The 71532-nt window shown below is 40.9% G+C and overlaps 4 protein-coding genes across 7 annotated transcripts; 2 read left to right on the forward strand and 2 right to left on the reverse strand.

Moving 5' to 3' along the window:
- Positions 1 to 3741: 3741 nt before the first annotated feature.
- On the reverse strand, positions 3742 to 4314 carry LOC132210871 (kelch-like protein 20). Its single transcript, XM_059653684.1, has 2 exons — positions 4024 to 4314; positions 3742 to 3928 (listed from the first exon to the last, which is right to left on the reverse strand). Exons 1-2 carry the CDS (start codon positions 4190 to 4192, stop codon positions 3864 to 3866), a joined length of 234 nt encoding a protein of 77 aa, XP_059509667.1. The 5' UTR covers positions 4193 to 4314; the 3' UTR covers positions 3742 to 3863.
- A 10876-nt stretch (positions 4315 to 15190) lies between these two features.
- Positions 15191 to 30160, forward strand: LOC125463697 (uncharacterized). 2 transcript variants are annotated; one of them, XM_059653685.1, is made up of 8 exons: positions 15191 to 15640; positions 16431 to 16496; positions 17923 to 18042; positions 20875 to 20998; positions 22997 to 23021; positions 23897 to 24053; positions 25835 to 26002; positions 28941 to 30160. In XM_059653685.1, the coding sequence occupies exons 1-8, from the start codon at positions 15632 to 15634 to the stop codon at positions 29685 to 29687; spliced, it is 1416 nt and encodes a 471-aa protein (XP_059509668.1). In that variant the 5' UTR covers positions 15191 to 15631; the 3' UTR covers positions 29688 to 30160. The 2 variants fall into 2 exon arrangements, with proteins under 2 accessions (XP_059509668.1, XP_048411245.1); XM_048555288.2 differs by lacking the exon at positions 25835 to 26002.
- Positions 30161 to 36037: 5877 nt separating this feature from the next.
- LOC125463683 (uncharacterized) lies at positions 36038 to 56252 on the forward strand. The gene is made up of 9 exons (XM_059653546.1): positions 36038 to 36278; positions 39703 to 39776; positions 40630 to 40686; positions 41998 to 42117; positions 44258 to 44384; positions 44812 to 44836; positions 46936 to 47092; positions 50676 to 50846; positions 53495 to 56252. Exons 2-9 carry the CDS (start codon positions 39768 to 39770, stop codon positions 54347 to 54349), a joined length of 1521 nt encoding a protein of 506 aa, XP_059509529.1. The 5' UTR covers positions 36038 to 36278; positions 39703 to 39767; the 3' UTR covers positions 54350 to 56252.
- A 3154-nt stretch (positions 56253 to 59406) lies between these two features.
- Positions 59407 to 65703, reverse strand: LOC125463802 (uncharacterized). Of its 3 annotated transcripts, none has more exons than XM_059653548.1 (4): positions 65557 to 65703; positions 63839 to 63990; positions 63109 to 63279; positions 59407 to 60532 (listed from the first exon to the last, which is right to left on the reverse strand). In XM_059653548.1, exons 1-4 carry the CDS (start codon positions 65585 to 65587, stop codon positions 59903 to 59905), a joined length of 984 nt encoding a protein of 327 aa, XP_059509531.1. In that variant the 5' UTR covers positions 65588 to 65703; the 3' UTR covers positions 59407 to 59902. The 3 variants fall into 3 exon arrangements, with proteins under 3 accessions (XP_059509531.1, XP_059509530.1, XP_059509532.1); XM_059653547.1 differs by having other exon boundaries at positions 65550 to 65703; XM_059653549.1 differs by having other exon boundaries at positions 65474 to 65703.
- Between the last annotated feature and the right edge of the window lie 5829 nt (positions 65704 to 71532).

The following is a 71532-nucleotide window of genomic DNA, read 5'->3' on the forward strand; positions in this document are numbered from 1 at the left end:
TGGAAGAAGTTATAGGATTTGTTTTAGATCCAGCAAGTGAAAAATAAGTGAATCCACTTTATACAGAAAACTGCCCCAGGTATTAGAGTGTCTCAATATTAACAAACAAGCAAATGTTAAAACACACAAAGTTTAAAAAAAAATTCACCAACATTTGTTTCAAAGAAACCACAGAAACAGCATGATTCCGTGTTTTCTTTCTACTGTGGTACAGAAATGCTATGGTCAACAAAGTATGACCTGGAGTATTACTGTAAAACAGACCACGTGTGTTGATAAATCTCAGTGATAAATCCCAGAAGTAGCAAGATAAAACAAAGAGGGATCATTGAAATTGCTATTTAGTGAATAGTCTCCTAGATTGTACATTAAGAATGCATCATTGCTAAAGACTATGAAGACCAGGCAGATAAAGGTATTGATCTAAACTTTCTCCTTTAATAACAACTAAGTGTTGAATGACAAATGTATAGCTTTCAACAAAGCAATAGTTGGCACTTACAAATCACACCAACAGCACTGCAACTTGTTCATACTTAGCTCAAGGAATTGCCTTAAGGCTCCTGCTAAATGTAAGTATGTACTACATAGAAGCACGGACAACATTTTATCCCTAACAAGAATGTACAGCACATCTCAAAATACTTAAACGCTGGGTCTAAGCCAATCTTAAAGTGAAACTTGACCTTTCCAGAAATGTACCATCTATAAACAACAATCCAGTTCCCCACATAATGATCAATTACATTTAACAACTCAAGGGGTCAACTGAGAAAAGATATTGCTGGAAATACATAGCGGTCTACCACTACTTTCAAACTAACAGGATAGATTTAATATGTAGGTGTAACCTTTTCATGAGAATTAAAATATTAAAATCAATAACACGTTGAAAAGAAAAGCTGTGAGGCACAAAATGTAAAAAGGTAGAGCAACTTATTCATTTCCCATTGTCAGTCCAGTCACCACAAATAGCAGTTAGTGTTATACTGGGGATTTATATTCACCTTTAGCGAGATCATTTTGACTAGTTTTGATGCCACAGTGAATTAAGGAGTCACAAAGGGCACAGTTAAAAAAAGGTCATTTTGCCCTTGGTATTCTTCTCTCAACCATGGCAACAGGGAAAGTTGGAAAAATGTGAAGCTTGTTCTCATGTACCCATTCTTCACTTAAGAAAAAGTATTAACCCACTTCCTTGTTTCCAGTTGTTTTGATTGGAAAGAAAGTGGAGAAAGCTGTGAATAGATCCTAACATAAGACAATGGAACAGTATTTTTGACCAAAAACAAATAATGCTAATTATTTCGCTGACACTTGTTCTGAAGTGCAAGCTCAACAGGTTCGACCACTTTCCCCAAATTAAATCAACAGCACGGAAACAAAAATTATTCAGGTTCATATGGCGCCTTGCAATTTCTAATGAGCGTTAATATTTCTATGCCTTGCATCCTATAACAGGTGTTCATTGAATTTGAATGATTTTGATCACTTGCTCCCTTGAACCTGTCTCCATTTTAGTTTCTGAGATTTCACTGACATTATTCAAATCAAGAAAGCTAGATTACATTCCATATTTTATGTTCGACATTCTTTCTTAACTGTTTGAAGCCAGAGAGGGTCATAAACTTGAATTTCATTTCCCGATTCAGAAAATCACATGACTTTATTCATGACTGACGTAAAATGACAAAAAAGCATCCAAGACTAGAAATTCAAGAGTAAATCAAAGACACAAATCTATATCCTCACAATCATGTCATTAAACGTGTATCATGGAAACATGCATGAAGAAAACAATGGCAGTTTGGGGCACTAGCAGGCAGCATCACAAAAAACAAGAGTCACAACTAGATCTTCCCACTTCTGCGGTCCCGGTCAGCAAAACCAGGATGGTGGAGTAACATTCAACAGAAACGTAGCAGGACCATTCATTAAGATTTACAAGTAAATTACTTGCCCTATTTAGCAGCAATGAAGAAAACAGATTCTTCCCTTGAAAGAAATTAATCAGGAACAAGCTGACTGTTCTTGCTAAAAAGCCTTTCTTAAATTATAGGCATACACAAACACCATTGGGAAGAATAGATTTCTGTGATTTTGACCCAGCAACAGTAAGGGATGGCATGTGGGTTGGAGGACACCCTACAGATGGAGGTGTTCTCGCATATTTGTTTTTGTACTCCTAGGTGATATATGAGTTTGCAAAGTAGAGTCGAGGGAGCATTATTGTGTTACTGCAGTGAATCTAGTAGATAGTACTCAATGCTGTCACTTTCCAGCATGGTGAAAGGAGTGAATTTCAAGGCGGTGGGTGCATGGGATGTCAATCAATTGGGCTAATGGACAGCGTAGAGCTTTTTGTGTTGTTGAGCTTCACTCATTTCTGACTTGAGCATTCTCAGGAGTGGACAGGCTTTGAAGAGTCAAGATGTGACTTACCACAGATATTCCAGCTTCGAATCTGCTCCTATAGCCATTGTGTTTAAATGGCTTGTGTAGTCTACTGTTTAATTAATGGTAACCCTAGTATGTTGGTATTGGCAGACACAGACAAGGTAATGAATTTTTACAACAACCAATAAAGTTTCATGGTCACCATTGCCAATTCTTAAATCCAAATTTATTCATTTTGTTTAAATTCCACCATATGCAATTTGAGTTCTGAACCTACATCTCCACTGAATTCCAAGAAAGCCACTGCCTCCCCAATATTTTCATTACCAATACAGATTGCTGAATAAATCAATAAACACAATATGAAACTCATGTTACTTCTGTAACATTCAAGTTATTTCCTAGGAATAACAATTTTCTTTTCTGAAAACAATTTAGTCTGAAAACAACAAACTGACCAAGTTCAATATTCTAACATTAAATACATAACATCTACATTTGTTGCATCATGAATAAGTAATTATAGACAACAGGTGCTGGAGTAGACAATTCAGCCTTTCGAGCCAGCACCATCATTCATTATGATCATGGCTGATCATCCACAATCAGTATCCTGTTCCTGCCTTATCCCCAAAACCCTTGATTCCACTATCATTAAGAGCTCTATCCATCTCTTTCTTGAAGGCATCCAGAGAGTTGGCCTCCACTGCCTTCTGGGGAAGAGCATTCCATATATCCACCACTCTCTGGGTGAAGAAGTTTTTCCTCAACTCTGTTCTAAATGGTCTACCCCTTATTCTTAAACTGTGTCCTCTGGTTCTGGACTCACCCATCTGCGGAAATATGCTTCCTGCTTCCAGAGTGTCCAATCCCTTAATAATCTTATACATCTCAATCAGATCCCCTCTCATCCTTCTAAACCCCAGTGTATACAAGCCCAGTCGCTCCAATCTTTCGACATATGATAGTCCCACCGTTCCGGGAATTGACCTCATGAAGCTACGCTGCACTCCATCAATAGCAAGAATGTCCTTCCTCAAATTTGGAGGCCAAAACTGCACACCATACTCCAGGTGCAGTCTCACCAGGGCCCTGAACAGCTGTAGAAGGACCTCTTTGCACCTATACTCAATTCCTCTTGTTATGAAGGCCAGCATGCTATTAGCTTTCTTCACTGACTGCTGTACCTGCGTGCTTGCTTTCATTGACTGATTGTTGAATCTAAATCAATATAACCCCTGAGGCCTCTGTAGGTCACTGCACAAATTGCTTAAGTTTAATTACACTGGCGTCACAAGTCTTTGTTTCTCTTTATGATTTCTCACCTCTTGAAAGTTGTGTTGAGTGAATTTATCAGCAATCCGCAGCAGTTCTCTGCAGGAGTGGGTTCAGCAAAAGCTCTGATTCCCAAGCAGTTCGATGGATCAAGTTGCCTCTTCAGAAACTCACAGCATGCTTCCTGGATCTCAGCCAGCTGCAACAGGCAGGCAGCCGGCAGCAAGGTCTGCACGTTCCCCTCCTCTACTGTTATCTGAGATGTGTAAGCAAAGTCAATCAGCAACTCCATGGCACGTTCGTCGATATCACGAATCACCACCTCTGTCTGCCGGCTTTCTGCGAGCCTACCTGTGAACATGGCTCGAAAGTAGGGGCTGCAAGCTGATAGGATCACTCGATGCGCATAAATCTTTTTTGCGCCCACAACCAGTACCACATCACAGAGTTCCCGGTGCTTCCTCAGGAGGTTGATCACTTCTAAAGTCTGCCTAGGGTGTTTATCTGATACAAATGGCATCCTGGCTGGTTGCGGTACTCCCTATGGCAGTTTGTTGGGGTCACCAAGTGTACACCGACTAGTGACATCCATCCCTACCTCTACTGGTCGAGCACTGATGCACTGTCTCTTTGGCTTTGGCATGTTTCATTCTGGATTCTCACTTGTCTACTATAGATAGTAGTCATAACTGACCGGATGGCTTCCTGCCTTGTACTGATTTAATTCTGAGCAGTTGCTGAAAAATGATTATTTTCACAAGCATTTGATAGCCACAAGTATTACGTATTTAACAATCAGGTCTTGCAACCCAAATTGTAAGATTCCCCCACCATTTTGTTGATTTTAATTCTTTCCTAAATTTATTTTCTCATTTCAGCTGAAGATCATGAAATTACTTATAAGGTATTGCATCAGTTAGCAGCTTACAGACTTTGACCTCATACAATTCTGCCAGGTCAATCTTTGATAGATTTGAGGACATGCACAGTACACTTTTACCTTCCTGTTTCCTTACTACTGCTCTAAAGATGCAGGAGTTTTTAAGCCCCAAGATTTGTTCCAGGCTAAATTGGATGATAAGCTGAACAAAACGAATGCTACGTGTTGTCTGTCTGAAATGAAGACCATGCTGGTGGATGTGATCAGTTTTAAAACTGAGATAAGACACGTGGCTTTTGAGCCAGTGAGTCGTAGTGAGTGTGAACATGATTTAGAGAAGAGAAGCTTTTTGGTAGCTTGATGAGTCTAAATGACAGGCTTTTCATGATCTCAAAACCAAGGTAAAGTGCAATATAAAGAACAAAAGTGAGACACAACTGAACCAGGAAAAGGAAAAATTGAGTTAGGGTCATGATCTGAATGATCAGGATGTGTTGAAAGACTGAGCTCAAAGCAAGCTATGAGGGGGAAATCTTTGTTTAGCTCCATTCTACAGCATCTGGACTTAACGAGTTCAACCCACTAATCCATAAATTCTGGCCCTTTTCGATTTGATGATTTCATTATCTTTTTATTCCTCTGCATCGCAGTTGTCAGAATTTGTCTTAAGGTATGGCTTTTGCTCCTTTAATATCCATTTCCACTCTGGATTTTTATTATGGAACCACTTGTCATTTAATCTTTTATACCCTTCTTCCCTTTCAGGCCTTTAATTTTGTGGTACTTGAACCCCAGTTCCTCTCTATTTGCTTCATGGTTAACCATTTTTCCTCCCCCATTGCCGATTATTTCTCACGTCTTGTTAATTTAAATAATGTATTGAAGTGGGGGGAAAGTGTTCCTTTTTATGTGTATTTGGTTGCTTCTGTCTACGCAGGTCTAAAAATTTCCTTTTCCACAGCTGTTTTGACACCAAAAAAGTTGAATGAAACCGGATCAACTATTTAGCCAACTTAACTATTGGAAATGATGACAAAACTTGCAGTTGAGTGTCTGGTGACCTTAGAGCCATCCGGTGGTGACCCGTAGACTATTTAAGCAACAGTTTGAAGCCATGCATAATGAATCATGACTCGTGTTTCTACCGCCTCTCCCAATTTCAGTGACCACAGACCTAACAGTAATGTAATAGTGTAATGCAACTTAAGTGGGCATCAAGTCTTCAACACTGACCTGTAATCCCATGAAGTTTCAAGGCAATAGGTGAAACTCAAATGGTGAATTTTGACTACTGCTTGGTTAGGTGATAAGGGTAGAGAATGTCATCTTGAATGGGGATTTTAAGTATGGTTTAATAACGAGTACTACCAGAGCTGGTTATTTGCTGAATGGCATCATCTGAGTGAATTTGTGGAAACTGTCGTGTGTGTCGACTACCATCATTTGTTCCACTACCCAATGTCCCACCTTCACTCTGAGGACTGTGTGGGTACTACTGTACTTAGTGGGCTAAAATCTTGATAGTTTAAATCTGAACATCTGAGCTCTACTTGGGTTATCAGCAGCTAATTTACGTTCACCCACTCTGTCAATCCAGGGGACGATACTGGTTCAATATGTATAGGAAAGCATACTGAAAATTATATAATCCTGATAGAGCTGGAGTCCGGGACTGCTACATGTTTTTTTTTAAAAAGACAGCATCAATGTCATAGGCAGTGTTCAGATACTCCATGGACAGCAGTTGAGATTAAAGTTGGGCTGTCCTACAGTTGCAAAATTGGTGAATATTTAGACAACTAATTAGACTAAGGGGCTCAAAACATATTCCTATTCTCAATGATGGTCCAGCCCAGTATGTCTCAGCAAATTACAAGGCTGAAGCACTTGAAATCAGCTTAGGCTGGAAGTACTAAGTGGATGATGTATCTTGGGTACTGAGCCGTGACTCATATTGAATGGCTTATCTTCTATGGTTCTATCAGTGTTATCAATTATTTTAAAAGTGTTGGATTTTTCTTTTTATAAAAGGTATTGTAGTCATCCTACCAGACGAGAGGCTGCTCTGAGAAAACTGATAATGGTTTAATCTGCAGGTTACCACACCTCAGGTGAGGCGAAGAGGTTGAGAAGGAGAGTCCTTCACTGTAACCTCAGCCAATCTGGAAATTGAACCTAAGCAGTTCACATCACAGTGCATCGCCATTCAACCAACCACCTCACCCAGGGATTAAGTACTATTTAATAATACTTCTAACCTGTTAATCAGGTTCTATCTGAGTTGTGCCAGGGATAGTTATCTCCTGACCTCTCTACAGCCTTAGCCTAAATGTGAACCAAGGACCAGAATTCTAAAGGTGACATGAGAATGATTCCTTGAAATTTTCCAGAATGTTCTAAAGGAGAGGTCAGTGCTCAGTAAGAAAATTACGAGTAATGTGCTTGATAATTTCATAGCTGTCTGACATACTGAGGACCAGCAAGTCCTTTTATGCTGGTATGTATGACATGAAGCCCACAGACAGTGCAGCCTCCCAGTCATTCCTGTCCTGTATCATGGAGGTCTTAGACAACAGTACGTGGGAGAGGCTGAACCACCCATTGTTTCTGGATGAGCTGACCAAGTAAAGAATAAAACTCCTAGGAGCAATGTCTTACTGGCTGAGTTGTATTCGGCTCTACGGGACTTGATTGCCAGAGCCTGCTGGAGGTAGATGACGGTGTGCTTCTGTTTGGTACCGTGTGCAAATCCATGAGGAATGGTATCATTACCCTCATCTACAAGTGGAAGTGGGAGAGAGGAAATTAGAAATGGCAACTCATTTCACTGCTGAATGTGGGTAACAAAATCCTGTCCGAGGTGATTGCCAACCAGGTCAGTTCTCTGGGATTAGTGACTCATGCTGACCAAACGTGTGCATACTGGACAGAAGGATATCTGAGAACTTTGTGCCCTCCCGTGTTAACAGTCACCTATGTACAGGACAAGGGGTCTGAGTGCGTGTCTCATAAGAGGATATCCCACATGAATGTGTGGCATGATCTCCAAATGGGCTATGGGGAGGGAATCTGCAATTGGATCCAACTGCTCTACACTAACATCACTGGTGCAGTCTCAATCAATGGGTGGAAATCAGAAAGCTTGCCAATCAGATCTGAAGTCAGAGATAGTGGGAACTGCAGATGCTGGAGAATCTGAGATAACAAGGTATAGAGCTGGATGAACACAGCAGACCAAGCAGCATCAGAGGAGCAGGAAGGCTGACGTTTCAGGCCTAGACCATTCTTTAGAAATGGAGGAGGGGAAGGGGATTCTGAAATAAATAGTGTGGGGGGGTGGATATAAGATGGATAGATGTGAAGATAGGTGTAGAGGATACAGACAGGTCAAAGAGGTGGGGATGGAGCCAGTGAAGGTGAGTAGGTAGGGAGGAGAGAGGTCAGTCCAGGGAGGATGGACAAGTCAAGGGGAAGGAATGAGGTTAGTAGGTAGGAGATTGGGGGTGGGGCTTGAGATGGGAAGAAGGACAGGTTAGGGAGGCAGGGACAAGCTGGGCTGGTTTTGGGATGCAGTAGGGGCAGGGAAGATATTGAAGCTTGTGAAGTCCACATTGATACTATTGGGCTGCAGGGTTCCCAAGCGGAATATGAGGTGCTGTTCCTGCAATCTTTGCGTGGCAGTGCAGGAGGCCCAGGATGGACATGTCACCTGAGGAATGGGAGGGGGAGTTGAAATGGTTCACGACAGGGAGGCGCAGTTGTTTAGTGTGAGCCAAGCGTAGGTGATTTGCAAAGCAGTCAGGCTGTGACTCACCGCTGCCTTGTTTGTGGTTTGTATGGAGCCTTGTGCTAAGTCCATCATGAAAGATATGAGCCTGAGAGGGGTGACTTCCAGGCAGCAGAACTGTGCAGTTCAAAGCCTCCCTGTACATGCATGACATCACCATTTTCCGCTTGGAACCACTGTCAGTGCCCAGAATTATGAGCATCTGCAAACAGTTAAGCAGGTCTTTGGAGCTAAGGTAAATCGAGGCAGGAGTGAGGCCATGTTCTTTGGGAACTGGGTTGACTGATCCTTGATTCCCTTTGCCGTCGGCACAGATTACCAAACGATGCAGGGAATTTGTTTAGAAGGGCTGGGACATGTGCAAAATTTTGGGATGAGCTGATCACCAAGGTGAAGCAGAAAATGGTCCTTTGGGAGCACCACTCCCCCTCCATTGCATGGTAAAAACCTGGTCATCAGTCATAAGACACTGTCTTTCTGTTGGTGTATGTGGCGCAGGTCTGGCCCAATCCCAGAAACTCCATTTTAATCACCCTAGCCATCTTCCACTTCATCTGGAGGTTTAAAGATGGACCGTGTCTGCAGGGAGCCCATATGCAAAACTCTGGATGGGGAGGAGGGCTGCCCTTTTCCTGATGGTCACATTTATGTGTGGCTGTATCAAGCTGTGCGTAACTCTCAGAATTCAAACACCTGAGTGTCATTGCATACTGAAGTTCTACCTGCTTCCATTGTTGCAAAGGATGGGACTGGCCTTGTTGCCGCAGAACGCTCCAAGTAGTTGGACTGTTCAGCATCACCTGTCCTTCATGGAGAAATTTGCAAAGATAAATTACTGACCAAACTTCCATCAGGAAGTGGTCAGCAGGTGCCATCTTTGAAACTCTGTGAGAAATGGAGAGGGTGGATCCTGTTGCATGGTTCTTTGAGCAGATGCCTCATCACCAGAACTTTCCAACAAGCACCAAGCCATTGCACGGCTGGTGGTGAAAAGGATATTACCTGTGAGATCTTTCACATATGCCTGGTAGGTCTGCACCACTGCATGCTGCCCTTGAAGCAGTTGTAGGAGAGTTGAGACTGTTCTTCTTCTGGAATGTGCTTTTGCAAAGGAAGACTGGAGAGAGATGCAATGGTTTGTGTTGAGGTTCATCTGAAGCAACTCCATGACACAGGACTCTGGGTTCTGCGGTGTGTGCTATGGGATGCACACCAACACAAACTTTGTATGTGTGGAGGACCACCAATTTGTTGAAAGATGCTCTTTGGTCTGTCCAAAACACCTCGTCTTCCAGAACAAGGAGTTGACCCTGACCGAGTATTGAAGACTGGCATGTTCCAAGGTCCAGGACTGTGTGCTGAGAGATGCGCTAAAGTTTGGGCAGCTGCTGACAAGGTACAGTGGAGAAAGACCTGTGTCTGGGGTCTTCCTCCCAAATCCCGAAGTTAAATGGGAGACTGTTCAATTATCAGACCCCCGGTACCTCAAATGTAGTCTGGTTCAAGCAAGAGAAGTCTTTGGTTTGTTTGAATAGAGTCAGACTCCATTGTTTGTTTGTTTCTTCGATATGATATTGTACAGAACGAACTGTGTTCATAACAATGTATATACAAGAAGATATTTATAAATAAAGTATATTTTGAAATAAGAAAAGTGAACTATGATTTCTTTCCAGATGTTGCTGAGCTTTTATAGCAATTTCTATTTTTGTTACTATTTTTATTTAATCAATTGAACAGACACTATGCCACGCTACACTTTAAACTGCTGCAAAATTCCATACAGACTATATCAAATATTCTCACTGATTTTTGTTAAAGTTCCTGTCAAAATGCCTTGGTTAGTCAGACAATGGCCTCATGGTATTATCGCTGGACTGTTAATCCGGGGACCCAGGTTTGAAACCTGCCATGGCAGATGGTGGAATTTGAAGTCCATAAATACCTGGAATTAAGAATCTAATGATGACCGTGAATCAACTGTCAGAAAAACCCATCTGGTTCACCAATGTCATTTAAGGAAGGAACTGCCATCCTTACCTGGTCTGGCCTACATATGACTCGAGCCCCACACCAATGTGGTTGACTCTGAAGTGTCCTATGGGCAATTAGGGATGAGCAATAAATGCTGGCTAGCCAGCAACTCCCTCATCCCGTTAATGAATAGAACATAGAACAGTACAGCACAATACAGGCCCTTCGGCCCATGATGTTGTGCCGAGCTTTTACCCCGAACCAAAGGTCTGATCAACTTCGACCCCATACCTTATGCTATCATCCGTACGCCTACCTAATAGCTGCTTAAATGCCCCTAATGAGGCCGGCTCCACTATCCTCTTCGGCAAAGCGTACCACACCACTACCACTGAGTAAAGAACCTACCTCTGACATCTCCCATATGTCTACCTCCACTATTTTATGCCCCCCTCGTAATAGCTGCCTCCATCCTGGGAAAGTCACTGGCTGTCCACTCTATCTATACCACTTATCATTTTATACACTTCTATGAATTCACTTCTCATCCTTTGTTGTTCTAAAGAGAAAAGCCGTACCCCTCTCAACCTTTTCTCGTGAGACCTATCCTCCATTCCAGGCAGCAACCTAGTACATCTCCTCTGCGCGTTTTCCATCGCTTCCACATCTTTCTTGTAATGAGGTGACCAGAACTGGACATAATATGCCAGATGTGGCAAAAACAAGGTTTTGTACAGCTGGAGCATAACTTCACAGCTCTTGAATTCATTCTCTCTATTAATGAAAGCTAACATACCATACGTCTTCTTAACAACTCTATCCACCAGGGTAGCAGCTTTCAGGGAACTCTGGACATGAACCCCGAAATCCCTCTGCTCCTCCACGCTGCCAAGAATCTTTCCATTAACCCTGTATTGTGCTTTCAAATTGGTCATTCCAAATTTAATCACATCACACTTTTCAGGGTTAAACTCTACATGCCACTTCTCAGCCAGCTCTGCATCCTATCAATATCCCTTTGTAACCTTGAACAGCCCTCCGCACTACCCTCAACTCAACCTGCTTTGTACCTTCTGCGAACTTACTAATCCACCCTTCCACTCCTACATCCAAATCATTTTTAAAAATCACAAATAGAAGAGGACCTAGAACAGATCCTTGTGGTATGTCAATCATAACAGAGCACCATGCTGAATATTTTCCGTCCATTGCCACCCTTTGTCTTCTAGGAGTCAGCCAATTTTGAATCCAATCTGCCACATTTCCCCCTATCCCATGCCTCCTTATTTTCTGCATGAGCTTACCATGGGTAACCTTCTCAAACGCCTTACTTAAATCCATGTATTCTACATCCACAGCCTGACCTTCATCCACGTGTTTGGTCACCTCTTCAAATAATTCAGTAAGGTTTGTGATGCATGATCTACCCCTCACAAATCCATGCTATCATGAATCAAACTGTGCCTATCCAAGTGATCATAAATCTTATCTCTCGGAGCCCTTTCCAATAATTTGCCCACCACTGACGTAAGACTAACTGGCCTGTAATTTCTGGGGTTATCCCTATTCCCTTTTTCTGAACAAGGGAATGACGTTTGCCACTCTCCAATCTTCCGGCACTATGCCCGTGGATAGTGAGGACAAAAAAAAATTGCCAAATTCTTTGTGCTCTCTTCCCTCGCTTCCCATAGTATCCTTGGACAAATCCCGTCAGGCCTGGGGGACTTACCTATCATCAAGTTCCTCAAAATTCCTAGTACATCTTCCTTACTAACATCCACATCCTCTAGCCTACCAGCCTGCTTAACACTGTCCTCCCCTACAACTAGGTCCCTCTGAGTTGTGAATAAGGGATGACCTTCCTGTAAACAATCTGTGCTGATCAATCTTGACTGATTTTTGTTATTTTTTTTCCACCACTTGGTTTAGGTCTATCCATAATTATTCAGTCTTTTTAATTAACTTTTTTTAAAACAATTGTAAATTAGCTGTGTGCTCGTTCCCTCTCTAGAGAATTTGGAAAATGATGGTAAAAATGCTGTTTTTTCTCCTCTTGTTTCCATTTTCATACTGGGATACGTTTTGTCCAGGCCTGGGATTTAAAGATATCAACTCCCTTTAGCATGTCACTGTGTTGATTTTATCCAATATTTAGAGTCATACAACACAGACCTTTTGGTTCAACTTGTCCATGCTGACCAGCCATCCCAATCTGACCTCATCGCATTTGGCCCATATCCTAATAAACCTTTCCTAGTCATATATCCATCCAGATGTCTGTTAAATGTTGTAATTGTACCAGCCTCCACCGCTTCCTCTGGCAGCTGATTCCATATATACACCACCCTCCATGGAAAAAGATGCCCCCAGGTCTTGTTTCTGTCTTGCCCCTCTCACCTTAAAGTCGACACCCTCTAGTTTTGGATTCACTGACCCTGGGGAAAAAGACCTTGGCTATTTGCCCTATCCATGCCTGTCATGATTTTAGAAGCCTCTAGAAGATCACGCCTCAGTCTCCAAGTCTCCACGGACAGCAGCGCCTGCCTATTCACCCTCTCCCTGTAACTCAAAGCCTTCCAACCCCAGCAACATCCTTGAAAATCTTTTCTGCACCCTCTCAAATTTAACATTTTTCCTACAGAAGAGCGACCAGAATTGTATGCAGTATCGTAAAAGTGGCCTCACCAATGTTCTGCACAGCCACAACATGGCATCCTGACTCCTACACTCCTATGGTCTGACCAATGAAGGCAAGAGTACCTAACACCTTCTTCACTACCCTGTCTATCTGCAACTCCACTTTCAAGGAACTGTGCATCTGCACATCCAGATCTCTTTGTTCAGCAACAGTCCCCAAGGCCCTACCATTAACTGTATCAATTCTGCCCTAGTTTGGCCGAACAAAAATGCAGCACCTCACATCTGGCCATCTGATCAAGGTCCTATTGTACTCTGAGATTACCTTCACTGTCTACTACACCACCTAGTTTGGTGTCATCAGCAAACTCACCAACAATAACCTCCTCGATTCACATCCAAATCATTTATATAAATGATGAAAAGCAGTGGAAACAGCACCGATCCTTGTGGCCCACCATTTGTTACAAGCCTCCAGTCCTGGAAGTACCCCTCCACCACCAACTTCTCTGTCTCCTAACTTCAAGCCAATTTTGTATCTAATTGTCTAGCCGTCCCAGGATCCCCTGACCTTACTAATCAGTTTATCATGTAGAACCTGATTTTACACCCCACCTTCTCAATTGCAGTGTCTGAATTCTGAAATAATTTTCACACACATGTTACCGTATTGCTCTAAATAGGTTTCACATGTTACTGAGTTATTCTCTTTCTTCTGGTCTGTTTATATCGAATCCCACTTACCAATATTTTTCATGCTGTTCCTCGAACAGGATCCAAACAGGCTGTTTGGCACACTGTTTCTGTGCAATGATGCCATTTTAAACTAAACCCATCTGCCTGCACACGATCCATATCCTTCTACTCCTGCCTGTTCATTGTCTGTCTAAATGCCTCTTCAACATTGCTATTCTATCTGCTTCTACCATCTCCAGTCATCCCAGGCACGTACCACCGTCTGTGCAAAAAAAACTTGCTTCTCCTTTAAACTTACTCCTCCTGTCACTTTAAACCTAAGCTACATTTGACATTTCCACCCTGGTAGAAAGAGCCTGATTATGCACCTATACATGCCTCTCAATTTTATATATTTCTATCAGGTTCTCCCTCAGCTTCTGACGCTCGAGTGAATACAATCTAAGTTTGTCCAACCTCTCCTTATGGCTAATACACTCCAATCTAGATCCTGGTAAACATCCCTGTACTGGCCCTTTTTGTCAGCCCTCCACTTTTAATGCAGTGGTTTTCTGTAACATTGGGCCCCCAGCATTTGTGATTAATTTACAGGTTTCTTTGTTTGCTTGTTAATTCTTTCCTTTAATCCCATTGACATTCATGAGTCCTCCCATGTTCTTTCAGAGCTCATTCTTGCTCTGAACCCTCATGATCCCTTCCTTGATGACTTCCCACTGACCTAGCACTGATGTAGCAAGCCTAGTTTCTCAGTTTCACATCTCAGCTTAGTAAAACTAGCTCTTCCCCAGCTGAGAACTTTTATTCTTCTCGTCTTTCATCTTTGCCACAATTACCCTAATCCTAAATGCATTAACATCACTTCCAAAAAGTTTCCCTCAACTGAAATCCTTTTAACCAGGCCAGCTTCACTCCCTAAAACCAAGTCTTGAAACTCCCCCTCCCAAGTTGGGAACGTTCCCCTGGATGAACTTGATACTAACGTTATAGACAGCACAGTGTGAAGCAGCAGGCCGGGCAGTTTCGAGTCAGCTTTCCTGCTCCTCTGATGCTGCCTGGCCTGCTGTGTTCCTCCGGCTCTTGACTCCAGCATCGGCAGTTCTTTATCTCTCGATACTAATGTTGTCCTAGTTGAAATTCCAATAGTTGAATTGTTCCACTATTACTGTCTAGTTTGTGTTCTTAAGAGACTTGCCTACACATTCTCCCATCAGCTTCCTCCAAGCTGCAGTTAGGAGAACGGAAAATCAAAATCTCACTTATTACAGACATTTATATTTGCAGTATATCTGTTCTCCCGCCTTATCAGCTACTGCCAATGTGACTTTGTCTAACGCAAGTTCAACATCAGTTTCTAAGTGGTCTATTTTGCACAAGTGAAATAATTCACTCAGAGTGAAGCGTAACACATTAATTTCAATATGGAGTAATTTTGCAATCGGAGCCAACTTCATCATTTGTCTTTCCCTTCCTGTTCGTGCAATGTTTAATTGACGTCGCCAGAGGCGGGATGTTTTCGAGTTTCGTTTTCCTTGCCCTGACGCATCTGTCTCAATGAATGAAGAAAGGTTTCGTTTGTACATATCATCCTTTAGGAAAACTAGCTCTGTGCAGATCAATAATGATGCTGGCCACTAACTTCACCTTACACGAGCTGAGAGGCAACCGTCCGACCCTTTGTAATTGAAATGATTTGAAATTTCAGGGTCCTTTTCAATTTTTTTTGGATCGCTCATTCTGCATCTGAGTATCGATTGAGTCGCAATAAAATCTCCAGTGTGGGCAAGCGGATCACTTGGCGAATTATAACAGCTACTTTATGAACCTTTGTCGCCTTTGGGGAATAGTTTTTATTTGAATCTGTGAAGTCATTGCTTCTTGCTAGCATCTGCCGAATATATCTGGAGTTAAATGTTCTTCTTTGACAGTTGAAGCGAAAGCAGATTAACTTCAAGAGATCCCCCAGAAGACCGTCCATTTGAAACAAAATGGCAGAGGTAAGGTTTCGCTTTGGCCCCATCATAAAGAATAATTGTTTTTCATGAATGAATGAAACAGTAAAACCCCAAGCCCCGCAAATTTCTAATTTAAGAAGAGGGTGGATATTCAGTGATGTGATTTCTCACTAAAGATTTATGTTTGAGGAAAGAGCTGCCTATTTTCTGCAGTTCCTCGTCGTTTAACAGCACGGTAATATTCAGGTGAATTGTGCTGTTTGCCTTCTAAGGTTATGTATCCCTCATACATGGTAAATAAAGTTGCCTTAGTCACAGGGACCAAAGAGCTGCTCTCTCATTAGAGAGCAATGATTGAGCGTAACCTGAAGGTCACCACACCTCAAGCAAAGTGGAGCAGGTGGGAGCTTTGTGCTAACTTCAGTTGGCGCTGCCGTCTCTCTGCATCATAAACCAGCCATCCAGCCAACTGAGCTAGCTGATAGGTATGGCACCCAAAATTGTATGCAGTATGAGGTGAAATCAGGGATTTGTACATCTCTGGCAAAATTCCCTTCTTCCTTGATTCTATCACTTTGCAATTGGCATTGAATATGGAGGGATGTCCTATTTTCCCAAAAATACGTTGTTTTTCCTGTGTAAATTAACAGTGATTCTAATGTTAGTGAGATCTGGAATTCCTTTTAAATATACCGATTAATCTCGGAGATTGACAAAATGTTGATGGGCTAGCTGGCAGTGAAATCCAAGTGAACTTTAGAAATGAATAAACCCTGTGGACTCAAGTACTTTTGACATTTCTCATATTGATCATGTTTCATTTCTGTTGCAGAGAAATGATTACCAACCAGAAGACATTGACTGCTTTTTCTACCAATACCAGATTCAGTGCGAAGAAGTAAGTTTAATTCAGCTCTTTGTTGATATAAATAACCAAAATATTTATTTTATACATTGAAACTTACATGGACCATAAGCAAATCTTTGATTATTAAAATTTTCTTTTTGTGAGAAGGGAAATGCTGGCCAAACCATATTTATTTCCCAACCTTCAAAAAGACCGTCTTAGATCACTGAATTACTTTTGATGATGTTTCACAATGGTAGAAATGACCTTTACATTATTTGTTTATTTACAGGAGCTTACCATATTTCATTAGAGGGTTTAAATAGTTAACCACATAAATGTGGGACTGAAGTACCCCATTCTTTAAAGCCCCCAGAGTCCTGCAATCTCATGAGAGAGGGAAGGCCGGGTTTGAATTTAACTTGAAGGTTCCTATACCTCAGGTAACGGGGCAAGGTAGAAAAGACAAGATGTTCATAGTAACCTCAGCTGGTACAGGAATTGAACCAGCACTGTTGGCTTCTCTCTGCTTTGCAAACCAGCCTTCCAGATTACCAAAGCCCTTCAAAGAACTAGTACAGACTCAGAGGCAAATGGTCTCCTTCTCTGGTGTTCCATTCTGTGATTCCATAACTCTGACCCTAGCACAATAAATTCCTTTTTAATTTGAATGAACCCTTTTTTTCATCTCTCAAATATTCATCCAATCTGAAGGTGACTACTGAATATTTATTTGGTGAAATATGCATTTCACCTCCTTATAGTTCATTTGTTCAAAAGTTTTCGAGAATTTGAAAGCTCAATTCTTGGAATTAATAAATCATGTGCTTCCATGAACTTAAATAATTATCTGCTCAGTAAATTAGAAGTTGTTATTCTGTACATTTCTCAATTTCTGTGCTTTATTATTCAATATTAGGGGAGGCAGTGGCCTAATGGTATTATAACTGGATTGTTAATCCAGAGACCGAGATAATGTTCTGGGCACCCAGGTTTGAATTTTGTCATGGCAGGTGGTAGAAATTGAATTCCACAAACATCTGGAAATAAGAATCTAATGATGACCATGAATCCATTGTCGATTGTTGGAAAAACCCATCTGGTTCACTAATGTTCTTAAGGGAAGGAGATTGCCATTATTACCTGGTCTGGCCTACATGTGACTCCAGACCCACAGCAATGTTGACTCTTAACTGCCATCTGGGCAATTAGGGATGGGCAATAAATGCTGCCTAGCCAGTGACTCCCTCATCCCATGAATGAATGTTAAAAAGCATTTATTCAATGCACACACTATAATGTGTACAAGGCAAAAAGGATCCCTGCTCATTTTGGAAACTGAAAAAGTTAATGTGATTAAATTTGATAAAAATTGTTCCATACAATTTCCTCTTAAGCACATATGTAGATTTCCTGATGGGAAGTACTGTTTACAGTTACAATGGTCAATCATAAGTATGATATATTGTTTTGACAGCGACAATGCCGGTTTCTACATAGAGATAGCTGTAAGTTATCAGCAGATGTTTGCCTTGTGTGGCATGAACACAAGAAGTGCACGAACAGAGACTGCCCCCAAAAACATTTGAATCACGAGGTATGATATGATCTTGTTACATTTCAAGCAATTTTTTGACGATTTTGACCTATGTTTGTTTTAAAGATTGTGACAAGGAAACTATCATCAATTGTTATTTAAAGGTCTCATCTGATGCACTATAAAAAGGATGAGGAAGTCTTCCATCCAACTCTGATCTGGCCTATGTGCGACTCCACAGTGATGTGGCTGACCATTCTTTCACTTACTCAGTCATGGCTCAGCAAGCTATCCATTTCCATAGCAATTATGAATGGACTTTAAATGTATAATGTTTGGTTTTAAGAATTAAACTGTAACTGTAGCAAATGAAAAATTCAATTAAAGCAGCTTGGAGTCCATTTCATTTAAAAGGTTAAAACCTTGTTGCTTTAACAGCTTAACCCCTATAACAGGAACATCTAAAAATAGCAAAATAATAAAACAAAGAACTGCAGAAGTTCGCGATCTGAAACAAAAACAGAAATTGCTGGAGAAACTCAGCAGGTCTGGCAGCATTTGCAGGAAGGAATCAGAGTTAATGTTTCAAGCCCAGTGATTCCTCATCAGACCTGTGATTATAAAATAACAGGAGGGCTTATTTAGGAAATCTAAAAATGGGAGGGCTGTTCTTTGTGTTTGCAACTAAGTGCAGTACAGAGATTGATTCGGTTTGGGTGTTGGGGAAAAATTAATTTACACAAATTCAGTGAGTCTTGAAAGGTTATAAAGCTCATTTACATCATCAAATGAAAGAAAACGTTATAAATAAGAACATTAGCGAGCACTTCCACTCTGTCTGTAGAATGACCCTGACGTCTCAGTTGCTCATCCTTTCAATAAACCACGTTGCTCTTATGCTAACGTTTCTGACCTGGGCCTGCTGCAGTGTTCCAGTGAAACTCAATGCAAGCTCAAGGAACAACACCTCACAAGGCACTTTGCAGCCTTGAGCTCTCAATGTTGAATTCCATAACTTCAGAAACTGACCGCGTTATTGTCTGTTCTCTGTTTTTCTTACATTCCCTTTCACCGTCTCTCTCTCACAGGCTTGTCTTGTTTGCATCTTGTTTAATTTGTTCTTAGTATAGAGGATCCATTCTATCCTTTTTACACACTAATTTACATGCATTTTATATTCCTTTTTCTCTTTCTCCACCATTGGCAATCTCTTTGCCTTTTACATGGGCCTCTGCCTCTGTCAAAAGTATGAAGAAAGCATATCCAAACACCTTTCAGTTCTGAAGAGTCATACTGGCCTTGAAACATTAAATTAGTTTCTCTTTCACTACAGATACTGCCAGACCAACTGTTTCTCCGACATTCTGTTTGCTTGGAAGACTTTTTGGTTTCAATTTATCTGCATGTTTGCTGGGAAAAGACTTTTGTTGCAGTTTGGACCTAGTGTGGATTCCAGCTCACTGATAGGATTTATGCAAAATAAATGCCACTTAACTGTCAGCACAGTAAGTCTCTGACTTTGTCATTGACTGTGTGAAAGGCTACTTAATCACATTTGGAAACTTGTGACGAAACAAACGTTGAAAGATTTCCTATTTTTTGGAGCCAGTGGGAGAATCTATACTCAGGCTTATAATGTCTGATTGTCAAAGAAAGCAGCCTGCAGATTAGTTTGTATTAGAAATGTAATAAGAACGAGGGACAGGACCTCCACAGTCGAGGGAGGAGAAATAAAAATTTTACCTCAAGTAGCAACTGAAGCTGAGGGAAATTCTCCAGAGGACCATGGCATACTTATGATGGTCCCTGCAGAAGAATTAACTTGCAATTTCTTGGGGAGGTAAGAAGTAAACTTGAGGGCATACACACTGTAAAGAATTATAAACCACATTGTTAGGTCAGCCATATTTGCTTTGTTTAAGATAACAATGTGTGGAGCTGGATGAACACAGCAGGCCAAGCAGCATCTTAGGAGCACAAAAGCTGACGTTTCGGGCTTAGACCCTTCACATGAAGCGTCTAGGCCCGAAACGTCAGCTTTTGTGCTCCTAAGATGCTGCATGGCCTGCTGTGTTCATCCAGCTTCACACTTTGTTATCTCAGATTTTCCAGCATCTGCAGTCCCCATTACCTTTGCTTTGTTTAATTTGTGTTGTAATTTGTACAATAGTTAGTTTGGTCTAAAAATGTGAAATCTTGTGCATTGGTTGAAATGGGGAGTTTGCATTTCTTTTTAAATGTTAAATGTTAGGCCTATGTCATAACATAATGTTACTCCTTTACCAGCCAGTTATTTAAGAACAATAATATCCCATGACTGACTTCTCAGTTGTCTTATACACCTACTAATGAAGGATGACATCCAAACTGTAGCACTGCAGGAATCCTAGCCGTGAATCTGTATCCCTCCATTCATCTGTTTCGCTCCATTCTATAATAGCGTGCATTACTATCATAGTAAATTGAAACCATCATACCTGTGATGATATATCAAAATCATTATTTCTTGCTATTTCTTTCCAAAACTGCTTGAGAATACTCTTAAGATTTTGGCAGCATCTATGTGCTAGTAATGTGATTGCATTGCAGAATCAAAAGAGATGAAGATACTTGGAGAAGGAAGTACGACTAACTGCAGCCACCCCTTCACTGCTGGTGTGTCAAAAGCCACCAGCTCCATTCCTCACAGCACTGTAGCTGTACTTATACCACATAGATTTTAGAGATACATAAAGGTGGCTTACCATGATCTTCTCAGAGGTAATTAGAGATAGAACATAGAACTGTACAGCACAAAATTTAAACCAGTCATGAAATTAGTCACTATTAGTAATTTCATTTGTTTCTTGGGGAAGATTAGTTGTATAATAATAAATGAATATGCATTTACAGACCCTGAGGAGGTACTTCTTATGTGATCAAGAGTATCCAAATCATTGCTGTAAGCGTGAAAGCTGCCACATGTACCATGAGAAAGTCAGCTACATCAATGGATGTTACCGTTCTGCAAACGAAAGTACTGTTCTTTTGTATACTTTTATGTATAGCTTGATAATTTGGTAAACTGGTAGCATTTTGACAGGAGATAAGCCATCCTGCCATTCTCCAGTGTTTACTCAGATGTGCTTAGAAACCAAAACAAAAAAAGCTCATTGAAAGTTCAATTTTTTGTAGTCTGTTGTTCAGCAAGGCCTTCTCACCATCATCTGTATGTTTGCTGAGTTACACTAACTGAAATTAACGTAACATTTTTATCATTGAGTTAATTCCCTCCTCAGTCTCACTCCTGTGTGTCTATGTAGCCTTCAACTGTCCTACACCCACCAATCCCTTATATTCTCTGTTCCTTTGATCCTGATCTCTTGTTCATTCTTTCCTCCCTTTTTTTAGTATTAGATTCCCTACAGTGTGGAAACAGGCCCTTCTGCCCAACAAGTCCACACCGCCCTGACATATCCCCCTATAACCCACACACCCCTGAACACTATGGGCAATTTAGCATGGCCGGTCCACCCAGCCTGCACATCTTTGGACTGCGGGAGGAAACCGGAGCACCTGGAGGAAACCCATGCAGACACGGGAAGAATGTGCAAACTCCACACAGACAGTTACCCGAAGCTGGACATCGGTATTGGTGTCTGTGCTGTAAGCCACACAGGCCCCATTGTTTGCAATGCTTCCCCTAAATCTTCTCCTTTAAGACGCAACTTAAAGCCCATGTTTTGACCAAGTTTTTGCTTGTGCCCCAAATTTCTCTTTCCAATTTTTAATTTGCACACATTTCTGTGACACAGCTTGGAACATTTTCCATGTTAAAGACTCTACATAATTGCAAGTTGTTATTGTAAAATTTGCACAAGGATTTTGAAAACAATTAAAATTATATTTTCTGAGTATTTTAGAATGAAAGCTAACATCTTGCTAATAAGTCATGAACACAAGCATAGAATGTCCCACACCATGTCTTAAAGAATGCAAATAAACTGCACATTTACATGAACGCTGCACTCTGGAGCTATGAATAATGATGGTAGAGTTTCTAAAGTTGTTCTCATTGCATTAATGACCAACCAATTAGCAACTCATTTAGTAAATTCCATGCTGGGTTAGAAACACTAACAATGTCTGCTGCAAAAGCTTTCTTGATCACACCTACTTTAGCAGGTCACAGAATGACATGGACACGTGGCTATAGATATCTCCAAGATCTACTCTACATACATGAGAGTTTAATATTCGGCATCAGTGATGCCACCCGAAGGTTGCAGGAACAGCAACTCATATTCCGCTTGGAAACCCTGCAGCCCAATGGTATCAATGTGGACTTCACCAGCTTCAAAATCTCCCCTTCCCCCACTGCATCCCAAAACCAGCCCAGCCTGTCTCCGCCTCCCTGACCTGTTCTTCCTCTCACCCATCCCTTCCTCCCACCTCAAGCCGCACCTCCATTTCCTACCTACTAACCTCATCCCACCTCCTTGACCTGTCCGTCTTCCCTGGACTGACCTATCCCCTCCCTACCTCCCCACCTATACTCTCCTCTCCACCTATCTTCTTTTCTCTCCATCTTCGGTCCACCTCCCCCTCTCTCCCTATTTATTCCAGAACCCTCACCCCATCCCCCTCTCTGATGAAGGGTCTAGGCCCGAAACGTCAGCTTTTATGCTCCTGAGATGCTGCTTGGCCTGCTGTGTTCATCCAGCTTCACACTTTATTATCATAGGTCAGAGGAAGCTTTTTCCCTTGAAGATAGACAGGAGTGTCATATTTTGACATGAGTGAAACTTGGAACAAAGAATAATTTTTATGAACTTTAAACTCAACTTAATACACTGTAGAGGATTGTTTTTCATTTTCTTGTCCTGAATGGCCTATGCATCAATGAGTATACCTTCATCAGTAAAAATCATTAGATCAATATTTAATTTAAATGCATCTTATAAGTTGGTAGAAGTTACTCACAATAAATTTATGAAAGTCTAAGAACTAATACAATCTGTTTTTTTTCCCCTAGTTCCAGTGTTAGCTGGAGAGAGAAGGTAAGATGATTCACTATTTGTCGAGTGTGGAGCTGGAGGAACACAGCAGGTTAGGCAGCATCAGGGGAGCAGGCAAGTTGATGATTCAGGTTGGGACCCTCCTTCAGAAATTTCTGAATGCTTTTCTGATGCTGCCTGGCCTGTTATCTTCCTCCAGCTCCAAACAGTGTCATCTCTGACTCCAGCATCGACAGTTCTTACTATCTCTGAATAGAGTAACATGGGTAGTTTTATTCTGTTTTGAGCCTGATTTGTCATGACAGATATCCTAGAATAGTTGCAGCACAGGAGGAGGCCATTTGGCCCGTGCTGTCCATGCCAGCTGTCTGGAAAAGCAAATCACCTGACCCAGTTCCCAATACTTTCCCCATGGCCATGTAGTGATTCTTTTCTCTTCAGACAGTTGCTCAGTTCACTTTTGATAGCCATGGTTGAATCTGTCTCCATCAGGTTATCAGGTAATGCATTTCAGATCCTACTGCATAAAAAGACTTTCTTAAAGTTACTTCTTTTGCCAATTTCCTTAAGTCAATGCCTTCTGGTTCTCTAGTCTTCTGCCAACAAAAGCAGTTTCTCCCCACTTATTCTGACTATACCCCTCAAAATTTTGAACAGCACTATCAAACTTCACTTTAATTGTCTCCCATACAAGGCAGCAACCCTAGCTTCTAAAATGTATCTGCGATCAATGTGCTCCATATTGTTTACTCATGCTGATATTCACTGTGAAGGGTCAACCATGAGACAAGTAAGTGATAATCCACAAATGATTACCATACTGCAATGTTTTCAGTGTATTTCTTAAAAGAAATGTTCCACAAATCCCATTTCTTCCTGTTGAATGATGCAGGTTTCTTTGTCTTCTCTTTCACCAGAATTGAACGTAATACATTTATGGATAAAAACTATTCACAGACACAGATGTCTCTGAAAAGTGCAATGCAGTTTATAAAGATATCTGTGGAATTCATCCAGCGTGCTGTAGGAAGCAAGAAGCTGTCAAGGGAAAGAGGAAAACGATACGTTAAAGAGGTTTTGTTTTTGTTTTATTGTCATGATAATAAAGTTTAGAAGGATAAGTCTGTTAATTAGTACTAACGGATATATATAGAACATAGAACATTACAGCACAGTACAGGTCCTTCGGCCCTCGATGTTGTGCCGACCTGTCATACCGATCTCAAGCCCATCTAACCTACACTATTCCATGTACATCTATATGCTCATTCAATGACGACTTAAATGTACCTAAAGTTGGTGAATCTACAACCGTTGCAGGCAAAGTGTTCCATTCCCTTACTACTCTCTGAGTAGAGAAACTACCTCTGACATCTGTCCTATATCTTCCACCCCTCAATTTAAAGGTATGCCCCCTCATGCTCACCATCACCAGCCTAGGAAAAAGACTCTCCCTATCTAACCCTCTGATTATTTTGTATGATTCAATTAAGTCACCTCTCAAGCTTCTTCTCTCTGATGAAAACAGCCTCAAGTCCCTCAGCCTTTCCTCGTAAGACCTTCCCTCCATACCAGGCAACATCCTAGTAAATCTCCTCTGGACCCTTTCCAAAGCTTCCACATCCTTCTTATAATGCGGTGACCAGAACTGTACGCAATACTCCAAGTGCGACCGCACCAGAGTTTTGTACAGCTGCAGCATAACCTCTTGGTTCCGGAACTCGATCCCTCTATTAATAAAAGCTAAAACACTGTATGCCTTCTTAACAGCCCTGTCAACCTGGGTGGCAACTTTCAATGATCTGAGTACATGGACACCGAGATCTCTCTGCTCATCTACACTGCTAAGAATCTTACCATTAGCCCAATACTTTGCCTTCCGGTTACTCCTACCAAAGTGCATCACCTCACACTTGTCTGCATTAAACTCCATTTTCCACCTCTCAGCCCAGTTCTGCAGCTTATCTATGTCTCTCTGCAACCTACAGCATCCTTTGTCACTATCCACAACTCCACCGACCTTCGTGTCGTCTGCAAATTTACTAACCCATCCTTCTACGCCCTCATCTAGGTCATTTATAAAAATCACAAACAGCAGTGGACCCAACACCGACCCTTGCGGTACACCACTAGTAACTGGTCTCTAGGATGAACATTTCCCATCAACTACCACCCTCTGTCTTCTTTCAGCAAGCCAATTTCCGATCCAAACTGCTATATCTCCCACAATTCCATTCCTCCGCATTTTGTACAATAGCCTACTGTGGGGAACCTTATCGAACGCCTTGCTGAAATCCATACACACCACATCAACCGGTTTACTCTCATCTACCTGTTTGGTCACCTTCTCAAAGAACTCAATAAGGTTTGTGAGGCACGACCTTCCCTTCACGAAACCGTGCTGACTATCCCAAATCAATTTATTCTTTTTATTTTTTTCTAGATGATATATATATGAGACTATACAGCGCTGAAAATTACGTTGCAGTAATTTTCTATACTTCTTCAAATGAATAGTTTAATTATCATAAACTTGTGTAAATGTAAACTAGAGCAATAGATTTTATTTGGTTATTTTCATCGATCTTGGTGTAATATTTGTTAGACATAATTCCCACATAATCATTATAATTTAATTGTCGATATATTGCAGCCATCTATAACTTTTATAAAATTTAATAAAGCATTTGTGCGAAATTTGTATTTTTTGCCTTTAGAGTTGGGCTTTTTTGACCACAATTTCCCTCAATATTCCCTTACTGTAGGAGTAAGATACAATTTTGTGATCCAACTTCACTACCAACCCTAGAGAGTTGATTGTCATTGCTGAAATTTGTCATTGTTAATCTTTACAGATACTGCATACAATTCTGTTTCTATGTCATATTAACAATCCTTCTTTTGAACCACGAGACGTTTTGGAAGAATCAGTGGAATCTTGGTCGAACAAGCTTCCCGACGTGTTTGAACAGTACAAAACACATCTTCCAACTCGACCGCCTTACACAATTCTGCTTGAAATAGTGAGTAAAAGTGACATCGACCAGCGAATCTAATGTGTCCCAGCACAATTACCAACTTACTGGTCCTGTTATTTCATTGTTTTTTAAAATTTTTAAATAAATATTACAAACGTTCTTTACACAATTTTGTTTGATTTGCTCAGATGTTAGGTGGTTGAGCAGGTTCTTCACACTACTCTTCATCAGCATTACAACCAGTATTTATTAACGTCAATAGTTCAGTACCAGTAACTCGGAAGACAAAATGAAAATGTCCAGAGCGACTATTAACCCAAGCGTGATATCTGATGTAATATATGAGGAATAAACAATGATTTACTGAATAGAGTGCATAAATTGAGCCATTTGTGCATTGAATAGAGCCAGTGACCTGTTACATATTATTCATATTTGATGTGAAATGTAATTGCTTGGAATTTGTCTAAATAACATCCAGTGATACTCAGTTTTAAATCTGTAAATGAAACAACAATTTCAGGTAATGGTCAGGTTCTCTACATTTAGAATCTTTACCTGTTTCACAAATATTGTCAATACTAATTAACTCTAGCATGGCAAATAGTATTGTTAAAAGGATGCCTACTCTCAAACCATTTTTTCAAAATGGCAGATGCAAACTTTTTTTCATCCTGCCTCGAATTTCCCACTCATTTTACCTCAAAACTGTCTTGGCTACAGTGCAATGTGCAAGTGTACAAATCATATGTCCTCTAGTTTTTGTTATCAGTTAAACAATAATAACAGTTGAAATGTACCTTGACATATTAAACCTTGCAGCATCCTGGGAATGAACAAAGTTAAATCATTTCTTTAAATAAAAAGACACCAAAAACTAAAGGCAACTTACAGTATCCAAGCTCAGCAGGCATATCTCTGGGAATACATTTCCTTCTGGTCTGTCAAAATGCCGCGAGCCCCAGTCTTTTAGCCCCAGTCTTCCTCATCACTGCATCACACCCAGAGATGACATGATGCAGACATTATGCATAGACATGGAATTGAATATCGCATGAATGCTGGTGCCATTCAAGTATATATTTCATGACCTCTTTCGATCTGAAAATCATCTAAGTGCCCTTTGATTTGCATCAAATCATAATTTAATCACATAGTCTGTCAACTGATCCTGGGAAAGACCAAAGTGATTGATTTTTGTACATGCCATAAGCTCTGTCCCTTTTGTCATTGACTCCAGTCCCATCTCTCTTATTCATCAAATTTTTCTGAAACAGACTGTGCAAAAATTTAGCATTTTGCTCAATCCGGAATACAGCATTGAACTTCACATCATCAAGACTGCCTATTTCTAATTCTTATCCACATTTTTGTCAAATGTACACAATCATATCTTGCTTTCAATCCTCGACTCATCAAGAAGTCCAGCAAGAACAAATCTTAATTGCGAATTTTCTTTCCTATATTAAGTCTCATTCATACATTACTCCCATCCTTACTCTAGATTTATGATTGCTCCAGCACATTACTTTTAAAATTCTTACCCTTGGCTTCAAGTCCCATGAGAACTTGACCTCCTGCATTTGCGTCCTTTGTGGCCGTATCGCTTCCCACAGTCTCTGGTCCCCACTGGTCTTCTGTGCATTTCCTTTCCATTCACCTCACCATTGTGGCAAAGCCATCAGCTGCTTCACCTTTATTACCTGGGATGCACCAACTAAACCTTCTTTATTTCTCCCTTCATCTTTAAAAACTTTCCTTAAACTCCAGAATTTTGACCAACCTTTCAGTCATACCGCTCCTAATCTCTCCCATCGTGGTTTTCATTTGTGAAGGGCATAGGATTGTTTTAATGGCAAAACCTGTATTAATATGCATGTTTCTGTTTTTGTGATGAACAAATGATGTTTTTCCAAACTTATCTGTTGTGCATTGAGATAGCTAAACGATTAGTTTAACTAGTATCCATTCCATTCTGCTTACAACTAAGTTGAGCATTGATACTTATATATGATACTGTAAAATAACCCACTGACCTTTTAGCTCTAAAAGCTAAATTCAATTCCAACATTGACTAATTAGGTAAATGTTTGCACAGCATAAATTTGATGTTTACAATCAGTTCTTACTTGGGAAAATGGCACCAGAGAGAAAACTTAGTTAGAGAGGCCTTAAGGTCGATCTCTGGAAAATGGAAATACAACATTAGATTGGCACAGTGGCTCAGTGGTTAGCACTGCTGCCTCACAGTGCCAGGGACCTGAGTCCGATTCCAACCTTGGGCAACTGTCTGTGTGGAGTTTGCAGGTTCTCCCAGTGTCTGAGTTGGTTTCCTCTGGGCGCTCTGGTTTCCTCCCATAGTCCAAAGATGTGCAGGTTAGTAGGCATGGCCAAGCTAATTTGCCCACAGTGTCCAGGGATGTGCAGGCAAGGTGGATTAGCCATGGGAAATGCACGGTTATAGGGATAGGGTAAGCAGTTCTGTCTGGGTGGGATGCTCTTTGGAGGGTCAGTGTGGAGTCAACAGGCTAAATGGCCTGCTTCTACACTGTAGGGATCCTATGATCAACATTAATGTGAAGTGAGATGGAGTGTTATTCTTTGGTGAGCCATGGGCAGATCAGTGGTACGGAGAACTGAAAACTTATTTTGCAATCTATTTAAGAATGTTCAACACTGGATAACTGCAAAACTATGGTGCAAACATCCCACATTTTTAGGGGCACAGAATCGCCAAAGCAAACATTATTTCATTGGCCACTCACCAGTGTTTATGCCAGACACAGAAATATTAGCCCGGAACTTAATTTGCAATATTAGTCTTTGATTGCTCTCTATTGCATTAGTGGAGGCTCTAATATATTTCAATAAGCTTACAAAGCCATCAGCGAAAATAGTGGACAAATGAATGTGAGTTTAACATGTTAAGTGTTTACCCACTGCACTGGGAAAAGATATTTCAAATTTTCTCTTCTTTTCTCAGGTGGTTGACTTGGAAAAATCAAACATTACCGAATTAATTTTAGATACTCTCTCAAGTCTAAATACACAAATGACTGTGGAAGAAAATCCCCAAGAAGGCAGGGGATGTGGTAATGTCTTTTGTTATGTATCAACAGTTGTCAGCTGCTGTTTCTTCTACAACTTGGCTACAAAACAGAAAACAGACAATTATTTTGGTGCCTCAGTTTCATGCTCTGGAAGGCATCAGAGAGAACTCATGATCGACATACTGTGTTACCACACATGGAATGAAGATATTAGCCTGGCAGTATGTCTGACTGCAGAGAGAATGAATACAGGCCTCCAACAGGCTATTCAATTCCGCCCTATTGTGTGTTCTCGTGCGTACCAAATGAAGAATAATTCTAACATGCAGACAAGAATATATTCAGTCAATGGCAAACATCAACAACATACCCCCATACCACCTTGTAGAAAATGCCTGGATATGTTCCCAGACATAGGAAATAATCTACAACAGCAAAACAATGACCGTGCATTTTGGCCATATGGGAACTGTGCTGAGGTGGAATCTTTAAGCAGGCTTCTGAATGCCCATGGGTACGTCTGCAATAGAATGCCTGCTCCTGTAGGGGTTAGATTCACTTTGCAATTTCTTAAGCGTAAAAAAAGAGGAAGAATTATACATAACTTAAAACTATTTAATTTTCATGTAGGTAATAACATTTTATTTTACACACCTGATGATCTACAGAATGCAGTTTAATGAAGGTTGTCTTATTATGCAACTGTTTTTGTGTAAAGAGTGACTTACAAACTGTAATATTACAGTCATTAAAATGGTCAGATGGCTTGAGTGCTCAAAACTATATTACTGAGCTGCAAAAACTAAAATAGAAATTTATGTTTGAAGGTCAGAATAGTATTTGTATATACTTTGGACTTTGGAAACCTGGCTTGGAAGGTGGTGGAGGTGGGGTCTTTGAATATGTTTAGGGGAGAGAGAGCTAGATTATTGTTAGGTAAGGGAATCAAAGATTATCAGGGATGGATGGGAATGTGGAATTCAAAACACAAACAGACTGCATCATCTTATTGAATGGCAGAGCAGACCAGAGTGACTGAATGGCTGACTACACTCCTAATTCATATGTTCGAATGTATGTTAAACCTGGATGAATTTCTGTGTCACAACAATTATCACACTACATTTGGTAATATTTATTTGAAAGTTGTGTTCATGGTCAATTAATCATTTACTTTTAAAGTCTGTTTAATTTTGTAAATAAATGGAAAATATATATTCAAAATTACTGACCTGAATTTGGAGCTTGGATAATTAAATGATACAAGTCAATCTTGTCAATTTCTTGTTTTGATGATGAGCGAGAGAACCTATTGCTAATTATCTGGTTTATCTTTGCCCTTTTCCCATTGAAAAATTTGATTTTGGCACAATGTGAATTTTAAGGAATGGTATTTAAAAAAACACTTGCATTGAGTGTGACAGCCACATTCAACCGAGAGTGACATCAAAGTACTGGTAGTAAAACTGGAAGCAGTGGGTATCAGATGGCAAATTCTGCTGTTCGGAGACATACCTGACACATAGGAAGGTGCCTATAGTTGTTGGAAGTCAGTCATCTTGGCTTTGGGACATCTCTGCAGGAGTTCCTCAGGGTTGTGTCCTCGGCCCAACCATCTTTAACTGCTTCATCAATGCATTTGCCTCCATCATAACGTCAGAAGTGGGGATGTTCGGTGATGTTTGCATCATGGTCAGCACTATTCACATCTTAAATACCTGAAACAGATCATGTCCAAATGCGACAAGATCTAGACAATATCCAGGCTTGGGGTGACAATTGGCAAGTGACATTCACATGACAGATGCCAATCTGTGACCATCTCTCATAAGAGACAATCTAATGACCGCCCCCTGACATTTAATGGGAGTTAGGGGAATGTGTCTGGGCGGGATGCTGTTCAGAGGATCGGTGTGGGCCTGTTGGGTTGAATAGGGATTCTATGATCCATGATTCTATCATCGCTGAACGTCAGCTTTTGTGCTCCTGAGATGCTGCTTGGCCTGCTGTGTTCATCCAGCTCCACACTTTGTTATCTTGGATTTTCCAGCATCTGCAGTTCTCATTGTCTCTGATTAACATCCTACAGGTTACCATTGTCCAGAAACTCAATTACACCTGCCACATAAATGCAGTGGCTACAAGAACAGGTCAGAGGCTAGGTGATAAGTCACCTCTGATTCCCCAAAGCCTGTCCATCATCTACAAGGCACATGTCAGGAGTGTGATGGAATACTCCCCACGTGTTGAAATGGGTGCAGTTCTAACAACACTCAAAAAGCTTGATACCATCCAGGACAAAGAATTCCCTCTGTCACCAGTGCTCAGTCTCACCTGTGTGTGCTATTTGCAACATGCAGAAATTCACTAAAGATCTTTTAACAGCAGCTTCCAAACCATAATCACTTTAATCTAGAAGGATCAGGCCAGTTGACACATGAGAACACCATTATCTTCAAGTTCCTCTCCTAGCAACTTGCATCCTGGCTTTGAAATATATTGCCATTCCTTCACTGGTGTTGGGTCAAAGTCCTGGAATTTCCTCCCTAACACTATTGTGCATCAACATAGAGAACATGGACTGTAGCAGCTGAAAAAGGCAGCTCACCACAACCCTCTCACGGCAACTAGGAATGGGCAATAAATGTTGGCCAGCCAGTGACTCTCATATCCCGTGACTGAATAAAAACCTTTGATATTTTAAAAAGCTATGTCCCGCTTCTTTAGATACTTTCAGTGATTTCCCTTCATGACTCTCCCGAGTAGACAATCCCAGACATTCGCTACTTTATGATAAGAAAAGCCTTCACATCTCATTTTTAAATGTACGTCCTCTTGTTTGAGAATCCTCCACCACTAGAATCACCTTCTGAATATCTAAGCTGTCAAGACCCCTCAGACTCTGGCATGTGTCAATAAGGTCATCCCTCATTCCATTCAAATAAAGGCACAAATTGTTTAGCTGTTCTAGCTTCCTTCTCCTTCTTTTGCTGTTGCTATCCTACCTCCCAGTCAGGTCACTGAGCCTGAAGTAGCTTGTGTCTTAATGAATCAGGGTGCTATGCCAAACGGTCAGCAGCTTTCTACTCAGTCTGTGTTGTGAAAGCCCGAATCCTTCAGGATGCCATGCAGTCTATTCCAATAACTTGGCCTGTGGCTGCTGTTTGAGCGATGGCCAGTCGAGAGCTGGGAGAAGAGAACCTGCTGAAGATGGGTATTTGGGCACCGGTGCGTAACAAACTGTGTCTCAAAGCAGGGTTTGATGGTTGGCCAGTCAGCAACAGCTACATCTGATAAATTATTCAAAATAAACAAATCATGGTTTTTCTTGGAGGTGTGCTGGGGTGACTTGATGTGTGAATACTGGTTGTGATCCGAAATGGGGACAATCAGTTTTTAACAAAAGTTTCAATTTCTCATTATCATGGGGGTGCAGTCTGCAGTCGTTCTCTTTGCAGAAAGAGTTTCAAAGAATGATCTTTGCTCTGGCAATATCGATAGTGATAAGGTCTCATTCCCAATGACATGAAGTTCTCAGTTGATGAATTTTAATTTCCGGGAAATTATCCTTCGATAGGCTTTCCTGGGAGTCGTAGACAGTTTTAAGGTGGTTGGTCCTCGCATGCAACAATCGTTATTTTGCAAAGTTATTTAAACATTTCTTTGTAAATTCATGCTGACCTTGTCTGCCTTCACGTCAGGTGACATCGGTGGCATTCAGTAAGTGCTGAAGCTCATTTCAGCTCTACACTCTCGAGCCAAAGCCTAGTTGATGAGATTTAAAGACCCAGCTACTAGATTACTTCTAGGCTCTTATTTTTGAATACCAAATCATTCTCTGAATCCACAGAACAAAAACAAAGAGGCAAAGGAAAATAGGAAAATACCTTATACAATTCTAAAGAGGGCATTGCGGCTTAGAATCATAGAATCCCCACAGTGTGGAAGCATGCCATCCAGACAAACAAGTGCACATTGCCCCTCCGAACAGCATCCCACCAAGACCCATTTCCCTGTAACCTGGCATTTCCCATGTCCAATTCACCTAACTTACACACCCCTGGAGACTATCAGCAATTTAGCATGGCCAATGCAGCGAACCTGCAAATCCTTGTGGGAGAAAACCAGAGCACTCAGAGGAAGCCTCAGCAGACACAGGGAGAGCGTGCAGGCTGCACACATAGAGTTGCCCAAGGGTGGAATCAAACGCGGGTCCCTGGCACTGTGAGGCAGCAGTGCTAACTACTGAGCCACCGTGCTGCCCCAAATGCACATAATTGTGTGAAAATGGAAGAACAGGTTGAGAAGGAGTTATTATAGTATGAAAGGTCCCAAGCTTTTTAAATAGAGGGATAATATATAAAAGGAAGTTATGAAGAGCCTTCATAAAACACCATTTCAGCCTTGAATAGAGCATTTGTCCAGTTCCAGAACCACTCTTTAGGAATAAAGTGAAGACTTTGGAGGTTCATAGAGTCACAGTCATAAACATAGAGGTCTACTGCACAGAAGAAGGCTCGTTGTCCATCTGTGCCAGTCAAAACAACTATCTAATCCCATTTTCCAGCATTTGGCCCATAGCCTTGTATGCCTCGGCATTGTAAATACACATCTAAATACTCATGTTATGAGGTTTCTGCCTTATCATTCTTACAGGCAGTGAGTTCCAGATTCCCATCTCTCTCTGAGTGAATTTTTTTTCATTATATTTCCTCTAAATCTATGCACCTTCCCTCAAATCTATGCCTCTGGTCTTTGAGTCCTCCATCAAGAGGAGCAGTTTCTTCCTGAATACAACGAAGCCCCTTGTAATTTTATGCATCTCAATCATGTCCTCTCTCAATCTCCTCTGCTCTAAGGAACACAACTGCAGTGTCCAATCCCTGCTCATAACTAAGACTGTGGTTCAGGTAACATCGAGTAAATCTTCATCCTCTCCACGGCTATCATATCCGTCTTGTAACGTGGGTTCCAGAACCGCACAAAATACTCCAACTGTGGCCTAACCAGCACCTGAAATAGTTCTAAAATAACCTACCTGCTCTCAGACTTTGACTCATAAATGCAAGTATAATCTATGCCTTCTTAACCATTTTATTCACCTGTCCTGAATCTTACGGGACTGGTGAACATGCATACCAAGGTCCCTCTGATCCTCAGTGCTTCCCGGGGTCCTACTGTTCATCACATATTTCCTTGCCTTGTTGGATCCGCCCAAGTTCATCATTTCAAACTTAGCCGGATTGAATTTCACTTGCCGTCGATCAGCCCATCTATATTCTCTAATCTAACGCTATCCTGCTCACTATTTACCACCCCATCAAGTTTTGTATCATCTGTGAACCTGCCGATCAACCATCCTACATACAAATCTAAATCATTTACAGACACAAACAATGCGGGCCCCAATACTGAACCCTGTGGGATCCAATCGGACCCACACTTCCAGGCAGGAAAGCACCCTTCAACTATCACTGTATACTTCCTGCAACTCAGCCAATTGTGGGTCCAATTTGCCAAACTTCCTTGGATCACATGGGCTCCTAACTTTGCCCTCAATGTCCCATGTGGGACCTTATAAAGATCCTTAATGAAGTCCAAGTAGATTACATCAAAGACTTTGCCCACATCTACACATCCAGTCACCCCTTGTAAAAATTTATTGAATTTGCTCAGAAATAACCTCCCTTAGCAAAACCATGCTGCCTGTCTTGATAAATCCCTGCCTCTGCAGATGCAGATTAATTGTCTCTCAGAATGGCTTCCGATAGTTTCCACACTGCTGATGTTAGGCTGAAAGCGTGCAGGAAAGATGCACTTAAATGGTTTCAGAAGTCAGGGACTTCAGTCACATTGACAACACGGAGAAGCTGGAAAGACAGTTTTTCAGGCACTGGCTCCAACACAACAGATAGAAAGAAACTGTCCCCCCTTAAGAAAGGTTTGAGAACCAGGCAGCATAGATTGACAAAGAAACCAATGGTTACAAGAGAAGTAAAGTTTATGAAGCGAGTCATTCAGATATGGAACCTGCCTGGCAGTGTGGTGGAGGCAGATTCAATCCAGATTTTCAAAAGGGAGTTGGGTAAGGATCTTAAGAGAAAAGGTTTGGGGGGAAAATGAAGGAGCGGGACCAGCTGAGATGCTGTTGCAGTGAGCCAGTATGGACACGAAGGGTCAAATGGTCCCCTGTGCTGCATTCGTGCCGTGAACTTGGCTGGACTTCGCACATTTGTATTGGCCTCGGGCCGTGGATTTCACCGGCTGAGCTACTATTTGTTGCTCGTCTGTGAAAAGGTGGTGACGGACCAGAGTCAAGGCACAGTTTGGCCCTTTTTGTGAGACAGAGATCAATGTCTGTGGGACAAATGGAATCATTGTTCCAATATTTCATCAATATCCCATGATGTCCCTCTGGCTGCTAGTGTGCGGGTTGTATCAACGGCGACATGAGTGAACTTGCCAGATTGTGGAAGTGTGGAAGACCCTGTGTTAAAAAAAGTCCGAACTTGAAGCATTTGTGGTCAGCACATTTCAGGGTCACGTTTTGTGGGACTTCTATGAACTATTTTCTTTCTATCGTTTTCTTCACATCAATTGTCAAAACAGAATGAGGTGAATTAATTCCTGCAGCATGACTCTGAAATTCTAGTGGTTAACAATATTTTCTGAAAATACTGCACTTCAGCTGTGGATAAACCCAATGAGATAATAAGCGGTACATCAGTTATAAAGCTTTAAAGCCATCTTTCCTCTGTCTGGTCTAAGCGTGAAGCCACCAGTCTGAAACTGTATCCTATTAGTGGGGCGTCACAGTCACTTCTTACAATCACATCAAAGTTTTGTGAACTGTGATTGTGTGCACCTTGGATTTACATCCGCCCAGCTTAATATGTCAAAATTGTTCTCAATCCTTGAGAAAAAACCCTCCCTAGTATTTCAGTTCCATTGGCGCCTTCAGAGCTTCGCATTGCCCATCAAATACGACTTCCGAGCACAAGCAGGAAGTTCAGTAAGTTTCGATTTCTCTGATTTTGCGTCGAGTCTCTGTGCGACTGACCCGCCCAGACTCGCTGGCAAACTGCCTGTGCCCCACTGGGCTGATACGGGGACATTCCTGATATTGTTTCAGAATCAGTTAAGGATTCTCCACCTCCCGCTTAACCAGTCCCATTCAGTGCAATCTCACAGTGAGCCCACTCTTCAGTCTGATTCCTGCACAGAATCCTGCGTGAGTCGATTCTGAAATACTGGACTGTGGACCATTGATTGTACGTATTTGGAAATAATTACGGGTACTGGGCGTAAATGGTTCCGCGCAAAAGGAAGCTCTGTTTTTAAATGCTGACACAGGCAAACATACTTTAAAATAGAGATAACAAGGTGTAGAGCTGGATGAACACAGCAGGCCAAGCAGCATCATAGGAGCAGGAAAGCTGACGTTTCGAGCCTAGACACTTCATCAGAAATGGGGGAGTGGAAGGGGCTCCTGAAATAAATAGGGAGAGAGGGGCAGGCGGACAGAAGATGGGTAGAGGAGAAGATAGGTGGAGAGGAGACAGACAAGTTAGGAGAGAGTTGCAGTGGGAGAGAGATCCCCTGAAGTTTGTCTGGAGGGGGGAGGGTAACTTCTTCAGGGTAGGCATCCTTAGAAAGCGCTTCACAGAGGGGTTAAAATTGTATCCTCTCCACCTATCTTCTCCTCTATCCATCTCCTATCAGCTTCCCCCTCTCTCCCTATTTAGTTCAGAACCCCCTTTCCCTCCCCCATTTCTGATTAAGGGTCTCGGCCCGAAACATCAGCTTTCCTGCTCCTATGATGCACTTGGCCTGCTGTGTTCATCCAGCTCTACACCTTGTTATCTCGGATTGTCCAGCATCCGCAGTTCCTATTATATCTGACACATATTTTAAAATATATGCACTGGATGCTGGAGAATCTCAGCAGGTCTGGCAGCATTTGGAGAGAAACAGAGTTAACATTTGGAATGCAGTATAATTCTTTGGAACTGATTTGATTTATTGTAGTCACATGGACCTAAGTACAGTGAAAAGTTTTGTTTTGTAAGCAATACTGGCAGATCATAGCAAACAAGGACATACAAATCATAGAGTGTTAGATAGAGCGAGCACAGACAAGGTTATACATGCGCAGAGGTGCACAAAGCAAAATCAACATTATTTGAAATTAGAGAGGTCCACTCTGCAGTCGAGTAACAGCAAGGAAGAAGCTGCTGTTAAACCTGGTGTGTCTGTTCAAGCTTCTGTATTTTCTGCCTGATGGAAGACATTGTAGGAGGTCATTACCAGGGTGGGATGGGTCTTTGATGATGTTGGCAGCCTTTCTGTGGCAGTGAGAAGCGTGAATGGAGTCCACGGATGGGAGGTTGACTTTCATGATGTTCTGGGCTGTGCACACAACTTTCTGTAGTTTCTTACTATCCAGGGCAGCACAGTTACCGTGCCAGGCTGTATTGCACACAGGTATTATGTTTTCTACAGTGCATCTGTAAAAGTTGGAGAGAGCCCTTATGGACATGCTGAGTTTCCTGAGCCACCTGAGGGAGTAGAGGCATTGTTGTGCTTTCTTGACCATCACATCTATCCAGATTGTTGATGATCATCACTCGCAGGAACCTGATGCTCTCGACCATCTCCATCTCAGCTCCAATGATGTAGATAGGGGCATGACCAATTGGGGGGTGATAGATATAGAACAGATGTCAGAGGTAGGTTCTTTACTCAGAGAGTAGTAAGGGAGTGGAATACCCTGCCTGCAACAATCGTAGACTCACCAACCTTAAGGGCATTTAAATGGTCATTGGATAAACATATGGATGACAATGGAATAGTGTAGGTTTGATGGGCTTAAGATTGGTTTCACAGGTCGGCGCAACATCCAGTGCCGAAGGGCCTGAACAGCGCTGTAATGTTTTATGTTCTATGTTCCTTTCTTCCTGAAGTCAATGGCCAGTTCTTTTGTTTTGCCGACGTTGAGAGAGAGTTTCTTATCATTGCTTTACATCACCAAGCACCCTATCACCTTCCTGTATTCTGACTCATTATTCTTGGATATCCATCCGACCACGGTGGTGCCATCAACAAAATTTCAGATGGCGTTCATTTAGGATTTGACTACCCACTCCTGGGTATACAAGGAGTACAGTAGGTGGCTGAGTACACGTCCTTGTAGGGCACCAGTTCTGCGGATTATCATGGAGAAGCGCTGTTGTCGATCTACACTGATTGCAGATTGTGGGTCAGGAAGCTGAAGATCCAGCTGCAGAGGGTGGAGCCGGCACCTAGATGTTGGAGTTTTGATATTAGTCTGGTCGGGATTATGGTGTTGACTGAAAGGTGTTGGAATTTTTAAAATACATTTGACAGAGAATGAGGAAGAGGACAGATGGTGGAGAGACCCAGTGCAACAGACAAAGGGGTTGCTCACAGTGGATAAAGAAAGAAGATGTAAAAGATAGGTGTAAGTTAAAGTGTGAAAGGCAGAGCATCTACTAAATGCAATATAAACAAGACCCAAACACAATACAACCAATTCTTTCCCTAACATACCTTCATTTACATCCTTTCACCTTTCTTCTCTTCCAAGGCAGTTGTTGAAAAGTTTAGAATTGGTCCTAAGAAAATGCATAACTTTCAAATAAATATGCATTTCTGATCAATAATAAATAAGTAAATATCTGAAAAACAGCCAAAGGCTGTCTGAAGACATTTCAGTGGAAAAGGAGCGTTCAGTTGGAGGTTGTGGTTAATTCTGCTTTTTGATGTGAAGTCTAATTACCTAAGATGATGATTATTTAAAAGTTAGTAAAATTGAATACTTTATATTGTGGAAATGTGTATCTTCATTCATTCAGTAATGTCCTTGGTTGTCAAATTTTACCTCCTGTTGTACAACTCTAGTTAGTAACGTACACGCTAGTAAATTGCACAGTGACAGGCAGTCCGAGCAATAAATACTTTTCTGTTGGGATCAGATGGAAGTCTGGAACTCCTTGCTTGAAAGATTGTGGAAATAGGCTGGAAGAATGGTGCAAGAGATTGGCACACCTTACAGAGAGACTTGGATAATAATTCATTGAAAATGAATAAGTTGCAGGGCGATGGAGAAAGAATAGGGAAATAGGACTGACTGGGTAGCTGTTCCAAAGAGCCCATGCAATCATGATGAGCTCAGTGGCTTCCTGTGATTTTGTGTTTCTTTTTAATATCTTTAATTGAATAAATTAATGCAAATTATCTATTAAGATTGATATTCCCTCAACATAATCAGTAATAATTAATAAGACCAGCACATTCTCAACACACATTCCTACCTAAGAAATGTTCTCACAGCAGAAAACAAAACTAAAACTGGAAAAATAATATTTCGCCTTGGCTTCATATGGCTTGCAACTCTCAGTAATGTTACTTAATGAAGTACATGCTTAAGTTGAAATCCCAAGAGCATATGCAAATTGGTTGACATGCTTTGCACAGTTTATATCAATTCATTCAATCTTTGATGGAGTTTCATGACCTTCTGTATTATTTTCTTCAGGATTTGATTGTCAAAATATGACAATCCTGTAAGAAAGCTAATTTTCCTTCTGAAATACAGTGTGGTTTTATCTACATAATGCCTGATGTTTCTAGGGCTTAAGCATAATGCAAATGTGTCCTCTTGTGTCGTTCTAGATTTTATGAAACAGAAAAAAAATCATTCAGTCAAGCTATACTGATTAAGTCATGATCATTGACTAATGATGCAGGTAAGTTCTTCCTCTTTATTACACAATTCAAAAGGAATTCTTAATAATTAGTTGATGCTTATCTGTAAGAACCAGAATCCAGGTATGAGCATTTAGTTAAAACTATATTTAGTTATAGTTTGGGAAGGTGTCCTGCTAATCTTGTAAAGTGATCAAGTGATGAGGGAGCTAGGCTCATGAGCATTGTACTGGAAAGATAAAGATTTTGTTTTACAAATGGCTTACCTCTCTGAATTGTAAGCTTAAGAAATATGAACAGGAGTGGGTTGTTCAGCTCCTTGAGCTTGCTCTGTCATTCACTAGCATCATGGTTGATTTGACATTCCTCACATCCATTTTCCTGCCCTTTCCCCTTAACTTGATTCCACTACCGATCAAGAATATATCTGTCTCAACTTTAATTATACTCAAGTACTCTGTAGCAAGGAGTTCGAAAGACTCATAACTCTCTGAGAGAAAAAGTTTTCTCCTCATCTCAGTTTTAAATTGGCGCCCCTTAATTCTGAAATTCTGGCCCTAGACTTTCCCATGAGCGAAAACATCTTCTCAGCATTTACCCTGTCAAGTCCCTTAAGAATCCTAAATGTTTTAATGAGAACACCTCTCATTCTTCAAAATTCCAATGAGCAGAGTCCCAACCTGTTTCGTCTTTGCACACAAAATTTCCCTCCATACCGGGATCATTCAGGTGAACCATCTCTGAAGTGCCTGGGTGAAATATCTTTTCTTAAATAAGATGACCAAATATAACTTGTATTTCACAGAAAAACAGGCAAACATAACTAGTCAAGTTTAATCTGCAGAATTTGGCTGGCAATTCTTCAAATTGTTAATAACTTTGTTTTTAATGCAGGGCTACAAGCTGGAAAACATTGACTGCTTTAATTTCCAATATAATCACTGTTCCAAAGTAAGTCTGGTTTTAGTTCTTGCCTTGCGGTTTATCTTTGTCCATGAAAGTTTGCTGTTTATACACACAACTTGCTATGTATAGTACTTGAAACACTGCACATGGTGATATCAAACAAAATTCAAATGCGGCGTATAAAGCAAGATGAGGACAGGTGACCACAACTGCTCAAAGAGGTAGGTTTTAAAGTCGAGAGTTGTTTACAGAAGAAATGCAAAGCTCAGAGGTGACACGACTGAAGGCATGGCTTCTGATGTTGGAGCAATTAGAATTGGGGATGTGTGAGAAGACAGAATCAAATGAACTTTGAGATATTCAGGAGGTTTTAGAACCAGAGGAGTGGAGAGACAAACAGAGCCGAAGCCATTGAGAAATTTGAAAGCAAGGAGGGGAATTTTCAATTTGAGGTATTGCTGGAACAGGGCCCAAAGTTCATCTCTTTGGGTAACTGTGACATTTTGTGGATTGCAGTTTTGAGTGAGCTCAAATTTATGTTTTATGCAGTGTAGGAGACTGATTGAGCGAGCAATGGAAAAGCTCAGTCTAAATATAACAACAGCACCAAATGGATATAGGCAATGTTTCGGGTGTGAAATTAAGTAGTCTTGCTGCTGGAGCAGATATGGGGGGAGAAGATCATCTTTGTGTCAGATTGATACCAAGGTTCTGAATGGGCTGCTTCAGCATCAGATAGGGGGTGGGGAGGGGGATGTCGTCGTTAGGGAACAGGGCATGATGTGGACCAGAAACAATTGGCTTCATTCTCCCTTCTATTTCATTGTAGGAAGTTTCTGTTCACCCAGCCCTGGACAACCTGGCTTTGTATTTTCTGAGAGGTTCTGTGTATGTGGGAATCAGGAGAAGGACAAGGATTGAATTTTGAGGAACTCTAGAGATGGTGATGTGAGAGTGGGAAGGAAAGCCAGTTCAGATGATTTTCCGATCACAACTGGGCAGGGAGAAGTAGAGCAAGGTAACATTAGAGCCCACCCACTGGAGGACAGACAGGCTTTGGAGGAGGCTGGTTTGATCACTGTATCAATGGTTGCCTGTCCAGAAGGAAGGCTGGCCGTGTAGTCACATTGGATTCCAGACCTCAGCATGTACTCATCAATCCAAATAGAAAACTAATTTCATCGGGGTATCATTTTCTTTGTCTACTGCTCCATAAAGATATTTTCTGGATGCAGCACAGAAAATAATTGAGTGGATGAAGTGCAAGCCTACAAGAGAATCCATTTAAATGTTCTGCTGTGAATATTTCTTGGAAATTCATACCAACATGCAGTTTATATATCTCACATTCCACAGAGACCGTGTAAGTTTCAACATCGACAGAGCTGCAAGGATTCATCAGAGATTTGTCTGGACTGGTTTCGTCACAGGAAATGCAGAAACAAAGTGTGTCCCAGGAAGCATTTGAACCACGAGGTATTAAAAAAAAGTTTTTGATCTTTCTCCTTCTTGTTGGATTGACCCCCCACTATTCAGGAGTGAAAGTAATTATTAATTCTAATCCACAAGACACTCACACAACGTTGTCACTGTCTGGTCTACTTCAGAGGAACAATGGCATTTGAAAGGAAAATTGATAAGATTTCAACTGGGATACCTCATCAGAACTCCCAATGTCTCTGTAAAACTATTAACAAATTTATCCAACATTTCATCTTATTGAGTCATAGTCGCACAGCTCGGAAACTGACCCTTTGGTCCAACCAGTCCATGCCGACTGTAATCAGAAATAAACCAGTCCCACCTGCCTGCTCCTGTTCCATATCCCTTCAAACCTTTCCTATTCATGTATCCATCCAAATGTCTTTTAAACATTGCAATTGTACCTGCATCCACCACTTCCTCAGGAAATTCATTCCACATGTGAACCACCTCTGCAAAAGGTTTGCCTGTTATATCTTTTTAAACTCTCTCACCTCTCACCTTAAAAATGTGCCCCCTCGTCTTGAAATTCCCCATCTTAGGGAAAAGACAACTATCATCAACTCTATCTATACCTCTCATTATTTTATAAGCTTCGATCAGGTCACCTGTCAACCTCCTACGCTCCAGTGAAAGAAGCCCTTTTTTTATAAGTCAAACCATCCATACCCGGCGACATCCTGGTAAATCTCTTCAGAACCACGTCCAGCTTGATAGCACCCTTCCAATAACTGGGTGACCAGAACGGTACACGGTACTCCAGAAGAGGCCTCACCAATGTTCTGTAAAACCTCAACATAAGATGCAAACTCCTATATTCAAAGGACTAAGCAATGAAGGCAAGCGTGCCAAATGCCTTTTTAACCACACTGTCCAAATGTGATGCAAACTTTAAAGAATTATGTACCTGCATCCCTAGGTCCCTCTGCTGTCACAACACTAAACAAGGCCCTACCATTAATTATACAAGTACTTGGTTTGTAATACCCAAATGTAATACCTCGCATTTATCCAGATTGAATTCCACCCACCATTTTTCAGCCCATTGGCCCATTTGATCAAGATCCCTTTGTAACCTTAGAAAAGCTTTTTCACTGTCTACTTTGCCACCAATCTTGGTGTCATCCGCAAACTTACTAACTACACCTTCTATATTCTCATCCAAATCATTTACACAACTGACAAACAAAAGAAGATCCAGTACTGATCCCTGTGGAACACTGCTGGTCACAGGCCTCCAGTCTGTTCCTTCACATTTCAAATCATGTTAAATGAATTGATTTCATTGCCTCTAAACCCCTCAATAAAGAAACTGCAGCCAATGAGTTTAATTTAATAAGAAAATGTGAAAATTGTGAAGAGTCACTTTTAATTCCTCAATGGGGGAGATCAGGGCAATTATCTTGCCGTAGAATGTGGGAGTTTTTTTGCCATACATCCTGCTATTACACTTCTTTTAATAAATTTTGAGACACTTAGCCATATTCATAAAACAGTGATATTTTCTGTTAATGAATTGACCTTTCTCAAATGTAATATGTGACTGTCAGATTTATGAGCCTCTTTTTAGCTAGCATCAATGCTACTTAAGGGCCAACACATACATACCTGGTCAACCATGTTCTGATTGAAATGGTTGCACGTACATTGAGAGTCTCGTAAAATCCATCAGTTGTATTTTAGGAATGGCTCAGAAACATGTATAGATGTTTCTTTTGTGTTAAGTAGCAAGTCTACTCAGAATAAATGTCCGTTTCTTTTTGCACTGCTCTGTTGTGTGAAAGAATTCGTTTCATCACCTTCAATTGAAAGAAGTACATTTCAATTGTAATTTATTTGATCACAAGAAATAAAACACGGATTGCATTAATGCAGTATTTATTTATAAATAAACTGAATATAAAAGAGTAAATGGGGCAGGGTTTCATTTCCACCTATACTTGCATGTTCTCCTTTGCTACTTGCATTGTTGGAAATGACAAAAACAAGTCAGATTGATTTCTTGAGGCCAATGGCAGGTGACATGAAAGTCATTTGTTTTTACCCAGTTCTTATGTTTGTGATTGAAATGGGTGTATGGTTCTGTAAAGGTTTGTAAACTCTGTAATGTTGGAGCTGCTAATTTTGTTTCCAGGTGATGGTGGCATACTTTCTGTGCCTAGCGGAGAAAACGGCAAATCACTGTTTACAACTAACTTGCCCCATGTACCATGCGAAAGCCCGACAGTTCATTGAACATGGAATAATACCACCAGATCCAGGTATGTTTGCAGATGTACTACCCTTAATTTTAGATGAGCCTCCATGAATGGGGCTAACCTATCTTGCACAGAGTTATGTTATCAATTATGTTACCTGTTTCATAGTTATGCATAATGTAAGGACATGATGAATGAATTCAGAGACTAAACTGCCAATGAGGCTACATTAAAAAATGAAATAAATTGCAGTTGGTAATTTCATATGTAATCAAATATAATTAATAAACACAGGAGAACAATATTCCTCTATTTGTTGTTTTAAATGAGATAATAAACAGATTAATTTAAATGAAATGATGTATTTTTAAAATAATGAACATTTATAATGATATTGTTATGATGGCCAGTTGTTTAGTCAGTTTTTTATATATAAATCCTGTGCAATGCTCAGAAATTTCAAAGTGCAATTCCAATTTTTTTTCCCTAGTTCCAACTGTGTCTAAAGTCAAAAGGTAGGTCAGCTTTAATATTTGGTGTTATGTGTGTTGTGCTCACTTGTTGGCCATACTGACAGAATTTTGATATAAAGAGACAATGAAGTCTTCATTTCCCATCAGCGAGCAACTAAAATACGAATACTTCATGCCAGCTAAGTTGAAAGAAGTTTTCTGTCAGGAATTAAAGTGATTGATGTTGGTGCAAAGCATGCATTTCATTGGAAGAGTGCGATTTCTGACAAAAAATAGAGTTGATAATATCACCCCTGAACTGTCAGCTTCTCAGAGTAGTCAATGATGAACTAATCGGTCCCACAACCCTGATGGGAAGAGTGCACTGTAACTTGAGCCTTATTGTTCTAAAAGTCGATACAAATGTATAAATGAACAACTTAATTTTTGGGATGGTTAATTCGCCTGATTTTGATCATCATCTAAGATAAAAGAAATTTCGACACTGGGAGACTAACTATGGGAAGAGATTGACAGTTTTTTAAATTTAGTAATGGGTGAAAGGTTTATGGGGAGAGGGTAAGAAAGTGGCGTTGAGGCTGAGATGAGATCAACCATAATCATTTTAAATTGTGGGAGCAGGATTGAGAAGTTAACATACCTATTTCAGCTTTGAGTTCTTATTTTCTAAAATCACACCAGATTGCATCAATAAACAAGAAAACAAAACTTATCCTTTAATAAGTGGTAAGATGGATTGTCAATTACAATACTCAAAGATAAACTTTAACTTCTTTAGATGCAAACGTGCATACATACATTCACAAACAGAGCAGGCAAGAAGGGTCTCAGCACAAAACATCAGCTTTTGTGCTCCTGAGATGCTGCTTAGCCTGCTGTGTTCATCCAGCTTCACACTTTGTTATCTTAGACAAGATGGACAGTTCTGCAGAAATATCATGGGTGGTAAACATAGGAAGAGGAACAAATTCTGTGGATAGGAAATCCAAACTACGAGGGTGGAATGGGGTGACATTCTCATTGTTCTTTTGGGTTTTGGTGATTCATTGTTGTCAACTACTGTGATACACAATTCAGCAAAGCCACAGTTAAAGTAATCCCTCAAGAGATGAAAGAGAAGGAAATTCTCTCTGGATTGAGGGCTTTGGGGATTAATGGGATTGAATTTTTACCATGCATTTAGAAATTGTTAAGTATGTGTATTCTGTAATAATTTGGTTTATTCAGTTTTATCTTTGCTTCTTTTGTACAGAATATATTTTATTGTTAAAACTGAATCTGCATCACTTTATATTGATGTTTCAGTGAATTACCATCTCATTGAAATGAAAAAGTGAGAAGTGTGAGAACATTGTATCAGAGGTAATAGGAAATGTAGATGCTGGAGAATCTGAGATACCAACATGTAAGAGCTGGATGAACACAGCAGGCCAAGCAGCGTCTTAGGAGCAGGAGCTCCTAAGGTGTGAGAACATTATGGCTATGTCACTGGACTTGCAATCTGGATCCCTGGGCTAATGTTCTGGAAACATGAGTTTCCACCGTGGCAACTGGGAAATTTAAATTTCAATTAAATATATAAATCTGGAAGTAATATAAATGTTATTAATATAAAAACTTGTTGAAAAGCGAACTGCTTTCTTTACCCAGTCTAACCAATATGTGATTCCAGACAAACAGTAATATGGCTGATTCTTAACCATTTTCTGTTGTAATGAAGAACTAGGAAATGAATGTAGGGCTTATCAGCAACACCTATACCCCAAACTTGAACTTTCGAGGAGCATTGGTGTTTTCAGGAATACTGCTGTTACTGTGCATACAGCTCAGTCATAGGTAGTGACCGGGTTGTCAGCAGTCATGTTTGGGATATTTATTGTGGCAAATTGCATGAAAGCCCACTTCACACCCACCTATCCCTATTTACATGTCATGGAACAGACTCTGAATAGATCTGCACAGATCCTTTTTGGGATAGTTTTATGGTGATGTTGACTGTATTGTTCGTATTTTATTGCTTTTTTTGTCAACCCAAAATCAGCCAAGTTCAGTCAAAAGTAATACAAATGAAAAAAATCATCCCAGTATATTCCTAGAAAATAGCCATTTTTGTGACCTGCTTAATTGTCTTTCTCTGCAAGGAAGAAAATGGTGCACTTTGTACAATGTGAAAACCCTCAGGTGCAAACTGTGGTCAAAAGTGGATTTCAGCTTTTGGACAAGGCTCGTTCATTCTTTGCAAATTCTGTGCGAGAGGGAAAGCTCACGCAAGATAGAGGAAGATCCTACTTCAAAGAGGTACCGCTTTAACTTGTTCATAAAACACATCAAGTTGAAAATTGGTTGATCCTGTTGTCTTTCTGATTCACAAATATCCTACTGAATTTATTACTGGGGATTTTACTAATTTAGAAAGTCTTGAACTGAAGTTGAAGGTGTCAACCACATAATTATTTTCTGGGACTTGGTGAATGAGCAGACAGGGCAGCGATCCATTGTGCCAGATCCCTGCTCCATATGAACCACGTTATATGCCACACTGTCTTTCACATCCACTGTGTTATGCTCCTGTCTGGCTGAGTTGATTAATAAGATCATCACAAACCTGCTGCTTGCCACTTCTCCACCTTCAGCTCCTTTGGTGGCTTCATCCAGTATTACCTAAAAGCTTTCCCTTCATAGAGATCAGAGGGATGCATGGTAGATTTGAAGACCAGCATTATCTTTAGGAAGCAATAACATTGAAAATTATTTTGGAAATACAACTGAAAGTTTGAATCTAAAACCAGTCTATCTGAAAGTGAAAGCGCAATTAAAAATGTGCAGAAGTGCTTCTGCTTGGATTCTTAGAGATGTGGGAGGGGATGTTTTATTATGAAGAATACTGCAACAAGGAGAGCAATTATTTCTGAGTCTACCATGAGGTGTCAATTTTCTTTGCTGTTTTGGGTTGCCATAACTTTGCAGAAGGTGAGAATGATCTGTCTCTTCTGCATGCAGTGCTGGAAAACTGCTGTCAGCAGGCAGCCCATAATAGGAGCATTAGAAATGCATACACACCAATCAGCTGGATGTTTGTGTGAGGAAAGCAGAGTGTTTACATGTAAAGACTGAGTGGGAAAGGGTATTCAGGTAAAGATTGGAGATGTGAAAGATCATATGATCCACTGGACATGATAAGGTATTGAAGCATTTAAATGTCATCTGAGGACAATTCAGACTCTTGGCTAAATTACTTGGTACATTATTAGATTCGTCACTCTCACTTATCTAGCCTGGAGAAATCTTGCCCAGGCTCTGAGTTGATTTGTGTAAATGTTGTCATTGGCACAGAATACACTGGCCATCTCTGCCTAACTTCATGGTGATACATTCACCCAGTTTTGCCACTTATCTGTCTTAGCCCTCCCATCAACTTCACAGACACTCTTAAATAACATATTTTCAGTTCTGCACCCAGAACAGCTTTAAATGTAATGACCCCTTAAATTGCAACGGGGCCTTATAATCTACAAGCAAATCACAATGACCCAACTCCTAATTGTGAGATCTACTTACCACACTTTTCCGATATGATGGCAACTTGGGCATGATATCAGAGTGGAGCAGTAACAAGAAAAAGTACTGGAATTATTTACTAATGATGAATAAAATAATATTCTCTGTTTTTTTATCATTGCTCTCAAATGAGGTCAGATTTATTTTCCATTGCTAGCTGTATTAAAAAGGTCAATATTCACTTTCACCTTGATCCACTGAAGTTCTTGCAACGCTCCCACAGATGTGTCAGGTAGAGGATTTCCAGCAGATTCAACCAGTGACAGGGAAGGAGTGTCAACTTGGCAAGAAACCCTGAACTGGTCGTCTTCCCAGGACATTGTTACGTCTGTTTTTCTGGGTGATAAGTTTCCAAAGGGAGAGAGTTGCTCAAAAAATATTTTTGCTGAGTTGCTACAGTGCATCTTACAGGCATGGTCCACTCTTATTGGCAAGGTGAATATTGAGTCCAATAGCATGAGCAATGATGAAGCAAACTGCCCTTCCCTTTCTCCTGATTTGGTATGTGTTGCTCCCGCTGAACCCAGCCAGGAGTGTGCTGAGTGTTCAGTCACACTTCAGACCTGAGCATGTAAATATCGGAAAGGTTCCAAGGGGCAGGAGGAGAGCCACTATTCACAGTGCCCTCTTCAATGTTGAAATATCTGGATCATTTCAACTTTTGCTCAATGATGACTCCCAAAAGGTTGAAAATAGGCAGCATAGTGATGGTGGTGATTCCTAATTCTCCAAAATGTGTCCGCTATTTATAAGGCACAAATCAGCACTGTGATGGGATACTCCGTACCTCCCTGGGTGATTGCAAGCCTGAAATGCTCAAGAACATTTGACACCATCCGGGGCAAAACAATTCATTAAATTGACTCGAGTCATCACCCTAAACATATATTCTCTTCGGCAATTGCATGCATTAGCAGCACTGTGTACCATCTACAAGATGCACTTCAGCATCCTACCAAGGCTCCTCGAACAGCACCTCCCAATCCCTATCACCTTGTAAAACATGAACAACGCATGCTTGCTAGCAACCCTACTTGCAAGTTCCTCTTCGTGTTACACAATATCACAGCTTGGAAATATATTGCCATTTCGTCAGTGTCGCTTGGACAAAATCCAGGAACTCTCTTTCTAACAGCATTGTCTTGGTACTTACACCACAAAGATTACAGCAGTCCAAGAAGGCAGCTCACCACCACCTTCTCAAGAGCATTTAGGGATTGAAAGTAAATGCTGGTTTTGCTAATGATATCAACATCCCATGACTAGATTATAAACAACCATGGAATTGCAGCATGCCTTCCATGGTTTGGTAAATCATGGGTGTGTTTCCAATTCATACTCACTAATGGAGGGCAGGGTATGAGTCAGTAGTCAGGAAGGTAAATGCAGTGTTGGCATTTATTTTGAGAGGACTTGAATACAAAAACAGGGATGTACTGCTGAGGCTTTATAAGGTTCTGGTTAGGCCCCATTTAGAGTATTACATGCAGTTTTGGGCCCCATATTTCAGGAAGGATGAACTCAGGAGCGGGTTCAGAGGAGTTTCGCAAGAATTGTCCCAAGAATGGAAAGCTTAACATATGAGGATGTTTGAGGACTCTGGGACTATACTCATGGGAATTTAGATGGATGAGGTAGGGATCTAATTGAAACTTTCAGAATACTGAATGGCCTGGTCAAAGTGGATGTTGGGAAGATACGTCCATTGGTCGGAGAGTCTATCATCCTAGGGCATAGCCTTAGAGTAAAGGGAAGACCCTTTAGAATGGAGATAAAAAGAAACTACTTCAGCCAGAGAGTGGAATTCACTGCCACAGAAGGCTGTAGAGGCCAGGTCATTGAGTACATTTAAGACTGAGATAGATAGGTTCTTGATCATCAAGGGGATCAAGGGTTATGGGGAGAAAGCAGGAGAATGGGGTTGAGGAACTTATCAGCCATGATTGAAGGGTGGAGCAGATCGGTGGGCCGAATGGCCTAATTTCTGCTCCTATGTCTTACGGTCTTATGGTATCTAATGAAGGATGAGCCCCTGACATTCTACCATTTCCTCTTGATCCTTAATCTAATTTCTGTTTTCTTTCCAATGATGAGATGCCCTCTACATATTACACACATTTAAATTTTTTTAGAAATCTCTAACTCAACCAGTTTGCAATGAATACGTAATTTTGAATACACGTGTGTATTTTGTTGATGATGGGATAGTGTAGGGGGATGGGCTTAGATTAGCTCACAGGTTGGCGCAACATCGAGGGCCAAAGGGACTGCTCTGTGCTGTATTGTTCTATGTTCTATGTTCTAATGTTTCTTTATTTTACAGATATTGCACACAATATTATTTTGTGGGAACATTAATGATCCTGCCATTGAACCCAACTTATTTTTTACAAAAAAAGAACTTGAGGTATTATCTGCCAAGTACCCAGATGTCTTCCGGGATTACAACACCCATCTTCCAACGCGCCCTCCCTTCACGGTGCTACTTGATGCTGTAAGTTAATAACTTCATCCCGAGAAATGTAATGTAATGTTTTACAGGACATAAACATGTGCCGCTTAGTTAATTAAGTCCAAGCCATTAATCTAATCCCTGCTCACTTCTCATTTCTTTTAATACTCTTATGTAAGCAAACAGCAGAACAGGTTTTCCTCAGTCATGGGGTGATTGCTGGAAGGGCACAGGAATTTTCTTGTAGCCTCCAATATTACCGTCCAGAGCAAACCAAAACAATTTTACTTGGAATACCTCCATTGAAAAATTATTGGAATTATGAATGACCTTGATACTGAATCAAAGTTGAATCTGGATAAGCAAAGACAGGCAGTTTGTATGATGCACAATGCACCTTCAATGCTTGATGCTTCTTCAGGAAATGGAGCTCAAAATGTCGAGATCACATCAATGATGACCATCATTTCCTATTCACCAGCTATCTGCAAAGTGTACTACAAAAGAATTCATACTTCCTTCCCACTGAACATGCTGAACGCGTACAATGTATGCAGAGGACCTTAGTCACTGTTAATACCTTTGTATTAACGGGAAAATGACCCCTAACCAAAGACAAAAAAAACCACTTCAATTCCTCCAAGGATCCTGCCAACATATTTGGGAACTCCCTCAGAATCTCCTATCAGTTGGATATTTAGAGGGGCAGGATTGGTTGGGCACACATAATAGACATTACAGGTGACAGTCATTTTAGATGGTACAGGAACATTGTTAAATTTGTTTTCAGTGACATACTTTTGGGAATCATCCAGAGGGAGGTGGGAGAATGCCTTGTCAAAGGAGCTACAAAATCACTTCCAAAATGGTAATCTTGTTTGTTATGGAGGAGATTGATGTATCCGCGAGCAATGGAGTTGAGTTTGTTGACAAACAGTGACCATGAAGGCAGAATGCAACTTGCGTGGTTTGTGTTTGAGATAATGGGAACTGCAGATGCTGGAGAATCCAAGATAACAAAGTGTGAAGCTGGATGAACACAGCAGGCCAAGCAGCATCTCAGGAGCACAAAAGCTGACGTTTCGGGCCGAGACCCTTCGTCATCTCTGATGAAGGGTCTCGGCCCGAAACGTCAGCTTTTGTGCTCCTGAGATGCTGCTTGGTCTGCTGTGTTCATCCAGCTCCACACTTTGTTATCTTAGTTTGTGTTTGAGTCCTCTTTCCCATCAAGATGCGTGATAGATGTGCCCTCTTCACTTTGATTCTTAATCTCTCCCTATTCATTATCCTTATCCCAAGTTTTATTTGTTGTGTATATTTTATTGACACTCTGTGAGAGTCATTGTACCTCTGAATATTCCTGTTTGTTATCCAGAAGGAAAATCAGTGAAACTTAGAAAAGACAGATCTTGCCCTAACTTGATTTTGAGTACCTGAAAATGGAACTCCAGTTCAGGCCAGTACTGTCACTCACATGTTTTGCTGTTTTTTTACCCAGGAATTCCTGAGCAGTTTTGTTTAACATGGATTCTTTAAACTTCTCTTCTACGGCCTTTTGTTCTGGAACTGGCTTTAGTTAATTTTAAACCACTCGGGATTTCTTTTGTCTTCCCTGACTGGTCTGGAGACTCTAACCTGTACTGCTGGGCTTACAAGCTCTTATTTTCTCTAAATAACCTGCTTCTAACCAAAGGAAACTGGCCACTTGCTGACTGTTTGAATGGTTCTGATTTCTGAAAGAAATTGTTTAAATTTCTCTCTCTCTCTGTCATAGGACACAAGTTCAATTTTCTCCATCCGCCCCCCTTTTTTCTTCTACTCTTGTTGCTAAGGCAATGAATTATCACCTAAACGATTACTTTCATCCCCAAGGCTGATTTAAGTTCATCTAAACAAAATTTCAGACTCTCCAGCACAATTCACAGAAAGGAAAACTTAAACTAAAACTATACACTTCATATCTGAAGAAGGGTCTAGACCTGAAATGTCAGCCTTCCTGCTCCTGTGATGCTGCTTGGCCTGCTGTGTTCATCCAGTTCTACAGCTTGTTATCTCTTAAACTAAATCTAGGTCCTTCTATTTCTTCACCTTCATTGTATAGAAAAGCAAATCCAATTAAAAACTATATGTGGTTCTGTCCATTTTAGACCCCAGGTTTACGCTTCATGATAGTGTACCATGAACATTTATCACACTGAATGTACCAACCAGCATCTGAACAAAAAGCCAGGCTATTATCCAGGCATGGAGGCTCGTTGTTAGTTTGTGTTTGTGACAACTTGTTCAGTCGCACCACTGCCGCCATGGAATTGGATTGCGGATTCAAATTTACCCTAATCCAGGCTGACATTTCAGTTCCTGCATTGACAGAGGTGTAGTATTTCAAATTAGACAATAAACTGTCTTTGTGAAGTTCAAGTAGACATAAAAGATCGCATGCTGCTGTTTGTGAAACGTCAGATGCCATTCTGCAAATATCGTCATTCACCTACAACAGCAAAACGGACTGATCAATTGTTTATTTTACCCTTGTTTGCGGATTGATGTGTGGAAATTATCTTCAATGTTTTCCTACAGAACCGTGTCTATACTTCAGAAGTAATCCTTTGACCATGACCAAGCCTTTGGTTGAAAGGTTCTGCTGAAATAGAAGCTGTTTCTTTCTGATTAACACCTATTTGTTTTTACAGGTTGTTGAAGTCTTGCAAACAAGAAAAGCTGATGAGGTTTTGAAGCTCCTGTTGCATCTGACTGAACAAATGGTTCTGGAACTTCCTGATGCTAAAAGTAACAAATGTGGAAATATCTTTGTATCAACAGCCATCAGCTACTGCTATTTTTGGAATCTTCACATCACAAATGAGAAAACAGACAATTATTTTGGTGCTTCAGTGTCATGTAGAGGAAGACAGCAGAAAGAAATTATGATTGATATATTGTGCTGTAAAACGTGGCACCAGGGTATTAGCCTGGCAGTATGTATTGGCAACTGGTATAAAAACCAATGTCTTTTGTTCCCTGAAGCCATGTACTCCATGGCTTACAATATAACTTTCAGTAAAGAAAGCCCTTCTGAAGCAGGCACTGCATCAAACAATCAACATGAACACGCTGTGGTGAGATCAGGAGATGTCCAGAACACTGATGGTCCAGAAAATAACTCGACTGTTAAGCAACGTGCATATTTAAAACCCAGAGCACCTTGTGAGAGATGCCTCAGCATGTTCCCGAACGTAATTTATCATCCAAGGCCAGAACACTGTGAACATCCATATTGGGAATATGGGAACTGTGCTGAGTGTGAATCCTTAAGCCAGCTTCTGTATGCAAACCCGCAAATTGCTATGAGGCTTGGGTATTTTGTACAGAGAACAATTCTGTACTCTCCAACCAAACAAGTTCATCTACCAAATGATCTGATTCTTAGAAAACACCGAAGACTCATAGAAAATCTCAAATCCCTAGGGTTTAATGTGGGTGACCATTTATCATTTTACGATCCATCTGGTGCAGACAGTACTGCACTAGAAGTATTTCAGTCTTGACAGTATATTTTCAAATAGACTTTTTTCCATAATTCAATGAATTTCTGTATCATAGATTGCAGGAGAGAAATTGGCCTTTTAAGTTTTAAGTGTAGTGGACAATAAAACTGTTTGCTGAGGTATCCCTTGCACTCAGCATTGCTAGGATGAAAATGGTAGAACACATTAAATAATGCCTCATTTGCATATCATCATGAAATGCCAGCCTGTAAATGTATCCCAAATAGCAGCAAAAAGAACAAGGACCAGAAAGAGTGTTCACAATGTTGTAGAATTTCATAGTCTGTTTGTGGAGTTGCAATTAAGTTGTTGCAATACAACAATACATTGGAAGTTTTCATCTTCATATTAGAATCACTTCACAGTCTCACTCTTACTTATCTCCGCACACCATTCCTACAATCCACTTAGAAAATCAGTTTTCATCAATCCGCTTGTCCATTCACTATGTTGTTGGCAGCTGTGCCTTTTGCTATCTAAGTGCTCAACTCTGGAGTCTCACGTGAAACTGCCTTTCCAAATTTTCTGCTTTTTTTTAAGAGCTATCTAAAAATCTAGCTCTGACCAAGCTTCAGTCACCCCTCATAATTTCTACTTCTTTGTCTTAGAATCAGTTTGGCCTGATGAAGCACCTTTCAATGACTAAGAATGTACCAGAGACTGTCAAACCAGAAATGATAGCTCTTAAATGTAAGCAATGTACTTACTTCTGTGTGTTCATGAAGAGAAAGTAGGTGTTGCTCTAAATCCAAGAAAAGTAGTTGAGCTGCTACCACTCCAGGATACCCTTTTATGCAGCTGCAAGACCATCTCAAACTTCCCCTTTCTCCACCCGATAACGTACTTTGTTGGTTTTTTTTGACTGTCTGCCTTTGTGTTGCCTGGTATTGTGCCAGCCTGAACTCTGCAGGTTGCCACTGGGCATCCATTTGAGGAGAACATTTTGCTGGCTCCATTTACATGAGGCTTTGCCTTAAAGTGGTCTATCAGCCACCACCCTCCCTAACTGCCCGATGGACCACTCTTGAAATTTTCCATTCAGTCATAGAACACTACAGTGCAGTACAGGCCCTTCAGCCACGATGTTGCATCAGGAAGTTTAAGCTCCTTTTTATGACAAAAATTATAATGAAACTTGGAAAGAAATTTTAAAAAATTACTTGCAATGCCGCCAATTATCAGGAACAACGGCAGGTACCGCATTAAAAATATTGCAACTAAATGCTGTAAAATCGCGAAAACAACTCTCCATTTCATGAGTGCTGTGCGTGTGGAGTATTGTGAGCAGTTGTGTTTCCCTCATCAAAGATGACAATGTATCTACAGAGAGACTTCAATGGAGGAGCACCAGATGAATTCCTGTGATGACAGGACTGACTTTTGAGGAGAGATTCAGGGCAGTAGGCCTGTATACTCTAGAGTTCAGAAGAATTTGAAAAGATTGCATAGAGGTTTACAAGATAATTAAAAGGATGACCAAGGTAGATGCAGGAAGCATGTTTATCTTGGCTGTGTGCTCTGGGTGGGAGTGGGCAGGAAGATTCTGGAACCAGGGGATACAGTGTCAGAGGCAAGCCAATTAGGAATGAAGTTAGGAGACACATTGGTTAACTCAGAGGCTATTGACATTTGTATTTCTTTACCTTCTGCTCTCAAAAGAAGGTCCCCAGATCATACCAAAATATAAATCAAACCCACATTGTTGGCATTATTCTGAACCACACCCCAGTCAACTTAGCTAACTACCCCCACAACCTTAAATATGTACAATGTTTGATGAATTGGTTTATCAATAAGGTTTACTTAAATTGCTCTCTTTAATTAACCTGGAAATATCGCTTTGAGTTAGATATTTATGTGAACATCATGTATACTAAGTGCCATTAAGAAATTACACATTAATTTGTATGCAAAATTATAGTTATGTTCACAGTGAATGTATGCACTTGTTGAAATAAAAACACTTGCAATAGAATTCCCTTTACGTGCTATCTATTTACATTGAGTTTGATGAATTCATGTCTCCTAACTTGACTGAGTTTTTTGAAGAAGTGACGAAGACGATTGATGAAGGTAGAGAGATGGACATTGTCTGTATGAACTTCAGTTGGCTGGCTGGTCAATAAAGTTAGATCATATAGAATACAGGGAAAACTAGCTATTTGCATATAGAATTGTCCCAAAAGTAGGAGACAGAGTGTGGTGGTGGAGGGTTGCTTTACAGACTGGAGGCCTGAGACCAGTGGTGTGCCAAAAGGATCGGTACTGGGTCCACTGTTTCTTATCATTAATACAAATGATTTGGATATGAAAATAGGAGGTATGGTTAGTAAGTTTGCTTATGACACCAAAGTTGGAGGTATAGTGGACAGCGAAGAAAGTTACCTTAGAATACACTGGGACCTTGATCAAATGGGCAAGGGACTGAAGAGTGGCAGATGGAGTTTAACGTAGATAAATGTGAGGTGCTGCATTTTTGGTAAGTCAAATTGGGGCTGGACTTATACAGTTAATGGTAAGGTCCTGGGGAATGGTGCTGAACAAAGAGACTTTGGATTGCAGAGATAATGGGAACTGCAGATGCTGGAGAATCCAAGATAACAAAGTGTGGGGCTGGATGAACACAGCAGGCCAAGCAGCATCTTAGGAGCACAAAAGCTGACGTTTCGAGCCTAGACCCTTCATAGGAAAAGGGGGATGTGGAGAGGATTCTGAAATAAATAGGGAGAGTGGGGAGGCGGACTGAAGATGGATAGAGGAGAAGATAGGTGGAGAGGAGAGTATGGGTGGGAAGGGAGGGAGGGGATAGGTCAGTCCAGGGAGGACGGACAGGTCAAGGGGGCAGAATGAGGTTAGTAGGTTGGAAATGGAAGTGCGGCTTGAGGTAGGAGGAGGCCATAGTGAGAGGAAGAACAGGTTAGGCATGTGGGGACGAGCTGGGCTGGTTTGGGGATGCAGTGGGGGGAGGGGAGATTTTGAAGCTGGTGAAATCCACATTGACGCCATTGGGCGGCAGGGTTCCCAAGAGGAAAATGAGTTGCTGTTCCTGCAACCTACAGGTGGCATCGTTATGGTACTGCAGGAGGCCCAGGATGGACATGTCGTCTAAGGAATGGGAGGGGGAGTTGAAATGGTTCGCGACTTGGAGGTGCAGTACTGCGAACCGAGTGTAGGTGTTCTGCAAAGCGATCCCCAAGCCTCAGCTTGGTTTCCCCAATGTAGAGGAAGCCATACCGTGTACAGCGGATGCAGTATACCACTTTGGCGGATGTGCAGGTGAACATCTGCTTGATGTGGAAACTCATCTTGGGGCCTGGGATGGGGATGAGGGAGGTGGTGTGGGGGCAGGTGTAGCACTTGCTGCGGTTGCAGGGGAAGATGCCGGGTGTGGTGGGGTTGGAAGGAAGTTTGGAGCGGACAAGGGACTCGCGGAGAGACTGGTCTCTCCGGAAGGCAGACAAGGGTGGGGTAGGAAAAATGTCTTGGGTGGTGGGGTCAGATTGCAGATGGCAGAAGTGTCGGAGGATGATGCGTAGTATCCGGAGGTTGTCGGGGTGGTATGTGAGGATGAGGGGGACTCTGTTTTGGCAGTTATTGTGAGGGTGGGGTGTGAGGGATGAGGTGCGGGAAATGTGGGAGACACAGTTGAGGGCATTCTCGACCACTGCGGCGGAGGTGGGGGGGGGGGGTGGAGTTGCATCCCTTGAAGAACGAGGACATTTGGGATGTGCGGGAGTGGAATGCCTCATCCTGGGAGCAGGTGCGGCGGAGGCGGAGGAATTGGGAATAGGGGGGAATTTTTGCAGGAAGTTGGGTGGGAGGAGGTGTATTCCAGGTAGCTGTGGGAGTTGGTGGGCTTGAAATGGACATCGGTTTGTAGGTGGTTGCCTGAGTTGGAGACAGAAGGGTCCAGGAAGATATGTGTTGGAGACGGTCCAGCTGAACTTGGAATGCAGGTTCATTGTTCCATGAAAGTGGGGTCATAGGTACACAGGATAGTGAAGAAGGCATTTGCTATGCTTGCCTTTATTGGTCAGTGCATTGAGAAAAAGAGTTTGGAGGACATGTTGTGGCAATACAAGACATTGGTTAGGCCACATTTGGAATACTTTGTGCGATTCTGGTCTCCCTGCTATAGGAAATTTGTGAAACTTGGAAGAGCTCAGAAAGGATTTGCAGGATGCTTCCAGGTTTTGAAGGTTTGAGCTAGAGGGAGAAGCTGAACAGGCTGAGGATATTTTCCCTGGAGTGTCAGATGCTGAGGGACAAACTTACAGAAGTTTATAAAATCATGAGGGGCATGGATAGGGTGAATAAACAAGGTTTTTTTTCCCCAGGGTAGGAGAGTCCAAAACTAGAGGGCGTGGGTTTAAGGTATGAGAGGAAAGATTTAAAAGGGACCTAAGGAGCAACTTTTTCAGGCAGAGGGTGGTGCATGCATAGAATGAGCTGCCGGCTGAGGTGGTGGAAGCTGGGACAGTAACAACGTTTAAAAGGCATCTGGATAGGTAAATGAAAAGGAAGCATTCAGAGGGATATGAGCCAAATGCTGGCAAATGGGACAAGATTAATATAGAACATCTGGTCAGCATGTACAAGTTTGATGGAAGAATCTATTTCCATGTCGTACATCTCTATGATTCTGTAATTAAGAGGATATTGAATTTAGGAAGATGAGTTCCTGATGGGTCTTGTACATTCTTTTTTTTGACAAATATATGTTCTTTCCAGCAGCCAGAGTAATCAATATCTACAAAACATTTTATGGCTCTGATCATTTGAGAAACCAGATTTTTGTCGTAATCAACACACAGTGTTAACAAAAACAAATTTCCAGAAACTTCTCTTGCCCAGGAAATATTCTTGCAAACTGAAAATGTTTGGATAGCTGTAAAACGCTGATAGCGTGGGTTAAACACTTTGCTGAATGGAAAAGAATTGAACAATGACAGAGACACATCTGAGTATAAAGCTGATATGATTTAATTCCACATAGTTTCACAGATCAGTGTGAAAACAAAACCATAATAGATCTTAAAGCTGTGATATATCTGATGTCTAAACAAATTGTTTTATACATATTGTTCTGTGTCATTTTTAAAGAAGTGAACATTCATAATTCTTACATTTCACATAAAAGATAAAAACAGATTTTATGCAATACATTGTATAACACTTCACAATTCCAGGATAGAAATTTATTGGCAGTTTTAAAAACAAAATTTTATCTGTGCTCAATGTTTACATCTTTTAAAATTAAGGTTTGGTCAATTACCAAACTGCCTGCCTGCAGGATGTGCAATGCATATCTGGGCAGCTGTACTTTGATGGACTAGGCCATAGGAAAGCAAACAATTTGTGCTGTCAAACATGGGACTCAAACTTATCTTTAAAGTCTGTCTTCAATTTACTGTCCAATACATTGTACCTTACAGACAATAGTGTAAAACTCCACAGCTACATACATCAGCTTGATTCGTCATTTACAGCTTTATGTAAAACACATTGGTATAATTTGAGTTCAGTATTGGAATCTCTGCAGTGTAGAAATCACTATTCATTTGGATCATAAAACTCCAGATGATATCCCACATTAAATCCTAATGATTTGAGATTTTGTTTAAGTCTTTCATGATTTGAATTAGTCACCTCCTCGAAATACATTAAAATGCCTATGTCTAAGCATTCTAATTTCTCAACAACTTGCTGGTTAGTGTAGAGAAGCTGGCTTAGACATTCACACTCAGGACAGATGCCAAATTCAAAATATGGACTATTATTGATATATATCATATCAGAGCAACTTTTATAAGATGAACTTTCATGAGAGCTGTATGGCTGAACCGCTGAGGGGAGATCATGCTGACTGCCTGGTGTTTTATTAAATGTTTTGTAAATACTTACTCCCAGGCTAATGTATTGATGCCAGGTTTGACAGCACAATATATCAATCATAATTTCTTTCTGCTGCCTTCCTCTAAGTGACAATAAGGTACCAAAATAATTGTCTGTTTTTCCTCTGGTAGTAACATCCCAAAGGCAGCAGCAGCTGATAACTTCTGATGGAAAGGTGTTTCCCAATTTGTTAGAACTGGTGCCAGTAAATTTCACAAGCATCTGATAGTTTAGGTCCGTTAGACATTTCAAAACTTCATTTATATTTGTTCCTGTGATTTTAACAACCTGAAAAACAAATGTATACCAATTATTAAAGAAATAAATGAGATGCATTTATATAGCATCATTCATAACATTACAACAATCTAAAGCCCATCAGGATCAACAGATTACTTTTGAGGTATAGTCACCCGTAGACAAACATAATGGGTTGTACAGAACAAAGTCCCACAAGCAGGAATATATTATGATCCCAGTTGATGATAAAACTGGACAAGTCTTTTATCAGTTTGAAACCTAGCTTGATGAGCCATGAGTGTTATATTTTGCTGATTGGTTACTGCAATGGTCAGTCACTGAAAATATTCTCAAAAGGCTGCTGATGCAATTTTTAACAAAAGAACATCAAAGTTCATTGTGCATGAAAGGGGAAACAAAACAAACAGTTTAACACAATATAAGAATGATTTGAAATGGTCTTATTAGAAATGTCATCAATAGACTCAATCCTTTTCACATCAATAACAGCCTCACAGATATGCACAGCTCAGTAAGGGTCACTGATACTGTTCTGTTTGCATGGCTGTAAATTGTTTCTTTTCAGCAATCTTCTGCATTTACATGACGCTAATTCTTTTGATGATATCACTTCATGGAACTGTTAAACAAACTGCTAATACAGTTCTAAATTGTATCAGTGATAATGAGAACTGCAGATGCTGGAGAATCCAAGATAACAAAGTGTGACGCTGGATGAACACAGCAGGCCAAGCAGCATCTGCTCCTGAGATGCTGCTTGGCCTGCTGTGTTCATCCAGCTTCACACTTTGTTATCTTGCTAATAGAGTTCACTTATTTCCTACAAATATTCCTTAAACTTGTGTAATCATGTACCTTCTGAAATTATATCCCCCGGAAACTTACATTTTTCTGTTTGTGGAATGCATCTTAATTTCTAAATCACTCAGCATTCATTTTCTTCTGCCCTGACTGTTCTGGAAACTGCTAAAGTGCATTGCTAATACCAATCTCTATAGCTGAAGGCTGTAGTTGGTCATTGCCCTGGAACATGCACTGAGATTTTGGGAAATGCTGCCCGAGATGGATTCTCACAGAAGATGGCAGCAGCTGCCAGGCTCTCACGTTTATGTCATGAATTTGCACCATCAGGTTTCTCCCTGCTGCCTGGGAAAATGACAAATTGCACAGAATACAGATTGAGATTAGGCATTAATGAGGTGTTAGTGCATGCAATTAACTTGCTGCTCACTCGTGACATTTTAGTTTAGCCACTGAAACCATGGGTGGAAATGCAGACTATTTTTCTCAACAGCAAGAATCATTTAGCCATTCTCACTGTATTTTTTTCCAACTGTCTCACCATTGCCTGTTTCATTCACAGCTGGGGACAATTCCACCCAAATTTCCTAATATTGCTAATACGTCATGAACCTTCACTACAAATGAGGAACAAAAAAGGTGGAATTTTAACCACTCCCTGTAGCCACAATGGGCAGGAGGTAGTCATACTGGAGGGACCAATAGTTGCTACTGCAGTGTGTGTAGCCCAACCCGATTTCTGGTTTATGACTTCTGAAGAAGCGTAATGTTGGACTCAAAACATTAACTTTGTTTCTCTCCTCACAGATGCAGTCAGACCTGCTGAGTTTCTCCAGCATTGTCTGTGTCTGTTTCCTATTTCTGTTTTATTCTGGTTTATGTACAGAGGGTTGGTTAATCACTGAGTAACACACCCTGGGCATGAGATAGCCTCGAGCTTATGATATTTAATAAGCTGCATTGCTCAGATTGTGGTAATATTTAAGTTTAACAACTTGCTACTGGATTTTCCCCAGGCTGACAGGTTGTGCTATGGGACAGGCTGCCCACCCATCCCTCCTAACACCATCTTAGCCATTTAAATAGAGCAGGGCAAGAAGTACTGATGGCCTCTTACTAAGTTGTAACTCCAGCTCCCATAGACCTACAGCTGCTCTCTCATTACAGAGACATGACTGGTCACCGTTCAATTTCAGGGTTCTCATCCTTCAGGTGAGGGGAGACGTTGAGAAGGAGATTCCTTCATGACAACCTCAGATTGTGCAAGAATTGAACTCATGCTTGTTGGTATTGCTATGTATCATAAACCGGCCATCCAGGTAACTAAGCCAATGAAACTCCTAACCAAGTAAACTGCGCTTGTTCTCTGTGCTATATCATCGGCGGCTTAAATAAAAGCTGCTGCACTTCCAGCTGTAAACCTACAACTGAATAAAATGTGAGGCTGGATGAACACAGCAGGCCAAGCAGCATCTCAGGAGCACAAAAGCTGACGTTTCGGGCCTAGACCCTTCATCTGATGAAGGGTCTCGGCCCGAAACGTCAGCTTTTGTGCTCCTGAGATGCTGCTTGGCCTGCTGTGTTCATCCTGTCTCACATTTTATTATCTTGGAATCTCCAGCATCTGCAGTTCCCATTATCTCTGAACCTACAACTGAGTCAGGTTTGGCCTGCTGTAAGCTTGCATAAGAATATTCAGGGTGTGAGGTGAGCAAGGATTAAATAAGTGCACCCAAACTAATTGATTATATAGTTCATTCCTATTCTGTAACTGCATTCCTCAATGAAATGCTTGAACTTACTGCATCAAGTAGCACTGCATAAGGTGGACGTTTTGGGAGATGGGTGTTGTATTTCTGAAAGACATCTGGATACTTTTCAGATAATAACTGAATTTCTCGATGATCGAGCATTTCTTCCGGATTAATAACAGGAATATTAATGTGCCCACAAAATAATATTTTATGCAATACCTGCAAGATTAAAAACAAGTATTTTAATATGCAATGTTCAGACATTAAGAATGATATACAGTGCTTAGGATATAAAGGTATTAAAATTAGATTGAATTGTAAAGAAAAGCAGAAGCCTTTAGAAATCAGCAGCTGGTATAGCAGTAGCTGGATTAAGTAAACAGGTTAGATTATTTGAAGACGATCATTAACCAGATGTGAGTGAAATCTACAGCATTAGGAGGTAGGAGCAACTCGGGTGGATTATGAAGAACAGGGTGCTGCTGACTGCAGGGTGAAGAGATGCCCTCAGTGGCGAAAGAGACTGAGGATTCAGCTTTTGTCATGTTTGCACTTTAAGAAGAGGGAGGTGTGCTACAACTGATGGTTTGAAAAACACAAAAGTGAGAGGGGCTCTGGCGTAATGGGTCCCTACCCCGATTTTCTGGCTCAAATAATGCCACGCAATCAGGCGGGTGGTGGCAGGAACGCAACCTGTACATCCATTCAAAATGTTTGCAAAGAGGAAAATTGCCAATCCACATTTTATGTATCTTTAATGAACAAGTGAAAACAATACCTCTTTGAAGCACGCTCTTCCTTTCTTTTGAGTAAGCTTTTCCTCTCGCACAGACTTTGCAATGAATGATTGAATAATCTTCAAAAACCGGTTTCCACTTTGGACAAAATATTGCACCTCTGCTTCTTCATGGCGTACTAAGTCCACCATTTCTTTTCAAGCATGAGAAATAAATGCAAGAGATGATTCAAAAGATTAAAGCAGAGCAACCTTATTTTCTAGAAAATCATTGGCTACTTTTTCTATCATTTTACTGTCTGTATGCGGTTACTGTTGGGATATTGAAGCAACAGTTAGGCATTACAGCCAATTGCAGTGACAGATCTATTCTCTTCTGGCCCTATGAGTCTGCAGTATGATTTTCTTACATCTGCCCTACTACATGTAAATGAAAGCCAAGAGGATCAAACCTAACACTCCAGGCAATTTACCCCAAATACCACCTTAAACCTGACCTAGAATCACTGTCACTAAATATTCATAGGTACAGCATCACCTCTGAGGAGGAAATCCTTTTCTTCCTGTGTTATGAAGGATGAGGGAGGAATTAAAACAGGCTAACGTGGAATTAATTAAAGTGAGGCAGTACAAAAAATGTTTGCTTAAATTGTGTGCATGATATTGTCAGATAGTTTAGAGACGGAACAGGTATTTTATTTCCAAGCATCTGTTTGGTAATAGCTGAGAAAGCTGTCTGGTCTTTAGCGGTATTGCGAATTGCTCTCTGCCCTAAAATATACCAAATCCAGGAGTAGGCCATTTTTCACGATAGACCTGTCGAAATACAATTTCTTCCAGAAACCTTCTCATTCAATAATTCTGCCAAAGCATAGACACTAGTGTAGTTCTAACGTGGAAGAATTTAATCATTTTTAAAAATCATTTTCAAACTGTTTGAGATTCAATAAGCCTTTAATGAGCTCATCAACCAACAGTCAACCTAATATTGGCTTACATTTGTAAATAAAAGCAATTCATGATATACATAACAAACCCTTTGACTTTATGAGCTTGTCACGACTTTTATGACACTCAGGAATTAGCATGCCTGGTATAGTCAATGCTGAGATCACTGGGTTTTTAGACTCAAAGTGACACAATGAATGTAGAAATCAGGCAGGGAAGTTGAAGCAAAGTTGATATCAACTGCAAATTAATAGTTGGAAAATCATGGGTCCTCTGCGCAGAATCAATTGATCATGGCCAATCTGCCCAACAGAAAAAACATCTAATTCAATAATAATCTCATGTTCAACATCCCACTGTGCATTTTCCTCTGCCTGGTAGCCAGAGATGACAGAATTCACCCATCAGCAAAGGAGAATAAAAACTAAGATTTTTCTGCATCTCAGTATTACAATAAAATCACAACATTATTCAACTACACCAATGAATCAATGTACAATTCAGTACCTGTTAGGTTGAGAAGTTAATATAAATTAAAAAGGTCTAGCTTTACTGAACTATAAATACAAGCCCTATGTGAACAAACGTTTTAAAACTTGACATCTGCACTCAGTGCCCACCGAAAGATATATATGCCCCATTCCCACAACTGAGACCCCTTACATTCATCAGCAGTATAATTCACCAAATTATGTGTCAACATATCTAAGTGGCAGCATTGTAAATTACAATTTACGTGCTGATCATTGTAACGAATTGATGGCCAACGTTACCACACACGTCCACATAGCAGACGACCAAATACCTGATACCTCTCTGATGTACTGGTGGCCCATTCTGCATCTTTGGGTTTCAAGGACAGCGAGACTAAGACCAGAATGCAGAACGACTTTACTGAAGGGGATCGACTGTTTAAAATGGAATTGGAAGGTTGCTTTCCCACAACCGAGGGAGAAAGGAGCAGCATATCCAATCCCAGGGCGAGGAAATCAGCTGATGTTCTGATGTAATGGTAGAGAAACGAAACTTTATTATTGACCGACTTCCTGCTTACAGATCGGAAAGTTCCTCCAACTGGTCAATGAAGAGTTGTGATCGACACAGGACCGCTCGATTGTAGATTGAGGCGCAAGAACTTGCCCAGTCTTGTAGATCTGTCTCAGAGATAGTCGGAACTGCAGTTTTCGGAAGAAGAGTCTGGGCCCGAAATGTCAGCTTTCCTACTCCTCTGATGCTGCTTGTCCTGCTGTATCCAGCTGTGCACCTTGGAGATCCGTTGGCCACTTTGCGGTAGATACAGATACAACATTCATGCAAAAACAATTCGCAGAACATTGGCGAGTTAGTGTTGCGGATGCAATGTTGCAAAGATTATTCCTGACTGAGGAAGGATGAATTTGTCTCAGAAGTTCTAAACAAAACCCGATTCTCCACTTGTTTCGCTATAAACATATATTAACAGAATTCGATTTGCATGAGAACAGAAAGATAATTATAGATTAGACTCGTGTCAGCATTTGTGTGTTTGAGTATTGGTTAAAAATATTACGTAGAAACTTGACATTTGGCATTCGTGAGGTCAAGTCACAAGAATTATCAAAGTGTCAAATGAACGTTGAAGGAAATCGTTGACGATGGTTTAGATGTTAAAGGAACCACAAGCCTTGGCCATGAAACAAACCAACTGAGACCATTTGGCAGACACAAGAACGCTCGCGCTCCCTCAAGTTCTGTTTGTTTTGACAGGATTTTCCAGTGGTTTTAGAAAACTTACCAACTAAACTACATTTGATGTTGCCAGTAGCTGTCCAACACCAACAACAGCACGAGCCAGTGGCACCCAGTTGGATAAAGAAGTGGATTTGACAAACTATTTGCTTGTGCCTGGTTTTCACGCAAGCCGTACTTATGGCCTCTCTCACCAGGCATGTCCATTTCATTTTATTTCAATTTGCACATAGGATTGAACTTCTAGGCAGGTCAGCATTTATTGCCTAAAGAGCTGATTGGTTTGCTAAGGTATTTCACAGGGTGGCTTATGGTCAGCAGTGGGTTTGAAGTCAGGCCAGACTAGTAAGGATGCCTGACTTCATCCCCTAAAGGACAGAGACGAATGGGGTGGCCTTCGGCAACATTCTAGTGTCGTAAGGTCACTATTACTCATTCTGAATTGTATTAATTCCAGCTGTATTGAATTAAATATAAAATCTCCAACTATCATTGGATCTTTGGATTATAGCCTAGGAAAAAAGTATACAAATAAATGGAATTATTGGATAAGATTTTACATTTTACAGCTTTTATTGTAACAGTCAAACCCAAAGCCAACGTAACATGAAGCATACATTAACAAACAAAAATGGTGGTTCACAGGAAAAAATTAAATTCAATTTAAATGGTCACCACTAAAAGATACAGGGAGAAAAAATACCTAGTTTTCGCACCCCCCCAAACAAATTTGAAGTTCTGTATCTGTTATGAAACTTAGCTGCTCTGTCCTCATACATCTGCTGTATTTCTGAGGTGGAGATTCAATCCCATTACTCATGAAGGAATTTGTCGGAACTCACATGACACCACGTTATAGTGCAACAGGTTTATTTGAAATCACGCAACCTTTCTAAGCTCCCAAAGCTTGTATGATTTCAAGTAAATCTGTTGGGCTATAACCTGGCGTCATGTGACTTCTGACTTTGTCCACCCCAGTCCAACACTGGTGCCTCCACATGAAGGAATTTGGCCCAAAGTATTTCAGATTTCACACCCAGATTCCTTGAGCCTCCAAAATACAATGCTGCTGTATTCTCAAAGCGCAGGCACATTTATAGTCTGAGCCTGACCTCATAGGAGACTGAGTATAAACAGCTTGTGACTGACAACTTGTGAAAATTAACTTCCCATGTTGTTTATTTCTGAATAGGGTTAATTGACTCTAATTTTGAAACTTTATGATAATTCAGCGATGCTCGTTGCTTTAGTGTGAGTGATTTGCAGAATACGCCCATGATGCACACACTTCTCTCCATGTTTCCCGTTCCCTTATATGTTTCCTTGAAATTTTGGTCTCCACCTCCTGAGTTTCTGTTGAGTCCCTTTCCTGACTAATTCCAGAGTTTATACAATCGCAATGTATATGTCACAATTATGGTCATGACGACTCAAGATGCAGAGGCAGTTCCTTCAGAGTGTATACAGGTAGGGCAGTAGCAGAAAATTTAACGCAGTGTTTGGCTTCTATTGGACTGCCAGCTGAGGTACAGTCTGATTAGAGTTCTAACTTCACATCTAAAGTTTTCCAATAAATTAATAGCAGTTTGGAAATTAAACAATTAAAGTCAACTTCATATCATTCATCAACACAGGGAGGTTTGCCATCAGATGCTCAAAACAATGATGAAGGCATACTGTCATGAATGTCCACAGCAATGGGACAAAGTATTAGCTTTCCTATTATTTGCTACCAGTGATGCCTCAGCTGAATGTGCCAGACTTAGCCCTTTGAATTGGCTTTTGTCATAACATTAGAGGTCCGTTAAAATTGATTCAGGAGATCTTCAATGTGGAAGGTGATTATTCAATGGTGGATTACTGATCCATGTTTCTGGAAAGTCAGACACTGTGTTCTCATATTTCAAGAAAGGAAAATGGTCAAGTCTTTTATGAGGTAATATGTATGGACAAAGGAGGGACAGGACCCATAAAACAATATCCATGTTGACTGTGCCCAGAAAAACAAGCTCAGGTGGAAACAAATTCAGTACATTCCATACAATCACATGATTGAACTTAGTCAAAACAATTAAGAGTTAGGTGTCAGGAAGAGTCAGGGGGCCTGAAACATTTACTCTGTTTTCTCCTTTACAGATGCTGCCAGACCTGCTGAGCTATTCCAGCAACTTTGTTTTTGTTCATGATTTGAGCATCCATAGTTCTTTTGGGTTTTTGTTTTAAGAGTTTGTTCGTGTTTGTTCCTAAACTGGATAGATCAATTCAGCTTTGAATAGATTATAGAAAGGTGAATATTGTCATGAAAATGAACTTGTACCGAATTCTATGATTGGAAAATTGCATGCATAATGCCTAATTCTTGATGTGGTTGTTGCAAGGTGCAGTTAACATCAAAGGTGAAAGTAATGTAGGAGGAAATTATTGCAGATGTTGGAATCTGTACTTTAAACAACAAACGCAAGAGATCACAGTGGATCACACAGCACTTGTGGAGAGAGAGCAAGCTAATGTTTTGAGTCTAGATAGCTCTGACGAAGAGTCATCGCAACTCAAACTGTTCACTTGTTCCATAGATGCTGTCTGATCCACTGTGATCGCCAGAATTTTTTGTTTTCAGTCATGGGTCGAAGCAATCTGTCCTTTTGCTGCACCAAATGGATTCAAACAAGTCAGGTGATACTACTTGGGTTAAAGAATATTCAGCCAGAGTGCAGAGGCTTATGTATCAAATCATAGCTGGAGTTCGTAACTGCGTAGTGTATTAGTTTTACTTGCAGTTTATCCTGACACTTGGAGAGAGCATGTAAGAGAAGTTGAAGAACTTTACAAGCAATTGCAATTGCCTGATTTTGTAATATATTTACAAAGAGTGAATTTGCAGAAACAAGAATGACTTGCTTGGCACAATGAGTTGGACTATTAGAAATGCTGCTTAGGACAGTAAAAGTGAAGGCTCAGAATTCCCTGTTCCTAAAACTAAATGAAAAGTGATTAGCTTTTTCAGAAAGTGTGAATTATACTAGATATTTGTGCATGCTTTCACACAATGGTTGTACTTTTAACAAATTTGTTAACAAAGTAAGCACAGATGTTGTGTTCAGTAGACTGTCAAGCAGCATTTGACAAGCTGGAGGTCACTTTAAAAAAATTAACCAGCGTCACTGCTTCTGATCTTTCCAGATGTTTCAAATGGCAGGTGAGTTTCTTTTGGGGGTGGTTGTGTCTTGTTGCAGAATGATGAGTCACGATTAGAGAAGCTAGTTGAGAACTTCTCTAGGAAAGGAAGTCAGTTTCAGAAGAAGCACTGCGCCATAGGAAAAAGAGACTTTGGGATTGTTATTAACTCTTCAGAATTTTGAAGCTTGTACTTGACATGGAAATAAAGAAACATTAATTTACGTTGAACATAATCCACTAGCCTTCATTGAAAAGTTTAAAATTGAAATGTCAGATTATTCAGATGGACTGTTCTGTTACAAGCATTTCATGTTAAATTGTTCATTTTAGTGGAAAAGATAATGTAATTGTGGATGTGTTGCCCTGAATGTTAAATATTAGAACTGGTTAAACATTTAGGGAATACAACGACTGTGTAAGTTGATATAAAAGCGGTGGAAAAATAAATGATGTAAGTCTTATTGCCGTCTATTACATATTCATAATTTAAAATGGATATTCATTTCTTTAAGGATGGAATCATGTAACCACCAAGTATTCTTTATTTGTGTCTTTAAAATATGTGTACTGCAAGGAGAAAATAAAAAATACCAGGGATATAACAGGATGTATAATTTCCCAGCAAGGAATGCAGTACATATTGCGAATGCTGTTTTTTTCTGGCTGTGAGTTCCTGCAATATTTAGATAGTCAGGAGCTGAGGAGTTGTTTTCAAATGAAGCTGATTGGTTCTCAACTAATTGAGCAGTTTGGACCGGTTCAGAACTGGGGATATGTCAATGAGACATAAAGTCACAGAGAGAGAGGGAGAGTGGGAGTGAGAGAGAGGGAGAGAGAGAGAGAGAGAGAGAGGGAGGGAGGGAGGGAGGGAGGGAGAGAGAGAGAGAGAGAGAGAGAGAGAGAAAGAGAGAGAAAGAGAGGGGGGAGTGGGAGTGAGACAGACAGAGAGGGAGGGAGTGAGACAGAGACAGAGAGAGAGAGGGAGAGGGAGAGAGAGAAAGAGTGAAAAAGAGAGAGAGACTCACTCTGAAGGGATAACACAATGTGGAGCTGGAGGAACACAGCAGGCTAAGCAGCATCAGAAGAGCAGGAAGTTTGACATTTTGGGTCACTACCCTTCTTCAGAAATGGGGAGGGAGAAGGAAGCTCAGAAATAGAGACAGGAGGGTTTGGGCGGGGGAAAGTAGGTGAGATGGTGAGCAGGTAGGCAGTGGTGGGGATTGGTCAGTGAGGTGGACGGAGCGGATAAGTGGGGGAGAAGACAGACAGGTTGTGTCAGGTCAAGGAGGTGGGGATGAGAGGGAGGGTCAGTCAAGGGATGAGGCTGGGGGTTGGGAGATTTTGAAACTGGTGAATTTCGCATTTAGGCCATCTTGCTGTAGGCTCCCGAGGTGGAATATGAGGTGCTGTTCCTCCAGTTTGCGAGTGGCGTCATCATGACACTGGAGGAGACCCAGGATGAACATTTCACCTGGGGAGTGGGAGGGGAAATTAAAATGGTGTTATCTATTGTTGTGAACAGAGCAGAGATGCTCTACAAAACAATCTCCAGGCCCCCACTTGGTTTCATCCACGTAGAGGAGGCCAAATCCAGAGCACCAGATGCAGTAGATCAAGTTGACAGATGTGCAGGTGAACCTCAGTCTCGTGGAAGGTTTGTTTTGTGTCTTGAATGGAGGGGATGGGAGAGGTGTAGAGGGAGGTGTAGCACTTCCTGCGGTTGTAGTGCCGGGGGTGGTGAGATTAGTGGGGAGTGTGGAGCGTACTAGGGACTTGCGGAGAGAGCTGTCCCCACTAAACGCAGACAGGTTGTGGGGTTGGATTGTAGGTGGCGCAAGTGGCAAACAGTGATACGTTGGATACGAAGGTTGGTGGGGTGATGA

This window comes from Stegostoma tigrinum, chromosome 22, assembly GCF_030684315.1.
Source record: "Stegostoma tigrinum isolate sSteTig4 chromosome 22, sSteTig4.hap1, whole genome shotgun sequence".
Lineage (NCBI taxonomy): Eukaryota > Metazoa > Chordata > Chondrichthyes > Orectolobiformes > Stegostomatidae > Stegostoma > Stegostoma tigrinum.

What these genes read in the sequence shown, in the direction of transcription:
- LOC132210871 (XM_059653684.1), bottom strand. Translation starts at nt 4,192, where the DNA reads ATGCCATTTGTATCAGATAAACACCCTAGGCAGACTTTAGAAGTGATC. An exon ending in CTTTCGAGCCATGTTCACAG is followed by an intron (nt 3,929 to 4,023) that starts GTAGGCTCGCAG and finishes TACACATCTCAG; the next exon opens with ATAACAGTAGAGGAGGGGAA.
- LOC125463697 (XM_059653685.1), top strand. An exon ending in GAAAACGATACGTTAAAGAG is followed by an intron (nt 24,054 to 25,834) that starts GTTTTGTTTTTG and finishes TAATCTTTACAG; the next exon opens with ATACTGCATACAATTCTGTT. An exon ending in ACACAATTCTGCTTGAAATA is followed by an intron (nt 26,003 to 28,940) that starts GTGAGTAAAAGT and finishes TTCTTTTCTCAG; the next exon opens with GTGGTTGACTTGGAAAAATC.
- LOC125463683 (XM_059653546.1), top strand. An exon ending in AATATAATCACTGTTCCAAA is followed by an intron (nt 40,687 to 41,997) that starts GTAAGTCTGGTT and finishes CACATTCCACAG; the next exon opens with AGACCGTGTAAGTTTCAACA. An exon ending in TCACGGTGCTACTTGATGCT is followed by an intron (nt 50,847 to 53,494) that starts GTAAGTTAATAA and finishes TTGTTTTTACAG; the next exon opens with GTTGTTGAAGTCTTGCAAAC.
- LOC125463802 (XM_059653548.1), bottom strand. Translation starts at nt 65,587, where the DNA reads ATGCAGAATGGGCCACCAGTACATCAGAGAG. An exon ending in GAAGAGCGTGCTTCAAAGAG is followed by an intron (nt 63,280 to 63,838) that starts GTATTGTTTTCA and finishes TTAATCTTGCAG; the next exon opens with GTATTGCATAAAATATTATT. An exon ending in ATGCAGTGCTACTTGATGCA is followed by an intron (nt 60,533 to 63,108) that starts GTAAGTTCAAGC and finishes TTTGTTTTTCAG; the next exon opens with GTTGTTAAAATCACAGGAAC.